At 36.8% G+C, this 62,609-nt stretch overlaps 7 protein-coding genes across 9 annotated transcripts; 5 read left to right on the forward strand and 2 right to left on the reverse strand.

The window, feature by feature from the left end:
- Positions 1 to 36,617: 36,617 nt before the first annotated feature.
- LOC128546459 (uncharacterized) lies at positions 36,618 to 37,769 on the forward strand. Its single transcript, XM_053516995.1, has one exon. The coding sequence runs from the start codon at positions 36,618 to 36,620 to the stop codon at positions 37,767 to 37,769; it is 1,152 nt and encodes a 383-aa protein (XP_053372970.1).
- Positions 37,770 to 38,960: 1,191 nt separating this feature from the next.
- On the forward strand, positions 38,961 to 40,793 carry LOC128545878 (uncharacterized protein F54H12.2-like). Its single transcript, XM_053516996.1, has 2 exons — positions 38,961 to 39,444; positions 39,961 to 40,793. The coding sequence occupies exons 1-2, from the start codon at positions 38,961 to 38,963 to the stop codon at positions 40,791 to 40,793; spliced, it is 1,317 nt and encodes a 438-aa protein (XP_053372971.1).
- Positions 40,794 to 42,079: 1,286 nt separating this feature from the next.
- Positions 42,080 to 45,182, forward strand: LOC123527406 (uncharacterized). Of its 2 annotated transcripts, none has more exons than XM_053516535.1 (3): positions 42,080 to 42,816; positions 43,421 to 43,550; positions 43,878 to 45,182. In XM_053516535.1, exons 1-3 carry the CDS (start codon positions 42,550 to 42,552, stop codon positions 44,069 to 44,071), a joined length of 591 nt encoding a protein of 196 aa, XP_053372510.1. In that variant the 5' UTR covers positions 42,080 to 42,549; the 3' UTR covers positions 44,072 to 45,182. The 2 variants fall into 2 exon arrangements, with proteins under 2 accessions (XP_053372510.1, XP_053372511.1); XM_053516536.1 differs by having other exon boundaries at positions 44,111 to 45,182.
- A 551-nt stretch (positions 45,183 to 45,733) lies between these two features.
- LOC128546460 (kinesin-related protein 4-like) lies at positions 45,734 to 47,222 on the reverse strand. Its single transcript, XM_053516997.1, has 2 exons — positions 47,185 to 47,222; positions 45,734 to 46,295 (listed from the first exon to the last, which is right to left on the reverse strand). Exons 1-2 carry the CDS (start codon positions 47,220 to 47,222, stop codon positions 45,734 to 45,736), a joined length of 600 nt encoding a protein of 199 aa, XP_053372972.1.
- On the forward strand, positions 47,186 to 51,299 carry LOC128546461 (uncharacterized). The gene is made up of 3 exons (XM_053516998.1): positions 47,186 to 49,243; positions 49,494 to 49,565; positions 50,261 to 51,299. The coding sequence occupies exons 1-3, from the start codon at positions 48,420 to 48,422 to the stop codon at positions 51,297 to 51,299; spliced, it is 1,935 nt and encodes a 644-aa protein (XP_053372973.1). The 5' UTR covers positions 47,186 to 48,419.
- Positions 51,259 to 54,503, forward strand: LOC123527404 (uncharacterized). Its single transcript, XM_045306823.2, has 4 exons — positions 51,259 to 51,899; positions 52,381 to 52,671; positions 52,869 to 53,207; positions 53,527 to 54,503. The coding sequence occupies exons 1-4, from the start codon at positions 51,695 to 51,697 to the stop codon at positions 54,300 to 54,302; spliced, it is 1,611 nt and encodes a 536-aa protein (XP_045162758.2). The 5' UTR covers positions 51,259 to 51,694; the 3' UTR covers positions 54,303 to 54,503.
- Positions 54,504 to 56,242: 1,739 nt separating this feature from the next.
- LOC123527408 (uncharacterized) lies at positions 56,243 to 57,690 on the reverse strand. Of its 2 annotated transcripts, none has more exons than XM_053516537.1 (2): positions 57,000 to 57,138; positions 56,243 to 56,857 (listed from the first exon to the last, which is right to left on the reverse strand). In XM_053516537.1, exons 1-2 carry the CDS (start codon positions 57,102 to 57,104, stop codon positions 56,243 to 56,245), a joined length of 720 nt encoding a protein of 239 aa, XP_053372512.1. In that variant the 5' UTR covers positions 57,105 to 57,138. The 2 variants fall into 2 exon arrangements, with proteins under 2 accessions (XP_053372512.1, XP_045162764.2); XM_045306829.2 differs by lacking the exon at positions 57,000 to 57,138 and adding an exon at positions 57,249 to 57,690 and having other exon boundaries at positions 56,735 to 56,857.
- Positions 57,691 to 62,609: the final 4,919 nt, after the last annotated feature.

The following is a 62,609-nucleotide window of genomic DNA, read 5'->3' on the forward strand; positions in this document are numbered from 1 at the left end:
ATAATCACACTGTCTATTATATGATGAAATGAAATGTATAGGTCGTCTTTTTGAGAAAATTGCCAACGATTAAAGGGATCCGAAAGTTCAAGCTAATTTCAAGACATTGATTTGAATTATTTAGCATGTCAAACTTTTTGATATCATATTTTATCTTCAGCAAGATAGAGACATCGCCGTGGGTTGAAATTAATTCAAAAAATGATTTTCTTTTCCATATGCCGAGTCCGGACTTTATACTACGGTATCCAGATAAATAACGTCATGCTATTACTTCCACTTTATCAAACGTACAGAACTACCTTTACATTTTTTTATTCTATGATTTGACAGTGTCCAAGGTTTTTAACCAATTTTCGAATTCGTCCTAGATTTCATTGAAACAAGTTATCTGTTCAAACCACTAAGAGAAACACGCTGACCTTATTACTACACACCATCATTCATGACTAACGACCTGCTTAATGTATTAAAACAATCTTTGAAAATTACCAGTACCATCAGCAATAGCTTGTAGGAATCATGGGCCTATATATGGTGAGTATAGAGGTTGCAGCTTTCAAAAACTGGTGAATAAAAACTTGTTATGATCAACTTTACACCATTGCCCAATTATCTAAAGATGTAATTTCCTTTTATTGTAATATGTCAAGCCAAGGAAGCAAAGGATTTAAAGTAAAGAAAAGGTTCCAGTTCGGCTTCTGAGCTTTGAATAATACGCATAACTCGACTTTACGTACGCATTATATGCACCTCAGGAAATAGGAATTAAATCGGCACGTCCGTTGTAGTGTTTGATACGGGAGACAACTACAGCACGATATTTTATATACCCGTTGTGAAAATCTTAAGCTTTATGCACATTCTTTGGAATAATTCTTATGTTATATATAACGTCATTATAAACAACTAGAACATATATAAATATTATGGCATAATGAAATAGTACATGCACAATTAATTTCAATGCAACAAAGTTCTTAGGGTGAGCTATTTTGATCGTTCACCATCCAGCATCCGTCCATCCGTCCGTCCACACTTTCCTTTAAAGAACATCTCTTCTGAAATCATTTCGTGGAAGTTAATGAAACTTCGCCTTCGCCTGGATGTTTCTTGGGTTGTCCTCTTCCAAAATTGTTCAAATGGTTTCACTGCGTTGCACATAGAGGCCGCCAGGGCTCAAAACAGAAACATCTGTAAACGATATCTCCTCTTAAACCGTTGGTCAGATTTTGAAAGAATTTCACAAAAACGTTTGTTTTTTTTGATCCTCTACCAAGTTTGTTGAAATTATTTTGATTCGACGAAAACATTGCCACTTTATTCCTTACTGGTATTTATATAATGGAATTTTTAAAATATTTTTGTTTGATATTTTCATATCGCATCATTCCCACAAGGTCTTACACCACTTCAACCCTCTCTTCCCCCCCCCCCCCCCCCCCAACACACACACACACACCTCAACACGCACATACACAGTACCTGCCTGTATATAATTAGTAAACATTTTGACTGTTCAAGCAAGCAACTAAACTTAGATGAGCGATATAGGGCCATCATGGCCTTCCTCTTGATTTATTTTTTTATCTGTGATAGGCAAATTTACCATATTTTTCCCGGGAGATAGGATTCATTTTTTTTAAACCACATGCCATTCATTTCAAACTGTTGATGTTCTTTTTAATGACATGCAATTTCAAAATAAGTAGATATTTTATTAAGTCTATACTATATTTAGCTTTTTACAGCAAACGGGTAATAAGAGTACGCCTTTTTCAACACAAGGAGATTAAATATAAGAATTTGATCTATTAGCTACAAAAGTTTGCATGTCTATCAAGGAAAGAAAACTGACAACTATTTATAAAATTTTGGTATTTTATATGCATACGATATTTAAACGATCAGTTTTGCACACTTTTTTTGACGCGGCGTGGCTAAATAGTTGTATAAAACGTGCTTATATTCTACATCTGAGCAATAATACTATGAACTATTTGAAACTGACATAACCATTCTGATTGAGTTACATGGAAAATTGCAACAATGTATGCAATAATCACTTATATATTACAAAAACAGCATTCTCATATAATACAAACATAGAAAATTTAAGAAATGTTTTTTTTTCCAGACGTAGATTATATCATGTATTGTGAGGTATTAGCGTTCTTGCCATATGAATTTGATAATTGCTCTTGCAAGTCATTCGTTTGATTTTGCTGGTGTTAGAGTCACAACGTCAAAATATGGCTAATGTGGCATTTTTCCAGCTTTACTAGGTCAAAGATGAGCCCAGGTACCCCTGCAGGCAGGCACCAAACTAGAGCCCTCGACTTTCCACAAGCCAGCTAAAGTGTTTCTTCCAAAAAGTCAGTTGCTGTAAGCACTAAATCACATCCTGCTCATTATTACTATGCTATTATACTCTGTTATTCATTTCGCGTGAAATAAAACAAAGTTATTCATTTCCTAATATTTATATCATATTCTCCTATAAATAGTTTCGTTACCGAAATAATAGGTGGTTTCTTTCCACGAGTATCACAAAATCCCTATAAATGTCAGACTATGGATCTTTACAACCTCACCATCAAACATAGTAAAACTGTAATTCGCATTTCGATAAAAGTATAGTTTATTTTATAGTTTAAGATATTCTGTCTTATATGAAATGAAGCTAAATTACCTTGTCTATGACATTCTACTATTATTCTGTTTTTAGGGAATTTTTCATAACTAAATGTTCTTTGCCGTCTTGGACAGACTTTATGTCGATTTTTGCTATGTGAATGACGTCAGACTGCAAATGCATTCTCGCAAGAAAGGTTGTCTACTTTTTGTATTTCACCAATGTTGTTTGAGAAGCGACATTCGACAACCCGAACTGACGCTCGGCAATGTGAAGTGACATTCCCGTAATTTCATATCACATTGTCAAGTGTTGTGTCTGCGTCTAAAGCTTGACGCCCAGCAATGTGATACGACAAACGACAATGCGAAGCGACATTCAACAAAGCGAACAGACGCTAGATACTGCGAAGTGACATTTTCGTAATTTCGTATTGCATTGTCATAACTGTCTACCGATGAAAAGGAAATATTTAAGAACGTCATCTTCTACCGGCGACGTTGACACTCCGTAAAAGCATGGCGTCGTCTGCAGGTAAGAACTTTCATATACAGAGCAAATGCATTTTCTTAGACTGTATATAGTTGTTTTGCCATATAACGATCCTCCGCTGTCAAAAATTGAAAAAAGTACAGTGTAATTTCCGAAAACCGAACGACCTCCGTACTAGCCTAAAAGTTCGGTTTTTTGAAGTTTCCGGAATTCAGAAGTTTGAAAGTTTGTAGGGAAAGTGGATGTGATGCACAAGAGTTATGTTTTCTTTCACATAGGATGAAGGAGATTATTATCCTTTTTAATTTTACAATTTTATTAATTAATTTTAAACATTAAGGATAATAAATACATGAATAACAAATATAAAAAGAAACAGCATATCTTTAATAATAATATACGACAACGTTTTCAATTTACATTTTATCATCTTTGGAGTCCCGAGTTTGTCATCATTAAATTAATATTGACAATGCATAGTTTAATCAATTAAAACACCTATCTTTCGTTCGAACATTAAGAAAGTTTTTCACACGTAAGATATTTATTTTTTCAGGTTTTTATAGATTGAATACAAATGAAAGTAATCGCTGATTACTTCCTTACTTTTGCATCAAATGATCATTGTGATTATACAGCGTGTCAAAATAAACGCCGCTTATAGATAAAGAAAAGAACATGTTGAAAGCGTTTTTGGATTAACAGCTGACACTTTTAATCCGGCAAAACATTTGCTGTTCGGTTTTCGGAAGTCAGTTTTAGTGTTGAAATATGAACGGTCCTTCAAAAATCGTCCGGTTTTCAGAATTCGGAAGTTCCGGTTTTCAGAAGTTAATAATATATAGAAATATACAAGAATAGAAGAAAACGGGACCTTGAGTTTCGTTCGGTTTTCAAAGGTTTCAGGTTTTCATAAGGTCCGGTTTTCGAAAATTACACTGTACGTTGTTTTACGACTTCAGAACGTTTCACTTTAGCAGTCCTTAGTGGAAGCTTTTGTCAATGCTTTATTAACAATTTAGACACAATTGGAAATAAAAGCAATTAGTTTAAAGTCTGGATATAGGATACACTGGGCTCTTCGTTAAAGTGCATATAAAGCTTTAAAAAGTTTAGTATATTTTATATCCGGGAGAAAGCTTTATAACAGCGATTTCTACCTTTAAAAATGTATACATATTTTCCGCTATATGATTATTTCTTAAACTTTGGAATGCATTAATATTCTTTTTCATAGTTTTAATGAACTTTAATGACCATCTATCTCAAGGTGCGTAGCCTACATGGTAAAGAGACATATAAGAAAATTTCAGCCGAAAGTTTTGCAAGCGAGTCTATATATTCAGAAAAGTAGGTATTCAAAATGTTGTATAAAGCCGCGTACTATATAAGAAGCTGCTTCCTAACGAGTCTATAGAGAAGGAAAAATCATCAAAAACATATATCTGTGAAGTTATTTGAAGTATGGTCAGTGACAAGAAGATTGTTAAAACACCTTTTCTGATATATCTTTCTTTAATCGGACTAGCGTTGTAGACAAGCATTTCCATTGAAGATTTGTTTATCCTTATCATATATGTTTATGCTTTGTAACGGATGGGTATACTTTTTCGAACGACCTTGGTTGAGAGCACTCAATGAAGACTTGTGTACGGTTGTTTCAAAATTGGGCATGCGTTTTCAGGGGAGAAAGTATCTTCTACACATGTCTATATTTTCTTATCATATAGTTTGCATTTTTATCATTCCGCCTCTGTAGCCAGCTTTTAGTACAGGAGTCTTCAGATCGCTCTCTGGTCGCGTTGTACCAAATACGTTAAAGATGGTACTAGTGGCTTCCTCGCTTGGCGCTATTAATAAGAAGATAGTTCTAGAACTGGTCAGTCGAATTTTAGGGCGGGCTATCATGCTACGTATACACGGCGTGATATTCCAGTGTGGCTGCACTAAATTGTTGGATTAATGTTAACTGCTACGAGTTGACACCGTTGTATATATGAGTGAAAATGTTAAAACAGACGCTGAACCCGAACACGCAAGCATACACATGTACATACACGAACATTTATCAATTCCATTGTAAATGTTAAGTGTTGTAACTGGAATTTAGTTTGAGAACACTGCAAAATACAAGTTACAAGAAACTAGAATGCGATACAACAATAGTCTATTCATAAAATGTGGTCTCATTTTCACTGTAAAGATAACTTGCATACCAATGAGACTGTCAGATACATGTATTGATAGGTATCTGCAACCTCAACTGTTATCGTTTTGCCCATCGCTCTATACATGGATAGATTGTCTTATCACTTGTTAGGTAACAGTTGACAAAAGGATAATATTATCTAAGTGTTGTTTTTGATGATTAACTATTTGCGCTATTGAACAACTTGTGAGTATAATTTTTGAAATGCATCTCTTTGCGCGCAGACTTAATTGTCCTCCTGAGCCGAAGGGTGATTTTAACTTTTGATGTTAGTCCTTTTTTACATAAATAAGTGCTTTAATGGACGTACACCACTCTCCTCTCGTCTGAACTGCCAGACAAATTTTTCTCAATCGTCACAGTCATGGTACATAATATCACCTATTATGGACAGTGAAAATGAAACACTTGCCGAGGTAGGGATTAACCAGAGGAGACCTGGGGAAACATGACAAAATCATTTTAACTTCTTTCTCCTGCTATGAGTACAAATATATTGAAAGTTAGTTTACTATTTGACATTATATCAGTGAATTTGCGACCTAATTCGCTGCATCCTAAATAAATACCTAGTTGAGTTGGTTAGAAGATAAAGAATAAACAAATTGTCAAGTATTTAAAAAACTGTCATAAAATGAAAGAGAAATGATATAATTGCATTGATTAATTTTGTTGAAGTATGTTATTTACAAAAGTTTTTTCTACATGTGTGAGAAAATTTAATATGTATTGTTAGTAACAGGAAAATATTGCCAACTTGTCTAAGTATGTGTTATAAGTGTTGTTTGTATGCTTCTTTAAGGAAATCTAAATGCAACCTTTAGGCACCCATCTGAATTGGAGTTTCAAAACTCAAAGTCAAGCTTTTCACATGGAAACTCAATTGATATTTATTATAATTCATGCTCATTAAACATGTTGTCGATCGTGTTTGGACAACACTTCTGAATGAGAAAAAAAAACGATAAAAATTGAGAGACATTTTAGAATGGGTAACCAACTTGTTATCTTAAGAGATACATTCATGTTGAATTACCCTAGTAATTCATAAAGTAATGCCATAACTATCATCAAACACATTATAAAACGACCAAATATTTTAACATGAAAGTCCTTTTTAACTCTTCTTTTCGTATCTACAGGAGTTGTCACTTTAAACTGACTGACGCTACAGAACCTGTATTTTGCCATCTTCCTATTTTCCCAGAAAGAGATGAATGCGGTGCTTTAATAAAAGCAAAAATATCATCTGAGTAATAAGTGTTATACAGTAAGCAATTCACAAGCTTCAGAACAGGCAAAGTCCAATTCATATATCCCAAAAATTTGTTTAAAATGATGTATGAAAACATAACAAATGGTGAGACGTTTTGTGAAAAGAAATATTTCAATATAATCCGAATTATTAACATCAGTTTGGTGATTCCCTAAAAAGCATACACTATAATGACAACATGCACTTATCAAATGAATATAATTAATATGACTAACCAATCCTGTATGTTTTAAGTTAAAAGTAGTGGTGTCTTCGTTTAAAAAAATAAGGGGAAATGTCTTAAGCGGTGAGCTTTAACTTTATTTCAGTTAAATGTTCACCAGTATAACAACAGTTTGCTAAATTACGTTCAAAATGCCTAACCTGGCTATACTTATTCACCGCCCACTCAAGAATGCCTACCCAGGTAAAAACTATTACAACGAAGTTTACAGTATATACTCCTCTGCAGATACATATCATACTCTATTGTTAGCTCACACAACGTCTTACTGTGTTCATTGGCGACAATTACTGCCTTTAGTATAATTATCCTCTGTTGAACAGATCATATTTACGTTATCAATTAGTTTTGCCATTACGATCATTTTTGAAGAATGTTCAGCCTTTTTTGTTTTATGTATAATGTTCTTTGGTCTCGGCTATAAAGCAAAGCTTCTATAAGTTGAATCGTACATTTTGCATATATGTACAGGTTTTTTTCAGTTTTAAAATACAAATATCATTGAATTCATTACAGTCATATGCCTAAGTTACATGCTACGTTTGGAGTAATTAGCTCTGATTCAGTGACTTGGGTTTTACCAGTCTTCTTTCTTAATCAGTTTAAGGAAATTAAGGGATTTGGTCATGGCCTGTTCTTCTATTTTAGTAACTTTACACCAGCGGCCACAAATGCAATCCTGACCTTAATCCTCTTGTGGGCTTCCTACATACCTAGCATTTTTAGCAATATATCACTCCCATGTAGAATTATTGAGAGGAAATCATATTTCTCTTTTGAGACACAGAGACTTTGACATGATCTCAATGACCAAATGATATCTAAATGACGTCTTATTTTAAAGTCCAATCGTCTGCAGTGCCAAAACCAGACGTGGAAAAAAAACAAGAAAAACATCGGGGCAAAAGTTTTCGGGTGTGTGTTGCTTACAAACTGAGAATTTACAAGTCAACATTAATCTTGAACATTCTTTCTTCGTTCTATATGAAGCATAAAGAATGGTGGAATAAAAAAAAGGCGGATAAAATTATACAAGACAAAATGGTGCATTTAAAGCCAGTTCTGACAAAAACTGGGGGAATCAGAGCATCTGTGTGTTTTAGATGCCATGCCTTTTGTTTTCTTTGCGTGTGTTAGAGATTCACTTGGCCGGGATTACTTTTATTTACACTCTCCCACAACTTGTAGGAGGGGGTAAGAGTGAGTTTGGGTGCACACCATAAACCAGTTTAAGCTCCCCCCGTGATGTTTCTGCCACTGACTGTTCCAAAGCGGTGCCCCGCTGTGTTGCTGTATTTGTTTGTTTGGTCTTTGTGTGTTTGCTTTGTATGTGTGTGTGTGCGCGCGCGCGCGTGTGTGTGTGCGTGTGTGTGTGTTGTTAGTGGGCATGTCTGCGTGCTGTGAGTTTCGTTTTTGGGAGGCTGCGTGTTTGGAACGTGGCATTCCCTGTTTGATGATTATCCTTGTTTTGAGCCGTCGTGCTATGATTTGCCCCGTGACAGGAATAATTGTTTGATCAAATTCATTCCTGCTCAGAAGATGGTATTCTAAAATTATTAAGAAAATATTGGTATGACACATATGATGCGTTTTTACGGTGGTATGTTTAGGACATATGTTGTTTTTTTTTACATTAAATTATCTCGTGCGCAAGACATCTTATCTCGAGCGATCAACATATTATCTTGAGCGATCAACATCTTATTTCGTGCGCACGACATCTTATCTCGATCGATCAACATATCATCTTGAGCGATCAACATATTATCTTGAACGATCAACATCTTACCTCGAGCGATCAACATATTATCTTGAGCTATCAACATATTATCTCGAGCGATCAACATCTTATTTCGTGCGCACGACATCTTATCTTGAACGATCAACATATTATCTTGAGCGATCAACATCTTATCTCGAGCGCACGACATCTTATTTATATATATTAAGGCTCTTTGTGTGTGCATTTAGGTCATCAGTAAAACATACGGACAAGTTGTTAATTAGGGCTCCGTCTATTCCTCTGTTATTTAAACTTTCCACAAGTACATGTACAAGTTTATCACATCATTTGGGAGAGCAATGCATATAATTAGTCATCCTTCCTTCAAAATCAAATGAACATAACCAATGATACAAACTGCATGTTAGAAAAGCAACAAATTTCAGTTCGACTGATAAATTCGCGCAGAAAAGTTGCATGCATGAATTAAGGGAAAACAAGAAAATTCTTTAATATATGGACAAAGCCTACATACTAATTTTTTCTGTCAAGGACTTAAATTTATTTCCTTGCATCATCACTGACTTTTTGCTGCCTTTTTTTTTATCAGTTTGCGTATTTAAATTTCTAACCCTGCAAACATGTGAAACGGTTATAAGTATAATCGAAACAAAAACAAAAACGGTGGCAGCCGTATGTTTTTACTAATGATCTGAATTCACACAAAGGTCCTTAATATATATTGATAAGATGACCGAGAAAAGATGTTGATCGCTCGAGATAATATGTTGATCGCTCAAGATAATATGTTGATAACTCAAGATAAGATGTCGTGCGCACGAAATAATATGTCGTGCGCACGTAATAAGATGTTGATCGCTCGAGATAAGATGTTGACCGCTCAAGATAATATGTCGTGATCGCTCGAGATAAGATGTTGATCGCTCAAGATAATATGTTGATCGCTCAAGATAATATGTTGATCGCTCAAGATGATATGTTGATCGCTCGAGATAAGATGTCGTGCGCACGAGATTATATGTTGATCGCTCAAGATAAGATGTCGTGCACACGAAATAAGATGTTGATCGCTCGAGATAAGATGTTGATCGCTCGAGATAATATGTTGATCGCTCGAAATAAGATGTTGATCGCTCAAGATAATATGTTGATCGCTCGAGATAATATGTTGATCGCTCGAGATAAGATGTTGATCGCTCAAGATAAGATGTCGTGCGCACGAAATAAAATGTTGATCGCTCGAGATAAGATGTTGATCGCTCAAGATAAAATGTTGATCGCTCGAGATAAGATGTTGATCGCTCAAGATAATATGTTGATCACTCAAGATAATAAGTTGATCGCTCAAGATAAGATGTCGTGCGCACGAGATAAGATGTTGATCGCTCAAGATAATTTAATCCTAAAAAAATAATTGCATGTCCTAAACATACCACCGTACGTTTTTGTATTACCAAACAGGAAAATTAAATATTTTACAGGACACACAAATGAAATAAATATCATCTTTTATATATGTCCTTGAACGACAAAAATAGGGCAGTAAAGTCTAAATGGGGACTTAAATTGTTAATTTGTTTAACGTAATACAGATCCATTGAAATCATGTTAATGTGTTTGCTTGCCTTGTTGGTGTTTAAGTCCTGATAACACAGATAAGATCGTAAGGCAAATGACATTAATACCTTGGCCACGGATGCAACTAATTTGTAAATAATGCGCGAACTACTTCAATAATACCACGTTACAAATACAGCTACGCGCCTTTTGGGATACCTTTTTATTTCTTTTTGTAGTTAACATTATTTTAAACTTCCCCGTTTGCTCAAAAATAGACTATTTCATCCGGTTATCAGTTACAGAAATTAAAAACAGAGATTAATTTCTTCCACATATGTAACTTATGTAATGAATTTAGTACTTTAGTACCTCCAGAATTTGCTTCGAAGCAAATGAAGTGATCTCTAGCTTCTTTCCTTACATTAGATATTGAGAGTAAGGTTAGATGCACCATAAACCGGTTTAAGCTCCCCAGTATTGGTTTTGCAATTGACCGTTTTAAGGCGGTGCCCCGCTTGTTCGTTTAGTCTTAGTGTGTTTGTTTTGTGTTGGTCGTGTGCACGTCCGCGTGTGTGGTTGGCGTTTAGGAAGGCTGCGTTGTTGGTCATTTATCCTTGTTTTTTTTGCCATGTTTGTGATTACATTTTGATAAGAGGTTATTATTATGTTATGTCCAATTTATATCAATGACAAACTCCTAGGTTCCTATACTTTTTCTACCATGTTGCCCTATGAACATGTCAGACGGACATATGTATTCTGAAAGTTTTACTAATGTTTTTCGCGTTATCAGATAGGGTGAGTTCGATTTAGTTTTTGCAAAGTCGGGGAGAAACTCTTGATAAAATCTATCAAGGGTTAAATAAATCAATTATTTTTATCGGTAGTAATTTAATAGCAAGAACATAGTCATCAAAATATGCTTCCACCAATTAAACTACAGCAAGATTTTTTAGACCTCAAAGAATATGTCATAAATATTCACATTCGGGTAGCTAAAATGATCATTCTGTGTAAATTGTACAAGTATTTTTTTCACTTACAACAATGGCGTATTAATAGACCCATTGTCGGTTTCAAAATGACTAAGAGGCTGAGCGCATTATTTTTTTAATTTATTATTATTTTTTTTATTTTTTTTTTTTTGTTGGATGCATTGTTACATCGATAGAGTTATAGTTCATGTGACGACTTTTCAGCTTTTCTCTGGGCAATATTGCAGATACGGGCGAGCTTCATGATGAAAGCACCGACCTTCCGGAAGCCAGTCCGTGTCTTTCTCTCATGAAAAGTTTCACAACCCAAGTAAGGTTTCCAGCCCACAACGGAGAATGGCAAGTGATTTGATTGAGCATACAAGCATTACGATTATAGTCCAAATGGTTGTCATATCATAAAGAAATCGTCACTTAATTCCTGTAATATAATTAACTTATTACTTGTTGGAATGCTTTCTTAGAATTGGACTATACGTAATTTTTGTTAGGTTTGCTTTTCTAGTCACACCCACAGAATAAAAATCGTATGGCGAATTTTCTAGTTTTTCACGCTGAACGAATACAACGTGTGCTCCTTCGTTTATTGTTTCTGGAACAGGTAAAACCAGCGAATGTCAGTAAGCCAGCTAAATGGTATTGTCACATGAAGAATTCTTCACCTCCAGCGAGGTTTCAAAGTCATATCGGTTAAGGGCGTGACTCAACGTAATGAATAATGATAATCGAGCATTTGTAAACTGACAGGTCGTAGCTTTCTTACATCAGCAAAATTATATTATGGCATGTAAATAACACATTGGCAACATTTTGGTCAACATACATACATTTTTTTAATATAACTAGTACCTTATTTTCTAAATTGTTTATAAAAATTCCAATCCCTCCATCGTCGAAAACAAAAGGGGCTAAAAACTTGCTGAAGCGGCTTATTGATGTGCAACATGACGTTTCAAATGATAGAAATCTTATATGACATTTTCGCAATGTTATACAATAACGATGCGCAATGATCTCAATGATCTCGCATACCTTAACCTTTGGTAAAATAAAAAAAAAAAACTTTGTCAAGCAGGAAAGGTTATTCATTTGTCTGTAGCAAACAAACATGCATCTGTATAGTTAGGAAAATGTGTATCTCCTTTCAGATGCATTAAACAATTCACGAACAAATTACGGACAAGGGAAAAAAAAACACACACACAAACAGAAATTCAGGTGATACTAAAAAAGATATAAGAGAAAACACCTTGCGTTGAATAGTCTTCCATTTAAAATTGTCCTTAAATGATCTCCAGTATTTCATTATTTGAATTTTGTCATTGAATAATATTATGTATTTCATATTACGCTTCGTGTTTTTCGATTTCAATAGATCACCTTTGTCTTACAAAATCTGTTTTAATTGCTCTTACAATTGACACAATTCTTACTCGTTTAATGTGTAGCTTTTGAAACAAATACATCTATATAAAGAGCTGTGATCACTCAAATGAATTTTAAATGTATATGAAACTGAAAACACTAAACAAATGTACATTCACCAGCATCTCAAAATATTTGAAGATTATGTTCTATTCATAAATGATATAGGTTACCATCGCATCCTCTTCTATGGCAGTACAGTGCAACCTCTGTAGAGCAACACCCTTTGGGAGATGAAAATATTGACTGTTATGTAGAGGTTGTTCTTCTGGAGAGGTAAATTTGATACTATTTCAGCTTAGGTAAACTTTGATGATGTTGTTATATAGAGGTTTTTCATTAAGAGAGGGCCGCTCTTGAGAGGTTGTACTGTATCTAATAAAAACATCCATAAAATAAGAAGTCAACTAAATGGCGCTGCTTAAAAGTTTCTTGTGCATGAAAATAAAATGCATCAAAGTATAGATGATGCCTTGCTTTGGATTTAATTATGACTTACATTGCAGATTGAAGGAATTAGCATACATAAGAAAAAATCTTACCGAACAATTCAGCTTTCAAATATCCATATCTCTTCTCAATTCCATCAAACACTAAAATGTTAAGAGTACGTTACACAAGCGGTACAATAGAACTGAATTATTGTGTACGCCGGGTACACGCGATTTCGTCTATTACGATTGTGAAAAACAAATGTTTTTGCGCGGTGAACTTACGTATAGAGTTACTGCATTGTCGGGCATAAATATATTTTTGTATCATATATCTAAACAATGCATTTCGATGTCCATGTCAGATTTCATAGTTAAATACTCTCGATTAAAAACACACACCTTAAACCGTCAATGTTAATTCTAAACGACTTTGCTCGGGTTTAACTTATTAAAAAAATAATTCTTCATTCAGACAAGCGGCGGTGTCTATTGAAACAGTCAACACAATGTCCAACTTTATAGTGTAGAGATAGTACTTATTTTTTTTCAAAACATAAGTATGAAGTTAAAGAGCTTTGAAATGCAGGCAAATGTCCATATATCTTGCTAAAATAGATACGTTTACAACATTTTAACCAGAAGTGTAGTATTATGCGCAATTAATTTTTTCATATTAAACAAAATTTTGTCATGAAGGAAATGTAACTCTGCTTGGACAGGTAGAGCAAAAACATCAAAGGGACATAATGTAATAGATATTTTTTATTTGGGTGTATTTCATTTTACATTCAACAGTAATTGTTTACCAATGATCCACTATACTGATCGCTTAAAATATAGAACATCTGGAACAGTCTGATAAACTTAAGAAAATGCTGGAACAGAATGCAAATATTTAAACCCTGACACAGACACCTCACACCTAACGCAGACACTCTACCACTTCGCATCAGAAACAATAGGTAAGCAGTTTAAGTGCACCCTAATTCTCCACCCGACTACATTACGTGAACTGGAACAATTTTGTGACAATAATATGTTCGGAGTACTCGTAATTACTTTGTTTTCTAGCGGCAATATTCATGTAAAGTGAAAATTTAACCTAAATATTGATAACATTTTTAAAAGGTCAAAACTGCTTAGATTTCACTGACGTGTTTTCAGAGTATGAACTTACAAACAGTTACTGGCAGTACCGGTGCAATAAAACTTACACCGATTTATTTTATATTTGCCCTTTTAAGCAGAAGGCGAACGGCAAAATCAGCGAGTATTGTCCAAATCTAAGCAATCATTTTACAAGTTTCAAGAGGATTTCAATCTAAAAGCCTTTCTGCATCTTACAAAGTCATTAGCATTCGCTGTCAATCAATATTATGTCTTAGATCGACTGTCGCTCATTCATTCCAGTTAGTCATAGACACATAGTCCATTGTTAAAATTACCATTATTTTTACAAAAATTAAAATACGCGGAGAATTCTTGTACGGTCTCTATATAGTACTACCTCACAGGAATATCACGCCGTAGACATGAGACATGATACCCCACCCAATATCATTATACTGACTTCTAGAAATATCCTCTTAATGCTGGACGCTATGCGATGAAGCTACTTGTACCATTCTCACTCGGCCAGAAAGCAAAATGTAAAAGTATAGAGGAAAAAAGTTAAACATTTACAAAACATCAGTCAGTAGGTAATCGTTGAACTCTGCAGAACAAAATAATGCTTCTAACAACACAACGACAAATTACAGGTCGTGACGTTCCAGCTCTAGGTGGCAAGGAGGACCCCAGGTGACCCTAAGAGGCTGGATCCGACATGGGTAAATGATTCGAAATCAGCAGACTTAACCACTCGGTCAAGGTTGCACCTAAGACTATTATGATAGAAAAGGTGTAAGATTACACCATACAGTTTCCTTTTCTCGAATTCGTTGGTCCCTTCTAAACTACAGCTGTAGCAAAATATGCAAACCGTGTCCATTGAAGTGAACTATTGGTTTGTAATTCTATGATCCAAAAATAAAAGAAGTGACTCTAACCCGGTTTCAACAATGTTTGGAGGAAACTTTAGGAAATCTGTTGCGTACTTTGAATGTGACTTTACCTTTATGATATTTATTTTTTTATTTTTACAGCTTACAATTACGCATCTTATGCAATGTTCTAACTTTACAGAATTTTACACAGATTTAATTTAAATGGATACACAGGTAAAAATATGGATGAAAAATTGAAAAACTTAAAACAGTTCTCACATTTATTTGACGTACTTTGTTAAAAAGATATATTGGTTCTCTTTTGACGTAGTTGGTGTGCAATTGTCCTGCTTTTACTAATCTGATTAGAATAATGCCGTAAACTGCTATAAAATTTCACATTCCGCATTTTTATGTCACCTATCTTTACCATGGACAAGGTAACAAAATTAGAAATTGATGGTCAAATGTCTGATCAGACAATTATATGTTGTCACGATAACTATATAACGACTTCCGCAGCAAAAACGGCCTCATTTTGATAAATTTTTTTTAATTAATGTAGTAAAACTGAAAAAGTAAATTGTAGATATTTTCATAAAAATACCCGAGTATCCCTTTAAATGCAATTTAAAATCGGTTCTGATATATGACACCGATTGATTATAATCAATTGCCACTTTCCTAAATTGTGTACATTCATAATTTAATGTCAAGGTCATTTGAAACGTACTATTTCGTACAAAAAATGTCAAGCATTTGTTGCGAGTACCTCTACGTGGTTTGGACTATATTAAAAAAGAAAATAACAACGATACTCATACATTTGCTTTAACATCTGGTTACCATAATAAAACCCTATAAAGTTTAATCTACATTTCACTCTTGTTTGTAAATTGGCCATAGGTCTCGACGAAATCTTACGATTTCAATTAATCTGTTACTGTCGCTGGTACTAGAGATGTACATGCGTAAACCGATGTGATTAGTGAATTCTCAAAATTATTATTACCAATTGTGGCCATTTGAACTTAAAACATTTGGCTTCGTTTTTCACCCTGTTATTTTCTTTATTTCGTAAATTTTATGTATCAGGTGTCGAAGAATCGGGAAGCATATAGTGTCTTTGACATAAGCACATACGATTCGCAGGGAAACAAAATGGCTATCCGTTTTCCATTCCGTTTCTCTGCTGATGTTGAAATAACCCGTAGCTCGACCCCTTTGATGTGGTCAAATGCATATACTATGTTGTGTGTCTTTGTAGCAGAGAGCAATAAAATATAGAAATTGAATCTGTCTGCATATTTGTTTGTCACAGCTACGCGTGTGCTCAACTCATCATACCGTTTCAATCCTTTTCAAATGAAACTTGGTATATATCACCAACTTGAGGTAGACATGAGCAAATTGTCCTGAAATTTCATGAGTTATCATTTGGTCCTAATCATTTGTTCTGAAGTTATGTATAAGCGATGCACGAAGAAAAAACTGCTTACAGTCGATACACTTCATAGGGTAGTTGCCTGTGGTAACACTGGATGCACATGCCATTAAAAGGGTCATGAAATTAGCCTTAATTTTTTCAAACGTTTTTAACAGAGTTTTAACAGGTCACCATTAAAATTCACCCATTACTTCTTACTATTTAATGGGATTTTCATGACCATAGTTTTAATACCATATATTAAAAATTCATGAAATAAGTATATTAAAACCCTGGTAAAATATACATTGTTAAAATAAACCATTAAAATAAATTAATTGGCTCCTTAAAACTCCATGAAAAATTTTAATTGGCATGAAATTATGTGCCATTAAAAAAGTACCCCTTAATTCCACATTAGTTAGTAAATATTAATGGGGCCATTATTTTTAATACTCTGTTAATGGCCGTTAATTATTAAAAATTGATTAATGGTCTCATTAAATATGTCAGATTCAATTTTAATGAGTTCGTAATATTTTAATGGTTTATCAAATTAAGGGTCAAGAAAATTTGCCATCAGAATTAGACATGTAACAGCCTCGTACAAACATTTGTCATATTGTATCCTCATTCTGTCATATGTTCATATGAAATGAGAACATAAAAGCGTCAGGTGTATTCAAAAAGCAACTATTGACGACAATGTCAGCGCACAATGGGCGATCACAATTTAGCTCTCCTTCATTACTTTGTGCTCAGGTGCATGCACTTAGACAGTTAAGAGCAAATGTTTGAGGGATAGTTTCTACTAAAGGATTGGAAAATTTGAAAATCTAAACTGGTCTGAACACATTTCATATTGTAAATCCCTTACTCCACCCACTTTCTTATACAAATGCTGATTATTTGGACTGGAAAAACAAATAACAGAAAAAAGTGGCATGCATCAATACGTATTTACCCTTACCAAAATAATGTAATTTAATGTTATCAAATACATTAATAGTTTTCATTCGGCTTTCATTGAAATAAATCCGATTTTTTGTAGGAACACAATTGGCTAACATTTGAAAAAAATGGCGTAACTGCATCAAGGGGAATAACTTAAATGCAACTAAATATAACATCATGATATATTATAGACGATGTGTGCGTAGTATGTATTTATTGTGATTAAAGTCTTATGCTACAAGTGGTTGTTGGAGCCATAGATTGCACCAGCCATGAATTTTATAGACCTTATGATAACAAACAAGAATTTTATTCAGGCCATAGAAATTACCACTGTCTCCATACACAGGTTGTGGTTGCTACCATTGGTAAAATATATTCCATTGAATCAGGTTTTCTTGGTCACCAGAACGACGCACAAACGTATAGGCTAATGTGCCATATTGGTACAGCAGATTTGCACTTTTCTGACAATTGAATTCTGTTAACTGACAAAATATATCCAAATGGACATCCCGTTGTAACACCTTACTGTGCAATTCAATTATGCAGAAAACGCAGCCAAAAAGGAAAATGTACGTACGATATGATAGAAATCACATAAGATAAACAGTGTCTGTTAAACACGCATTAGGCCGAATTAAGACATATAAATGTGTAAGCTTCGTATTGCGCAATATCAGTAGGTTGTTGTCTATTACTATGAAGATATGTGCAGCTTTGGTGTGCAGGAGGAGATCCATAGGGCTTATCTTTTAAATTAGGAATAAATGTTTACATGATTTAAGCTATCGCTTCTTACTTATTTATTATCGTGAATATTTTGAGAAATTCTCCGGTTTTAGTCGCTAACCCGGTGTCCTTCTTCACATCGGTCTACGCGTGTACATCTCTAATTGTGTGACGAAGATGTCTTCGAGTAAGATGTCTTCTAGTTAGACCGATGTCAAGTCTTACATAGAATACTGTAGGCCGAACACAGAGTTGCTGCCTTAACTGACGTCTTAATTCGTTATTTTCAATGGTTTCTAGCACCAGTATGAGGATCCGCTAATGTTACGGTAGCAAGATTTTCACACACGTATTGATTGAAGACTGATGTTTCAATATATCGTGCCTTTTTTATCACCATATGACCGTATTTAAAAGGTTCAGCAGTATATCAATGTTTATAGTACAGCCCTTAGGAAGAAAGATTTCACATAAAATAAGATAATTAAGCTAAGGCTACACACGAAAAATTTATTGTATTAAATGTACAGCAGTGTAATAATATTTCAATATTATCAGACGTTGTTGCGATATTGCGTGTATCGGCACGTTAAAGAACCAGACTATCTATTCGCAATAAGCTAAGTTAGCCGGACAGGCCTGTATTTAAATGATTTCTCTCTATCTGTTCTGGGGGCTTTATCTCACTCTGTCCCTCTGGTGAGATCGCTATGTGTCTGTACTAGTAGAGGATGAATTTCGCGCCCTGTGTGGCTGCGTTTGCTATATGTAAAGCGCCTTTGAGCGTGTTAATCATGAAAAGGGCGCTATGAAATGGAATACATGTAATAATAATAATAATAATAATAATAATAATGCTTAGACCATTACAATTTAATACATATCGTCATTCACCTAGCCGGAAAATAAAAGTCTAAGTAAATCTATTTCGTAATAAAACTTTATAAAAATTCATTTTTCCTCAACTTTAGGTTTTCTTAACAACAAAATCTGTTAAAACAGATTCGTTTCCACAAAAGACATATAAAATATATGGCATGACATATAACATGGTAACTTAAAGTTATAATCCTGTTCAAAATCATCGTTAAAAGAAAGCAAATAACTTTGTAGATTTGTAGAAAAAAGTCTAATGAACAAATTCGCCCGTTAGTTAGACTGAGTCTAATGATTCTAAGAAAAAATGAGTTCATGTGATAATGGGTGCGAGAGGATGGAATATGAAAGTTAAGGTCCCTAAATTCTACTAGGTACTGGTGATCTACAATAGTTGAGCAATATTCGATTTATGGGTGACCATATGTTTTATACGGAGTTTCTTTAATTTATATATCTAAAATTTGTTTCATCATTTCTTTTCATGTAATTTAAGGTCTTGTTTGCCTTGTTCGATACATTTTGAAAGTGATTTCCAGCTGAAGTCCTCACACTGATGGTTCGCCTAAATATTTAGCATTTTTATAGTTTTAAATTCATGGACATGTAGCTTATAGAAAAAAGCAATGTTTTATTGTTTCTTTTTTATATCCTTATCACTTCGCATTATAAGAATTTGATTCCATTGACCAGGTCTTTTTCCAAAGTTCTAATTTATGGAGGTCCTACTGGAGAGTCTCACAATCATGCATGATCTTTATAGTGAAATAACCTACCGTTTCATCAGCAAAGGGTCTTACGCTGCTTTTAAGTGAGCCTTGCAGGTCACTGATATGCTAGGAAAAGGCCAGGCATAAAGACATACCCTTGGGGTACCCCTGACGCCACAGGTAGTATATCTGATTGGTGTTTTTTTGTGTTCGTTTTTAAGGAAATATTTAATCCACATGGGTATTTTTCTGTCTATATCTAATTAAGATAGCGTGTAGACCGAACGACTGTGATCGACTTTGTCAAACACTTTGCTAAAATCTATTTCTGTTAGGTTTGTCTATTTACTAGCTTCAAGGTTAGCGAAAAAAAATCTTGACTAAAATTAATTAACTGAGATTCACAACTGTACTTTGAGCGAAGCCATGTTGGAAGGAATTAAGCAAATTTTATTATCTAGAATGATTCATAATACTTGTTAGTAAAACATGTTCCATCAGTTGGAAGCAATACAAGTAAGAGAATAGGATGATTGCTGGTTTTGCTTCGTTAGTCCGTTTTATATACAGGGGCAACTATCTTGTGGAGCACTGCCAGTACCAGGTGAAGACATATAATTTTAGTAGCATTTTATAAAGGATCAGTATTTAGGCTGTGGGCGGACATTGGTGTTTTAAGCTGTTTTTATTACTTTCCTGTTTTTATTGTTAATTAAGTAAATTAATTGCTTTTGATGTGATGTTATCAATCTGTATTGACCAACAGAGATCGTTTCTTAGTGTGAAGACCAGGTATTTAGTTTCTTAAGTTTTAGTTTTTAGGTTTTTAGTGCTATATAATGGAGTGTATAATTGTATATTTCGGGTAATCCTCAATACATCACACTTATCTGGATTGAACTCCATACATAAGATACAGATATACTGTAATGATATATGGATAGTGAATACAGCTGTACCGCATGAATAATGAAATAAGACAATACATAAGATACAGATATAGACAGATAGACAGACATACAGACAGACATACAGACAGACATTCTCTGAATATTGTCAACAATTAGTTCCAGTCTTATCAAACGAAATATGTAGGAAACAGAAGGCATTTTACATGATATTCAAACCATGATGCAAGCTTCTACAGCTGACATTTTTATTATTCTCCCTTACAGTCATTGATTTATTGCCTATAGATCATACGATGACAACAATATTGCACACAGACATAAAATTAGCCTTTTTCTATATTCGAAATTACTTCCTGTTTATGTGCGACTGAAAATTAAAGAAAAATAAAGAAATCGGTTGAAAATATATCAGTTGAATGACAGCAGTACAATGTAACACAAAACTGTCGTACGAATAGCCACCTTCGAGTTACTTCACTTTTCATACGGGACCGTACGATTAGCCACTCCCTGTAGAGTAGTTACGGACGTATCCGAATGATGGCGGTTGTGTCACTGAAATCGAATGTAACATTTTTATATCCGTCTCCATCGGCGGAATCTACCAATTTACAAGTAAATTTAACCAGCCAATGTCTTCGTGAACGGAAGTTTTATGCGTTGCTGTAGAAAAATTACCTTCCTACTACATTCGCTACGGAATCTTATCTGGCCAGGATTATAACTTTAAAGACCTGCTCCAGTCCTACCTTTTAAACTTAAAGTGTTACTAAAAACATGAAATTCCCGGCAATAAACAGTGACGCCTGTCAAAATAGAGTCTGTTTTATATTAAATTCTATATAAAATACATGTGGTTTTGCGTGCTGAAGTGTGGCGCGTGGCCGTTAACTATTACCTATTGTAATCATGGCTTGCATATACACAGTAGAATTTGTATAGTCGCGGAGCAGGGCTTTAAATGAATGAATGAATAATCTAAGTGGTTATAATAAAACAAGCACAAGAGCTACTATGTCTTCAGAATAGTTTTCAAAATACTTTTAAAGGAATTCGATTGGTTTAGCTTGGATGTTCAATATTGTTGATCCCTTAATCGTTTTTGCATTAATATGAATTTGTGTAACGGAATTTGGTTGGATTAGCGGAGCGGATACTACCACATTTCGTTGATCCCCTTATTATCTTTTTTGTGTGTGTTTATTGCACGTGTGATGGTATACACGTGTCTGTCCGGCGTCGTCGTTCAATCAATAATTGTACTATTGTCATATCTAGAGGACAAAAGTCATTCCTAATATTGAAACTTGTGCCGCTTTTCATGGATTTGCACTCTGTGCGTCATTGAAGGTTCCGTGTGTACCGCCGTATTAATACATCTGCGGATGTCTCTCAATGATATCTCCTAGTACTTATAACATGTGTAAATGTTGAGTTCTGCTCAACGGGGCTAGAGGGCGTGGACGATAGCTTGCATCCCTGCTATACCGTCCATGGACAGGCTCAATTAAACCGAGTCTGCAAAACATACATTGGTATGTTAATACACCGGTCTGGCACTTTTTATACGTTTTACAGTCTGGTATTCTGTCTCTAATGTTTATAGCTGAAAATAGGGGTAACGTCTTGGAACGGTCAGTAACCCACAATTTGGAGATTGAACTTGTTTAGGGCTTGACAAATTCGCACTCACTCTATTTGCAATTAGTTAGACAAGGAAGGGTAAATAAAACAAAGTCTCGATAAGATAATGTACTTTACTCTTTTAAAGAAGGTAAATCATCATGGAAAACACACTAAATGGTCCGACGATACAGAAAAGACGGCAAATATAAAAGAACTTCAGTTCTAGTGTTATTTAAGAACTGCCTCTCATTGAGGACAACATCCATTCCATTAGTCATACTTTAGTCTGTCCCACCTAATTTTGGACCTCCGATAAATTATTTATTCTGTAGGTAAGAGTTTCAAAAATGACATCGTTAATACCAGAAAGTTGATATCTCTAGGCATCTTTTTCATTTTTTTTTTTTTGAAAAAAATTAAAATGAAGTTAAAAATCAAGATTTTATGCTTTTTCCCATAGACTTGCATTGTAAAATGACGTGACGTCCATTTCAAGATGGCGGCGTCCATACAAACGTCATTTTGGGGTTTGCTCACAGTTAGCGACGTCTGATCAATTTATTGTTGAATAACGGACATGGAAAATTAAAACAAACTTTGTCCAAACTTGTAGGATTTACTTGCACGGAAGGCCCAGAATTAAGATTTTATTTCAAATTAAGCAGTTATTTCCGTTTCAGGTTTCAGCTTTTTTTTTCTGAAAATGTGTTTATACTGTACTACATATTCGTTAGCATTGACGTAAAATAAATACAAGTCAAGTCAAGTGCGTAAGTATCATTGTTTCAGCCATAGATAATAGAGGTGGGGATAGCAGAGAAGCACGCAACCCATTTAACTCAATTTCATTAAGGGTTAATGTAGTTAACAATCGTATTAAAGGTTCGGATGATAACACTCTATTTTTAGCATGAATACATGTTTGTGTACTGACTGGTGCTTTCTGTTACCTATGTACTCACTATTTTTAGTGACCGTCCGATCTTGGTAAAAAAATCTACATCAACGCAAAAAGTGCGTATACGAAACATTTACTTCTGGTTCTATTACAAAGAATGGAATGATAAGATGGGGTGGGGTTGGGGTGGGGGGGATAGATAGCTCTACATTGAAAATTCCGCTAAAAACGCGTTGGCAGCGACAAAACAGTGTTTCCGTTAAAAGTGATTTGTTGCAATTCAAACTTCATAGATACTCAGTCGAAAGTTTCGTAATTGCAGGAAACTTTACCATACCGTGTAGATCTAGCCTATTAGATACATCAACCCATTTCATTAAAAAATAAACTCTGGCAAAAATGACGGTACTATCACTTGCCATAACTATTAACTAATGCAAAATGTACATAGAATATCAGTGCGGTCATGTATGCCCCGAGATATAGTAACATGCCAAATAGATGTTCATTGTATATATCATACGGAAGCTCATGAAGCTTCAAAACTTATGTTAACCAAATGCTTTTAACAGCGATACATTTGTTGGTTTCGTGTTGTTGTTTTTTACGCTTGGTTTTACGGCACACCGACACAATTTAGGTCATGGTGGCGACTTTCCAGCTTTTGATGGCGGAATAAGACCCTAGGTGCCCTACCGGGCATTATGTCATCACGGACGAGAACCAAAGTGGATCTACATACCTTCCGAAAGCCAGCTGGATGACTTCCTAACATGGAAGAATTCTACACCTTAAGGGACGTTTCGAACCTACGCCGTTTAGGAGCAAGTGATTCGAAGTAAGCGGTCTCAACCACATGGCCGACAAGCCCCCTTAACGGCGGTCAATTGAAATACAATCTACACATCAAATGCCCCAAAACTGTTAATATTCTAATTTAAAGGCAAATAAATCTCACCTTTGAATACGCTTAATACAAATAAAGTAAGAAATAGATTAGAACTTAAACTTCCCATTAGATTGGACACTGATCTTGTGCTGATAAATTATATGAATCTGACCATTTCACCAATAAATTAGTTATATATTGATGTTCAGTGCAAATATTACAACTATTAATTTATTTTGTCGTTTTATTTATATGACATCCTTTTTTATTTAAAAAGTAAATTTGTATGCGACGACACGCGTCGTTTGAAATATTTCATGAAATTTTTAAAGTATAATTTTTGTGAGATACAACTGTTAATGCAGAACATTTTGTATTATTCTTGAACTTTCTATGAACATTTAGATTCTATTTGTCCAATTATATTACGTGAGTCGGTGTAAACATGAAATAAATGTGAGCCAACGTATATCCGTATATCCTTTGTTGATCGTTGACAGTCCTTAATAATTTCATCATTCATCTACACTTTACAGGTAAGAAGTCAAAATTTCGAATTAATAAATATAACGCACCTTTTGTAACAAGGTTGTTTGTTTTTGTCGGTGACAGAAAAGAATCCCTTTTTTCAAGGTTTCTTTTAAATTAGCAGTATCGATATATACATGTAATAATGGAAACAGTGTTTTTAGGTCTGGGCTCAAACGTAAAGCAACCCGAACCATCCATGCGCGGATCCAGAGGGGTCTGGAAGGGTCCGAACCCCCAACCCCCCTGGAAAATCCTAAAAAAGGAAAGAAGAGAAGAAGGGATGAAAATGTTTTTTTTCGAAAAGGCAACATTAGGACCGCATTCAAAGTGTATGTTGCTGCTGCTACATACGACCCTGACGTAATTCATATTTATGTTAATTATCTCAAAGAAACAAAGACTTTTACCTTTAAGTAAATTTCAGTTTATTATTTTTTCCCAAATTCAAAAAATATGAAAATAAGGGGTATATCGTATATAAAATTGCAGTGGAAAAGGTGTTCTTAAATGCTCCTAAAATGCATGAAATGAAGCGCTGAATTTCACAATTTTCTCGGTGGGGGGTGGGGGCATGCCCCAGGACTCCCCATCCCTACCTGGTCGGCTACTTTTCTATTTCAACCTGTTCAACAAAAACTTATTGACAACCCTGTACTTGTAAACAACTAACATCCATACAAATCGCATCAAATTATTTAGTGTATAAAGGCACACGTTTGTCATAGTAAGGGTTCGGTCGGACCTCTCATGAGAAAATTGGCTGGATCCGCGCATGCCATCCCAATCTTTGACTTAAATTTTATCCACGTAGTCAGATTGGCACAGTCTACAGCTAATTTACTTTACCCTCTTTAAATTCGGGACTCTGTTAGCTTCAATAATTACTTTAATTAATTGTGATAGGGATAGCTATGCGTGAGAGAGCCCACATATCGTGCCGCCTTGGCACTTGATCGCTCGAGATATTTAGTGACGTCATATTTTGTATGACATGATTAATATTCAGCGTTTGAAAAGTTATTGTGTCATGCCGGTAGTGTTTGTTTTGTATGTAAAGAAGGCTATATTCTAGGAAGCCTGAAGCAATTGACGGTTTTGCATCGTACGGGTTTTTCTTGGATTATGCATTTGAAAAATACTGTGATTAAAGCTATTGTTTCATATGCATAATTCAATTATTTACCTGAAATTATTCAAAACACTGCCGCTGACGGACAGGATCAATTTTCGGATGATGGATTTTCTGTACATTGAACTAGATCTAGACATCAATTGGAAGGATTTACGGATGAAAGGAATTATTATTAAAGGAATTTATAACAGTGAATATGAACATATACTTAATGGCAGGATTCTTTCGAGCAAAGTAAGTTCTTTTTTTCTAATTTTCATTATTGCATTTTTCCAAATATTGTTTGTAGACTAGATCTAGATCTACTAAATTGTAGATTCTATTTCAAACTCAAGCTGTTTTTACGGAAGGAAAAATAGCTAAGTGTAAAACAAATAAGTGTGAAACGTCCACGAGGAATAACACGTGAAATTTCCTGAAAATCTCCAAAATAGAGAATATTTGGCAATGGCGACCAGAAATAAACAACAGCGAATTGCCGTAGAGAAACTGAAATTTAGTCGCACGGAAAACCAGACGATTGTTGCAAAAATCCTTGAAATTCTCGAGGGTGACTTTTTTTTAATTCACAAAAACACGTTTTATGCTCTTCGATCCCGTTCCATTTCTTCATATCAGTCCAAAGTAGAGGTCCAAAATTAGGTGGGACAGACTATAGTAAATGAATGAGGATAGCGTACCGTCCAACTATAAAGGGACTGAACACCAAAGATGTAATGTGTAACAAAATAGTAGTATCATAACCTCGCACAGTGATATTTCATAGTTCTACCAATATTGATAAAATCCGCATGTCCTGGGCCCCAAATGGGTAACCCCGTTTATTTTCCCCGTCATAGGTATAACTAGGGTCGGAGAACCATCCCTAATTAACCTTACAACATATGATAACATTATACTTATTTTAAACATCAATATTTTCATATTACAATACTATTACATATGTATATCAAGTATGATATAAAAAGTCATAAAGTCATAAACAGGTACCCAAGGAACATTCTTTTTAACAAAACCATATCAAAAAGGTGAAAAAGAAAAAGTGGTTATACATGTATGATATATAATGATGCTGAGCGAGCTTGCACAGACTGAGGATCAGTATTACGAAGTGTAATTGTAATAATATCTAATTACAAACATTTATCTGATGAATAATCTTACAATTGACCAGTTTTGTTTTTCTAAATCTGTAATGTTCAAATTCTTACAAATTTCCCATGCTAATGAAAGGCTCTACTTAACTCCAGTAACAGTTGGTATAATTCCTTTTCTTTTGCACAAATATATATATATATCTTTTTATCTCCAGAAACAAAATATCATATTCAACATTTCTGGGTTTACAACTGTAGGATCCAAGTAAAAAACATTCTTTTTTCATACTTTCCATATTTATTTTAACGTTTGTACATATATCTTTTATTCCGCTAAGTAATTCTTGAACTATATGACAATTCCAAAATAAATGTAATAAAGTTTCTTCTTCCATTCTGCAAAATGTACATAAATTATCGTTTCTCATATTCATTTTATACAACAAAGAGTTTGTACCTAAAGTTCTGTTTACTATTCTAGTTTGATACCACTGAATATATGAATCTCTTGTATATTTGAAAGGTAAGCTATATATATATTCCCAATCTAAAAGACTAATATTAAACAAAGAGTTCCATTTTAGTTGACTTGTTGGTTGTTCATTATTTTTTATAAATATACTATAAATAGTTTTGTTGATTTTTAGAATTACAGGCATTAAATAGCTACTGATACAAGGATGTACCGCATTGTAATCAATACCAAAGTTGTTTTTTTTGCTTAATATAAAACTTTTTACACTTCTTTTTAATATTCCATAATGCAAAAAGTTTATTTTACTTCCATCACTAACAAATCGAATTCCTCTATCATAGAGTGGTTTTATAAAGATACCATTTCCACCAGACAGAATTTCATGATTACAGAATAGTGGCATATTTAACAATTGTTCAGCTGTATCAATTGGTGTACATTCTATTAAGTTAATAAAACATTTTAAAACATCAATCCAAAATTTATTTGTGAGTTTTCTTGTAGTATATTCTGCATACAGTTTACCAGTATCAAATACTTTATCTATATCAAACAAGGCTCTAACTAATCTAAAGCAATTACTCTTACTTTCATTAACACATTTCTTGAACCATGATACTTTCAAGCTGTATGTATATGAAAATATGTCTATCATTTTCAGACCTCCTTCTTTATATTCTTTAAAGATAACTGTTTTCTTGATTTTTACTCTACCTTCCCATACAAAATCATAAAAAATATTATTAATTTCATGTAAGACTTGATCATTTGGGTTTGGTAACGATATCCGACAATGTGTAAACAAGGGAAGTAACAATGATTTAACAACTATAATTTTACCAGTTGGAGTTAGTTTTCTTCTTTTCCAATATGATATACTTTCTACAGTTTTACTGATTTTATCTTGAAAATTAAGATCTACTATTTTGTTTAAATCAACATCAAATATAATACCCAGTAGTTTAAACCTAGTTGTACCCCACAAAAGTTTCCATTTTGTTTTTATTGACCTTGTGCTATATTTAAGAGAGCCTATCCAAATAACATTAGTCTTATCAAAATTAACTTTTAATCCTGAGTGAAGGGAAAAAATCATGCAATAAGTCAAGTGCTGAGTTCAAAGATTTATCCGAACCATCTAATAATAATGACTATACCTTTAATATTTGAACAATTTCTAATTTTTATTGCCAGTATCTCAGCACAGAGAATAAAAATATACGACGAGATCGGGTCACCCTGTCGGCAACCACGGCCGCAGCTAAAAACAATTGATAAAAATCCATTTAACTGTACAGATAATTGTGTATTATTTAAGAACATTGTGATCCATTTTCTAATTATTGGAACAAAATTAAAAAAGGAAAAAGTTTTCTGTATGAAATTGAATGACAAAGTATCGAAGGCTTTTTCGAAGTCGATTAACATAACTAGACCTGGGATATTATTATCTTCAGTGTACTTATTACATCATACAAAAGTCTGGTATTTTCTCTAATATAACGTCCTTTAACAAAGCCAGTTTGATCTCTAGATAGCAACTAGATTATCTAACGTAGATTTTATTCTGTTAGCAATACTACCTGAAGCCAGTTTATAAACAATGTTTAACAATGTAATTGGTCTCCAATTTTTCAGGAACTGTTTTGGTTTATTTTCCTTTGGAATACATGTTATTATACCTTGTTTTTTTGTAACTGAAAAACTGCTGGTGTGAAAAGTATAATTTAAAGCTCTCACTCCAAATAAACCCAACTTCTTCCAAAACTTTTTAAAGAAATTTGTTGTAAAACCATCGGAGCCTGGACTTTTATCATTTTTCATGTTTTTCAAAGTGTTAGAGACTTCTTCATATGACAATAAACCTTCTAATGCTGAAGTCTGTTCTGGTGATAACTTAGAAACATTACATTTATCTAGATCTTCATCCATATTATAGTTGTCTAACATATTAACTTGAGAATACAATGTTTTGTAAAAGTTACTAGTTTCTTTCAAAATTTTCTCCTGGTTATATATATATGAACCATCTTCTGTTTCAATAAAGGGAATTACTTTACTTGAATAGTTATACTTTTCTAGATTACAAAACAAGTTGGAAGCTTTTTCACCATCTTCAGTCCAAACAGAACGTGATCTAATCATGTAACCTCTTATTTTTCATTTCTTAGTGTATTTAATCTGTCTTGTAAATTTAAATATGTTTCTTTGTTTTCAGTTGTTAAATTATTTTTCAATTTTTTTATTTCCTCAAGCAGTATTTGTTCTTGTTTATTTTTATTTTTAGTTCTAAAACTGGCATACGATATTGTTTTACCACGTATTTCCAATAAAAGTGTCTCTAGAAAAAATTAGTCATTAATGGTAAAATGTAAGTTCTTATCATCTATATCTGACAATTTTTCAAAGTTATATATTGGTACACAGTATTGTTTCTTTATTTCTTCTATTTTAGTATTTATACACTAAGTATTCTATATCATGTAACAAAGAATTGTTAAACTTCCACAGACCTTTACCATGTTTGACATTCTCAAAGCATAAAGAACTATTTACAATAGAATGATCTGATCTGTAACTAATATCAATATCTGAACTTCTGACAAAATTCAACATATTTTCAGTAATTAGAAAAAAATCTAGTCTGGCTTGTTGTAAAGGATTATTACGCCTCCATGTAAATCTTCTACTTTCTCCATGTAATATTCTAAAAGGATCTACCAAATTTCTGTTTTCAGTATGTGTATTACTTGTAGTAATTCTTGAATACACAATGACTTGGGTAAATGCTCATAGCAAAGCCATATTGCATGGTAACAATTTCAGACTTGGAACATTCTTTGCAAAGATATTATGTTTAAAATTATGCAGATTTAAAACGTACTTATTGGCAGGCTTTGAAGTGATTGCATGTCTATATATTGTAAGCACCCAGGCTTTTTATTTGGATTTTCGACAAATATATATACAGGGAATATTTAATCTGCACTTTTAGTCACTCTTGTCATGTTCGCTGAGTAAATTGCATCATCAGTCTTGTCGAGTGGAGGATCTACGTTGTTTCAGTTGATCTGTTCTGGTGGAGAAAGCTGAGTGAGAAAGTTGAGCAAGTGGTACGAAAATTGTTTGTGACTAAGAGCACGGATAAAGAAGAAACCATTTCTGTAAATGGTTTGTTGTAGATATGGATCGGGCTATGGTGGAGAAACTGACCCTATAAATAGACTTTAAACGATAACAGGAATGAAGTTCAGAGTTTTATATGTTATTTAATTTAATGATAACGTATTCTCAATATATAATAACGATAAAATATGCTTCTTACAGTAAAAAAGATAAACACGTAGGAGATTAAAGACAGACACAGCAATGAGCCGGTTGCAAAGAACTACTTTCAGCCATTTAGTTTTTATCAAAGTTCTACTAAAACCATATTTTATAGAGATCTACAATATATTTCACGATTCTAGAATATAGCAATAGTATAGTAAAGGAAAACTGGTAAACCGCTTGTACCTAAAGCTTCAGAGCTTGACTGCATTTTTGAAAGTTGTTGAAGATCGAACTTTAAAAGTAGATCAATGTTACTGTTATTGTTGCAACTGACCTAGATTGCTGGAACGTGCGTCCTTTTATGAGTGACGCAATGCTGGAAGGAATGCTGGGGACCAATCAAAATCCTTGACACAAAAGGCGCGCTGTCAATGTAATCAGGTCAAGTCACAGTAAACATTAAATAATATGGAATTAACGTAAACTGTGCTGCTATAAAGAGGTTAATAGGTAAGGGCAGATACAAAGAATTTATTCAAAAAGGGGAACGGATATAATTGTCTCCGATAAACCAAAATAGAGACGAAAATATAGCGTTCCAGCATTTTTCAGCATTGCGCGTTCAAAGCAAACAAATAGTTACACGGAGCGTTCGAGAATATTCCTGAAGTTTGCTAATTACATACTCGCTTTCCAATAAGATTTACTTTTGAAACAATCAAAGTTAACAAAACAGTAATCAATAGCAATATAAATCAGTCATTTAAGCATTCCCTGCAAAATTACTGAAATTCATGCGCAAACATTCATAACAAAAATGGCGGACATATTCAACTTGTAAATACCGCATGCAGGAATCATTATGCTGGAAATCAAAATATTAACAAAAGTGATTTATGACAAGCAAAGATTCTCTGATAAAATCAAAGTGTTATGTCAGTAGTAAACATTCATTCAAGGAAACCGGATTAAAATCTGTATTTTACACATGGTGCGTACTGGTTCGTAAAGTGAATGATATCCGGATAGTTACCAAAAAGTTCGGTTATCAGATTTCCAGCTATTACACTTTCCCCATCTTAATATGTGAACTTCTCCTGAAGTTGACACAGTACGATAAACATCAATGAGCAATCATATGATTATGAACATGCACAATTAATAAATAATTCAAATATAATCTTTGGTACAATTATAATATGAAACATCTCCATTAGATTCTCTATCAAAATTTTTAACTGAACACATTTCAAAGTTGATAACTATATTCATTTTCTACTACACTTCACAGTTCATAATGGTAACTCGAGCCTGAGTCTTCCACATCTTTAAGTCTTTTCACAGTTCATACACACAGTTCATACAGAAATACCTTCTAACACTTCACAGTTCATAACATTATACTTAAAACTTCACTGTTCATAATGCTTTTACTTAACACTTTGAAGATACGTCATCTTTAAATAGTTAATCAGCTCTTCATAGTTCATAACGCGCAGTTCACATTTCACATGTAATACTTTGAAAGTTTGTGATAACTTCGCTGTTTGCAATACGTAAAAGTTAATGATCACTTCAATGTTCATTATGATTAAAAAATGTCCAAGAATGCTTCACGTATAATATTTTGAAAGTTCATGATCATTTCACAGTCCATAGTACTTAAATAGTTCATGATCACTTCACACTTTTTTAATACTTACAAAGTCCATGAATATCTCACATATAATATTTCAAAAGTTCATGATCACTTCACAGTCCATGCATTGAAAAATAATTCACAGTTCAACTTCATAGTTCTTAAATATTTCATGATCACTTCACGTAATACCTTAAACAGTCCAGAGTCCTAAATGTGGGAATTAGTTCATCAGTTGTAATACTCTAAAATCATCCTAAGTCCTTGCGCGGAAAATAACGTTCATTACGTTGATAAAATGTTACCAATGTATTATAATTATATTAATTGATATTATGTATTCCAGGGTGTAGGTTCCTCAGATGTGTTAAGATGTGGTCAGTACTGGCTTTCAGGATTTTCATGATGATGACTGTGGCCGCCCCTCGATGGTTAATCTTAGTGGAATGTGTTTAATACTTTGAAGAAGAGTGGAAGGTGGAGTTGTTGAGAATGACCGGATTATTGCTATCTGATTTTCTGTTGAGCTGGTATCTTTTCCTACAGCGATGTTCTCGATGACCTCTTAATTGTATTCTAACATTTTTGTTGTTGGTCCAGTGTGGAGCATTTTGGTTCCGGGAAAGACTAAATAACTATATTTGAAAAGTAGTGTTGTTCGGTCCAGATGTTTGAAGTTGATGACGTTTTGATGTTCCAGTGACATTGCTGCAAATTCAACCACCAGAGCTTTCTGGTCATGTGTAAAGGAGGTCCAGCCATTTGATGGCCAGCAGAGATTAGATGTAATTGGACTACTTTCTTCAAGTACAGAGCTCCACTCTCTTCTTCCGGATGGAAGAATTGGCATACTCCCGATCATCAGAAGGTTTTTTTGCTAAGACAGATGGAGTGATGTGTATTGGTGTCGGTCTATATATCGGTGCTGCTGCTGGATTCTGGGTGGTGGTTGTTGGTTCATACAATGGTGCTAGTGCTGCTGGATTTCTGGTGGTCGTTGGTTGGTATGATGGTGTTGGTGCTGTTGGATTCTGGGTGGTGGTTTTGGTCTGAATGATGGTGTTGGTGCTGATGCTGCTGGATTCACGATGGTTGTCGTTGGCGCGTATGATGTTGTTGGTGCTGATGCTGCTGGGTTCATGATGGTTGTCGTTGGCGCATATGATGTTGTTGGTGCTGGTGCTGCTGGGTTCATGATGGTTGTCGTTGGCTCATATGATGGTGTTGGTGCTGCTGGATTCATGATGGTTGTCGTTGGCTCATATGTTGGTGTTGGTGCTGAGTTGAAAAGTGGTGGAGGTGAGTCAATGTGGTACCTTGGTGATGATACATTTGAGTGGTGATCTGGTGAGCTTTGTGGGCTATCCGTACCAAAAGAAATAGGTGTCGGTGTGTGACATGAGTCTAGATCATTTTCATAGTCGGCTTGTTTTGTCGAGAAGATGGTCGTTGTAAAAACTGGTGCTGTCGTTACTCTTGTCGTGACGGTGTTTGTTGTGAGAAGTGTTGTTGCTTGAGTAGTTGTTGGTATTGCGTTGGTGCTGGTCATTGCTGAAGAAGTTGTTGTTGTTCAGTTGGTACAGGTTACTGTTAGAGTGGTTGTTGTCACATTGGTGCAGGTCACTGGTTGAGATGTTGTTGTCTTTGCTACTTTGGCTGGGACATCAGTGTTAAACCACGCAGAAGTTAGAAATTTAACGTCAATCCCAAGGATAGTTGCTAGTTCAGACTTGACTGAAGTTGAATCTGGATGAAACCTTCAGGGACCTGTCGGTGGAGTGAAGTTGGGATCCAGCGACATCATTTTCTGGATGAGGGGTGTTGTGACGGCTGGATCCCTTAAACCGGCATCTTGTATCTGTGCTTTGACAACTTCGTTATCGGTGTTTAGAAAAATGACAACTGCATCTTGATTGATTAATTTGCTTTAGAGTAAACAATAGACCATGCTGTCTTTTGTTTGCCTTCTGAGAGTTGGCAGCCTTTGACCTTGCTGTTCGCCAACCCTCTCGCCAGCCTGTAATTCTTCGGACACACCCAGTTGCCCATCTGATGATGGCTTCACGGGCAAACTTGGCCTCTTCGGAGTCGTAATTTGGCTGCTTATGGTACGTCTGTATGAATGACCCAGGATCCCTGGCAAAGAAGAAACAGTTCTCCAGGGACAGTGCTCTTGGAAAAAATCCTGATATATAATCTTGTGGTGATCCCGTACATGCCGTTTAAGATCTTGCGGATGGCGAAATTCATGTGCCTTCTGTTCCACACACCACGCACAGACAACTCTGGCAGAAGTATGGTTTGCCTCTTGATGTTATGGTTTGAAATATCCCTCTGGTTATTAAACACTGACGGACACTTGTCACAAGGGAACGTTGCACTGCCCGATGATTTACCAACTAGAATGTACAATATACTATAGTTTAGTTATCAAGCAAACATCATCTGGATTAATTTCACCATTCAGCAATACATCACATTGACTTATCCTAACATATCTGGAACTTAATTGGCTGATTTCGTGCAACTAATGCTGTGTCTACCGGTCGATCACAATTTGCAAAAAAAAACAAATATTCTTGTTGACTTCACATCTATATCAAGTTGGATACTATATCCGGATGTAACATTAAACACAAATACTGAGTAAATCGCAGGTGGATGGTCAGTCCTCCTTCATTACTCAAATTGAGCGCTCAAAAAAAAGTATATATACGTGTACGCTTTGACGGAGACCATTGTCACTTCTACACAAGAAATATTTTTGAATTGAATCAAACAGCATTTTTTTTCTTTCTTTTCATGCACATCTAAGCCGGTTGAGTTTATATGAATTATAATTGGGATGACAAAATAATTATCTAGGTGTGTGGCGGGTGGGGGGAGCAGATTTTCTTGTTGAATGCTGACTATGTTAACTCAAATAAGCATAGGTACTGATGACTGGAACTGTTACGGGTAGTGAACCTGGGGAAGTATTACTGAAGTGCACTGGACAAGGCCTTTCTAATAGAAATCAGCCATTCAGGTATATGTGAGCATTTGTACAAAGCAAGTCTGTCTATATGTATTGCTTTTGCTGGAACACTTGGTGAACGTTTGACTAGGTATACCAGGTCATCTATTTTCTTCGTATCTATGTAAGGACCTTTCCATTGTGCGGACAACTTACTGCAAACACCATGGCGTCTAGTGGTATCATGCAACCATACGAGTAGATGTGTTTCGGCATTGAAGCGTTTTTTTGTGCATGTGCAGAAAAGGAAAAGGATAGCTCAGTGGTTTGCACACTGGCCTTCCAATCCTGAGGTCGGGGGTTCGATCCCCGGCAGCTACTCGGGAATTTTCAGAAACGCTTTTCAGTGTTTCCCACCTAACTAGAGGTGTACTGGTCAGGAACCCAGGCAATCCTTGCGTGTATCAGTGCTATACACTGGGCACGTTAAAGAACCAGGCTGTCTATTCGCAACGAGCTAGGCTAAGTTAGCCGGACAAGCCTGTATCTGATTTCTGATCTCTCTGTCGTGGGGGCTTTGTCTCACTCTGTCCCTCTGGTCAGATCGCTCTGTGTCTGTACTAGTAGAGGATGAATTATGCGCCCTGTGTGGCTGCATTTGAACTATGTAAAGCGCCTTTGAACGTGAAATTGATCATGAAAAGGGCGCTATATAAATCTGGTATAATAATAATAATAATAATAATAATTATGACGTAATCGATTGCGCAACCTAATCCTATTAATAAGCGGATTATCACTTAAGTCGGTTTGATTGCGCAACTTAATCCCCATTGAGACTTAAGTAGCCATTGAAGCGCAAATTAAAGCTGATTACTAAGTAAACAATTGACAAACAAATTCTAAATATTTGATCAAAACATTATTGAACAATCATTGGATTAAATCGTAAAGTTTAATAATTAGAATTGTGTATCCCAGGTAACAAAGATTAAGTAAACAATTGACAAACAAATTCTAAATATTTGATCAAAACATTATTGAACAATCGTTGGATTAAGTCCCAATACACATCAACTTTCCCTTGTAATACACACTTTAAATACAGGCTTCAACTGTCATTGCCTAGGCGCGAATATTATTACAAATGATAATGGACCTGTCTGAGAACGGAACGTGCTTGGCTGCAGGAAACTCCTCTGAGTGCGAAAAACTCAGCATCGATGGAGAATGTGAGCTGTCCGGCGGCTATCCGACGGACACGCGCAGCCTCTCCGCCGGTGGTTGCGCAGTGTGGAGCGAAAGGTTGCCACAGAACCGGGTGACGTTTATCGCTCAGATAATTGCCATTTATGGAATAATAATTGTGTCGGCAATCAACCTTTCTATCAATCGCGGCGGGACTAACCAGGAACTGTGGATAGCACTACTGAGCTCTGCCGTAGGGTACGTACTGCCTAACCCCGGACTAAAGTACAGAAAACAGAAGCCGGTCGATCTGTCCGTGATAAGAGATGGGGGCCAGTGATGAGGGCGGCGGCGACACGGGGACGAAACTGGAGTACCTGCATCGAATCTACACGGACCCTTCGCATCCGGCAAGTTTCAGCGGACCCGACAGACTGAAGAGAGAAGCAGACAGAGAGGGAAAATTTGAGTTTAGCAAGCGCGAAGTGAAGACATTCCTGGAGTCTCAAGACACTTACAGTATTAACAGGCCAGTTCGCAGACGCTTCAAAAGGAACAGAATAGTGGTGAGCGGCCTTTATCAGCAGTACGACATGGATCTATGCGACATGGCAAAACTGAGGCGTTACCGTGGCAACCGAGGTACCCGCTTCCTGCTTGTACTCATAGACGTCTTCAGCAGATTCGCGTTTGTCCGCCCGCTAAAAAACAAAACCGTTCAGGCCGTGGCCGAGGCACTGGAAGATATCCTTACCCAGGGACGTAAGCCTGTGCGCTGTAGATCGGACAGGGGTTCTGAGTTCAAGTCCAAAGCCGTGCAAGATCTCCTTCGCCGCCTGGGAGTCAAACACTACTTCACAACCTCAGACCTGAAATGCCAGCCAGTTGAAAGACTTAATCAGACTCTGAAAAGCGCGATATACAAATGGTGCTACCAGAATAGATCATTTGCCTACGTCACAGTTCTAGAGCAACTTGTGCACGGCTACAACCACAGAGTGCACTCGGCCCTCTTTGGCCTTAGTCCCAGCGAGGTAAATGAATCGAATCAGGCTAAGCTTTGGAATCTTATGTACGTCGGATCTAAAAGTGTAAGGAGACGGAGTGCAAGACTGTATTTTAAGTACGAGGTGGGGACTCTTGTCAGAGTTAGCCTCGCCAAGAGAACCTTCGAGCGTTCGTTCAGTCAGAAATTCACGGATACCCTTTACAAGATTCGTGGGCGGGTCTACCGAGAAAACGTGCCTGTTTACTTTCTAATGGATTTGGAGGAGGAGCCAATCAAAGTCGCTTTCTATGAGCCAGAACTTCAGCGCGTGCGGAAAAACTTAGATGGCATGCGCCCTTGGGAGATTGAAACGGTTCTTAAGACGCGAAAAGTGGGGAGAAATCAGGAAGTGCTTGTCCGATACCGGGGTCTCGGACCCAAGTTCGACCGTTGGATACCAAAATCTTCAGTGAACTCTAAAGTTGCATAGAAGTAAAATGAAAAACGTACTAGATCTCTATCGCACATACACTTAATGTTAAAGGTCGAAATCAGTCAGGACTCGAACCTGTACCGTACGGCGACATCGCCCAGCACGTGCAGCGTAAGCTAAGCGTTTCCATACAAGCTATAATAGACAGACAAATCAGCAGACGACTCATGGATCAAGTACATGTAGACGTTTGCAGTGCAGACTGCATCGAATTTTATCCTCTTAACAGCGGGTCTGACTTTCGAGTCGTGTTAGACGAAACTCTAGTGTTAAAGAGCCCGAGACAATGGTACGTAGCGCTAGTAGGTCTTACAGTGGAAAGTGTGCAGCAAGACGGCCTTGAACTCCGCGGAAAAGAACTATACCTCTGCTCAAATGTAGTTGATTATTCGGTGTTGGGGGGCAAAAAGGTTCAACTGCTGAGGAAATTGTGTTTGGGTAACGGTGTGAAGACGGCAGGAGGTGGCCGTATGTTTTCTGTTGATACAATGGAGAACCACTGCTTCTACAAACGAGTTCAAAATCAAGAGATTAAACATATTCAAATTTACGTCACTGCTAGACAAGGGGAGAGATTCGAGTCATTGAGCAGGTGCACAGTGGGCGTTACACTCCATTTCAAAGTGAATGATTAAGAACTGGGCGGGCGGAGAATGATATTAATGACTGCCAATCTGAGGAGAGGTGTCTAACTGTGCATTGAAATGTATATACTTTAAATAAATAAATAAAACAAGACATTACGCCGCTGTACTTGCGAACATTCGAACACAATGGGCAGCACTTCACATACAACTGACCAGCTCTATATACCGGATTTTAAAGCTTGGGAGAGGTATTACGAAAGAAAAGTGCCCTCTCGCCTGAATGACAGGGAACCATTCAACAGGAAACGACCAGCTGCAGAAGTAAAGCTACAGTTCGTGTCGCCTGTCGAAGAGACAGTGGAACAAGCCGAAAGCGAAATCAAATCAAACGCAGAAACAAACTCGAACGCTAAAAAGGTGAAGCTTAGTGAAACTTTACCGCGACAACCGAAAGTTCAGGATATAGTTAAAGCATCTACAGTTCGCCCGCAAACAAAGGCAAAAAAACGGCAGTCACAAAAAGGCAAAAATACGACCAAGGAGTCTAATAAATACAGTTATAGGACCTTAAACGACATATTTAGTTTCTCAAGATAGAATCATGTCTGTTCTGTCTCCACTGAGTGACAACGAAAGTGCGCCGGAAGCGCTAGACATTTTTAAACTCTATCCCAACCAAGTGGCAATCCAGAACTTCTACCTGGAAGACATCAGACCCGTGAGTCAGTTCAGTGGTATAGACGCGCCCCTCGAGTTTGAAACGTCTCTACAGGGAGACTCTTACTGCGAACTTCCGTCTTGCAGGCTGTTTCTAAGAGTGAGGATCCTGAACGCAGATGGCACACGCTGTGAAGACGACGTGAAAATATCACCATGCGATTCGTTTTTCCACTCCATGTTCAAGAAAGTGGACGTGTACATGAATAGAAGCCTTGTTAGTTCGTCCGGTGACCTTTATCCTTACAAAAGCTACTTCGACAAGCTATTTCGCCGCGACCTGAACAGGGGTCGAGGTAAAATGTCAGAGTGCCAGCTCTTTACGGGGGATGATGGGGGATTTCCTGCCGAAACAGACCCCAACGCCGGTGAGTAATGATAATAATTGCCTGTCTTTATATAACTATAGTTCACAGGTGATATTTTGACGTCTGTTTATCAACAACAGAAAAGCAATACTATATTATTATTAGTAAGTAAAGGACAAGACGGGTAAGTAAACTCTTTCATGATTTCTTCTGCACGTAGGAGTTTATCCACCTGTCTCACCCTTTAGCTGTTTGTTCATTTATTTATATTGATAAACAACAAACAACGGTCAAAATATCGTCTGTGAACTATAGCCGTGTAAAGCTACCTTTATTGTTGATTTATCCATCAATAACTTAATTACTTCATATCCGCGCGTTTCATTCAGATATTGTTCTTATTTCAAAAATATATACCAGTTGTCAGACTGTGCAATTATAATATACGCACATGTATGATGTACATGTCTGTTATTTGATAAATAAATGAATGAATGAATGAATGAATGAATGAATGAATTAATTAATGAAATTAATATTCGGACAATAAAAAATATACATGTATCTCTACTGTAGGGAACTATGGACTGTACCAGAGGTACAGCGTCAGCCGAGGATCTAAACCGTTCGACATGGTAGGGTTGCCATTAAACGACTTACTGGAACTCGACCGCTACCTGATCAATGGCGTTCACTTGAGAATAGTACTACACAGGAATAGTACAGACTTCTGTCTTATCAGTGGACAGGAAAATGGCCAGGGTGGATATCAGGTTAAAATTGAAGACGCATTTTTGCGGCTTCTGAAGGTGAAAGTGAATCCTGCTATTCTACTGGCACACTCGAAGCTCCTGAAGACCGTTACGGCCAAGTACCCCTTTATTCGCTCCGAGACTAAGTGTGCCAACATCGCCAGTGGGCAGAGTGTTTTTTCCTGGGATCACATTAACCCGGCTTATCTTCCGAAATTCGTTATTGTGACTTTTGTGGACAGTGCAGCTGTACTAGGTTCCCTGAAGCTGAATCCCTTTAACATGGAGCACTTCGATTTGCGGCAAATAAGCCTTTACATTAACGGTGTAGCATGTTCCGGAAACCCTGTAAACGTGAATTATAGCGAAGGTCTGACAACAGAAGTGCTGGATCGTATATACGGTTTCAGCAAGGCCCGCCCCGTGTACACATCCATGGGTGGCATAAGCTGTAAAGACCGAGAAATGGCTGGAATAAGCAGGTCGGACCCTCACAATGGACGTGCTCTATACGTGTTTGACCTTTCACCAGTGGTTGACGAGGGTTTTCACTTTGAACTGCGAAACACTGTCCCTCAATGTGAAATTTGGACGCTCCCTTGCACAGAATGTAGCGTGCATTTTTTATGCAGAGTACGATGCTTTAATGGAAATTGACGAATCTCGCGTTGTAAAGATAGTGTAAATAAATAAATACGTACACTAAGACGATTATCAAACACTCCTGCACATGTATATATATATATATATATATATATATATATATATATATATATATATATATATATATATATATATATATATATATATATATATATGAATATAAACTATATATAGTCTTTCTTCATGTGATTTGCTTTTTAGCTTAGAACTTTAAGCAGCAAGTTAACAAACAAACAAACAAACGACAACATAAAACGTTCTTATTTGTTTGTGGTAGACAAACCAAGTGTAGTTAAGAATTACATTCATTTATCAATAGATTATTATGTATACAATTACGAATGAAATACGTATTCTACGGAAGTTAGTGTTGTAATCCGATGCCATACTTTTATCTTAAATGAAAACAATGTACCTCTCTACCTGAACAAAATCTCATAAAACCGAACTGTATGTGTCTATATTGAAATGTTTTTTTTAACTACCAATTACTTTGTCTGGTCTGTAATTAATGACTCCTAGTACTCTGTTGTATTCTTTTGCATACAGTGTGTTTAACACTTATGCACTGATTAGTAAATAAAAGAAAGAATTCGAAATACAATTTGTTTTCAGAAGATCATCACACTTAGATTACGAAATAACTCCCAAAATAAATTATATTCCTTATCGAAGTACAAGTCTCGACATTTCAGGTACTTTATAGGCGGGAAATTTATGTAAACATCTCTCTCACTCTCTCTCTCTCTCTCTCTCTCTCTCTCTCTCTTAAAACATTTATCTTTCTTAAACTGCAAACTTTTTTTTTTTTTTTAAAAAAAGCCATCAATGAGATTCGAACTCATGACCCCCATGTTCAGTGAACAAAAGTCAGGGGTACGTACAAGCGAGTAATATAAAACAAAACTACAAAGAATATATTGATATAAACTGTCATCAAGTTGAGCCTCACAGAAATATACTACATTCTATGAACGATTCACATTTATTCATGCAAGTTGTATGATTGTATGACCAAATAAAATATTTTTGACTTGACTTGACTATACTTAACGGGCGAATAATATAGTCTTCAGAAGACACATCACCCGTCACTTGTCAACGGGTAGTCTCTATAAATAGCACATGTTTATTGCTTAAAATAAAGTGGCAAATGTTTACCTGTGCTAGCCCAAGGCTAAACTTGATAATTATTGAATGACTTGTCATATTAACAACATTCACACCAGAAAAAGATTAAATTCTGGGTACTTGGAGACATAAAATACACACACACACACACACACACCAAAACAACCCCCACAAAAAATAATTAACTTTTATATATATAATCTGCATTTGTGTTGTTAATTAATTATTTCAAAATTTAAAACCGAACCACTTATTTCACAAGTCAGTGATAACGGCGCGAAATACCATTCATCATATCATCTCCTATTAATATTATAAACCATACTTTTGTTTAAACTTAAAAACAAAACGTATCTCAATTGATGCCACCAGTCATTTCTTTAACTTACATACAAAATACCGCCACTGGACACCTGTCAGTGACGCCGACTTACATCAAAAGAAGCCGAACGAGCGTTTGTCGTCTGGTCATGTTTTTTTCGTCTGCTAATTGTCTGCGACGGTGCTTTGAAAGTAGTCACGTGACGTCTGGCCTGTAGGCTTATAAGCAACTGTCACAGACTATATTTGTCACACGCATTTGAATCACTTCCTAAAGTGTTAAGACAAGTTGGTTAAGATGATATCTGTAATGATTTTGTTGGCATTTTTGCCATTTGTGGAATCTTCCTGTCAAGGAAATGGAGATACATTAAGATGTGCACACAGGTGGAATGAGCTTGGGGTAAACATCAGGGAGCTGACAGTGTACAAATGGGACGGCACTTGTATGTTTCCTGCCGGTGCCAGTGTGAGACTGTTCGGCAGCCCCAGGGTAGACTGCACTTCCTGCAAGTATTTCGACAACACGGTGACGGTCAACGGCCAGACATGTTCTTCAGACAAGGTAAGTTTAAATTAATTTGTATTGCTGTTTAAATGAAATCAAGATACTTCCTTTAAATGAAAACTAAAATTACATGATAGTAGGTAGTGAATGGCTAAATCGAATACATTTACATTGCACAGTGCGCTTCAAATAATCAATTAATAAATACATTAATAAAATCATACATAGCATCGGACGGACAGGGTAGAATTTTTCCTACTTACGCAAAGTATTTTTGCAAATGAAACAAGTTAGAAAGTAGAAAACATAATTATATATACATTCCGAAGCATTATATAGGCAGAAAAAATATATCCGTGAATACGATCGATACGTTAGAGAATTGTAATTATCTCCCTTTAAAAAATTCCCAGATAAGAGCTCAGTACATTCGCCAAATTTTAACCCTTCCCTTGCTAAAAAAAGTTTCTAATATCTTTCAATTTATAGTTCATATGGGTTTTCATGAAAAATTTACTGACTGAATAGCGAACAGTGCAGGCCATCAACAGACTGCACGAACGTGCAGGCTGATCTTGATCTGCACTGGGCACAAAGGCAGATAAAATTGCGACTAGCAAGCTAAAAATAGTTAGAATTATTACATTATTCTCCTTTGCAGACGACACCCGGCCAGTCATCAGCTACCGCTGCAACTTGGAAAACCAGCCAGACTGTCACCGTAAGACAAAGTACGTCAGTAACAGTCGAGCGAACTGATCAGGATCGTGCCACATCAGCACCTATGCTAGGTAACTATACATCTAAATTATCGTACATAGCTATTATTTGTCAGCGACAGAAAAAAGGCAGAAAAAAGTCACTTTCATGCACGGAAATAACATTTTTATTATGCCTTTACTTTTATTATTACTTTTATTACAATGTATTATTACAATGTATTATCATCATCATCATCATCATCATCATCATCATTACGAGAAGGACATATTCTATATATGTTTTTTTTCGCTTGTTTTTGCGTTTGACGGCCCTTTCAACAATCCTGATTTGAGTTTGTTTCCTAGTTTACACATAATAATATATACATATAATGACTCGCACTGCATTATTTACAGATGCCAGTTCAATGAACCAGCGGACGTACGGTCTTATAGGGGTTCTCGGTGTATGCACGCTGCTACTAACATTGACAATTACTTGGCTTTGTATCCGAGACAGACGCCGACGTGCATATTGTTGTATTAAACATAGGACCAGTCCAGCTATATCTTTGGAGTCGATTACGATTTTCCCTACCCTGCAACTTTAGGACACTCTATTAGGACTTTGTATATAATTATGTTTGCAGAGGCTTGTTTGTGGACTGTCGTGATTCTGGCCTCCGTGTATCTCTACAATATGTAACATCAGCGTCCAGCCAATCGTCGCAGAAACCGAAGAAACAATCGACGTCAGGGACGGCAGTTATTTTTACGGCGTGGAGAACGTGAAAGACGTCCAGTGAGACCATTTCAGATCGTGTGGTAGTAGCCAAAACGGACTGTACAAAGAACTCTAGTTGTTGTTGTTATCTATATTGATGTTGTGTTATACTATAGATCTATGATAACGTGCCAGTCAGTGATTCGACTCTGTTCGTTTTGTAAATACATGCAGGTAAAATAATTATTTTGAAAGTTTGACGAAACGGACAATCTTACAAAGTACTATCTTTGAAACACACCTTGGGCTATTGGACTAAAATGTCAACTTATCAAAGTATATTTAGTAAAATGATTACTTTTAGATATAGCCTAAAGATTTGAACACCCATTGTAGTAGACTGACACGTTTTCGGAGTTTCATATAGCAGTTAACGGACGCTAATTTGACTATCGTACATGTATTATTCAGGTAGTGTTCGGGTGAACTTTAATTTGATGAATATAATATATAATGAAAATTACACTGACGCGCATTCAAATAAGATAAAGTAAGGTCGTTGCTGTAATATTATTATTGTTCACCCCTTTTTACAGTGATTTTTTCCCCGTTCTGCGTAGATTAGAAATATTTTTTTCTTTATTTCGCTTAAGTGCTTGTCTTTTGAGTGACTATGACATTAAAATGGCCAAGGCTAACTCTATGCAATTGTTGTTGTTATACTTTCTTTTTATAAGGGTATGCACATTTGCACGATAGGAAAACCATAGAAACTCAAGTGCCAGAGTTCTGTCATAATAAAAACGATGACAGTTACAAAACGTTGTTTCCTTTTCCATACACAAATGTTTTCACTTTTATTATGTCAAAACTTAGGCACTTGATTTTGTATGCAATCCTAGTGTTACAGCAGTACTGATTGATCTGTGAGCAAACAACGAAGTGAATTGTTGTTGTTATACTTTCTTTTTATAAGGGTATGCACAGTTGCACGATAGGAAAAACATAGAAACTCAAGTGCCAGAGTTCTGTCATAATAAAAACGATGACAGTTACAAAACGTTGTTTCCTTTTCCATACACAAATGTTTTCACTTTTATTATGTCAAAACTTAGGCACTTGATTTTGTATGCAATCCTAGTGGTATAGCAGTACTGATTGATCTGTGAGCAAACAACGAAGTGAACGTTCATTTCAAGTTGATTTTAATAGCATGAGAATAAAATCAAAACAAGTGGCAAAAATAAATGGAATGAATATAAAATATAAGTCAGTCTCTGTCATCATGGTATGCAAGAAATAAGTGTCAACGTGTTCACAATGAAAATGTTCCGTCAACAACACGGCATTCGCTTAGAAGTCTGTAAACACTTTTGCTTTGTTCTAGGCAGTCTATTGTAATTTCCGTGCAAAAATCCTCTCTGATTTTTGCTGACCAAAACACTCCCAGTTCTGTAACAAAGTTCACCCTTTGACAAGTCCTCTTTAAACTAGCCAGATCTCTAAGACTTAGGTTTCTGGCTATTTTCAAGAGGATTGTGTCTGGTAGTCATTGGAGAAAGTAATCATTCTCATCAAAACTCTCACTAAAATCGACGGTGTTAGCAACAGTGAAATCCGCCGTCGGTTCATCATCATCATCCTCATTTCCATCATCGTTATTGTAGGAGCCGCCTGTTAAATCTATGACGTCATCAACGTGCATCACATCACTGTTTATGTCATCATCACTGTCTTCACCGTCCGTAAACCAGTGCTGGCCGTCCTCCTCTCGAGCGTATTGGATGGAGTGTTCCGATGCTGTGTCGGTATCGTCTGGGAATCTTTGTGTGACGAAAATCCCTTCGTCATCATCAGCGCTATGTTCGTCGTCGGCACCATCATCACGTTCTGGGGAAGATTCGTATTCTAACACCCTTCTCACACGCCTGAATCTTGGCATCACTGGCGTCGTTTCCTCGTCGCCGGACATGGGTAGCTGGTGATCTGCAGCGGCAGCAGCTGCACCAGCTGCCTCTTCACACCTTGATAGCAGAATTCCAAATGATTGAACAATGTTTATCAGTGCTCCTTTGTCAAGTGCCGCATAGTCCCCACGACGTTTCCATGGACTAAGTCATATCTGTAATAATAATAAAAACACGTATTAGTATTGAGACTTATTATTCGTAAACTAATGAAAATGATAAAATAAAGTTTTTTGATTGTTCCAATCAAGGCGTGTGATGAATTGAAATGATCCTTGGAAGAAGGGAATTAAGTATACTATGAAACTTTGATAATGTGTCAGTTTAGTTCAACAGCACAATAGATGGGTGTTAAAAGATAATCTGTCTTAAAGCTGCTCGCCTTCAGTTAGGGTGAAAATATTCAATTTCTCAAAAGCGACATTTTTGCAACAAGAATGTATAATGAAGAGCGGCTGTAATCAACAAAATATTGAAAATAATGGTCTGCATCCATGCTGAGCCGCGCCATGAGAAAACCAACATAGTGCTTTTGCGACCAGCATGGATCCAGACCAGATTGTGCGGATGCGTAGGCTGGTCTGGATCCTTGCTGGCCGCAAATGCACTAGTGTTGGTTTTCTCATGGCGCGGCTCATATTGAGTTTTTCAAAAGCGACATTTCTACAACGGTAATGAATCAAATGAATAATATTTCCGCTTATTTACTCGATTATAACTTTACATTTCACATTCCCGTTATAAAAATGTCGCTCTTGAAAAACTCAATATGAGCCCCGCCATGGGAAAACCAACATAGTGCATTTGCGACCAGCTTGGATCCAGACCAGCCTGCGCATCCGCACAATCTGGTCTGGATCCATGCTGGTCGCAAAAGCACTGAGTGCCACCTTAGATATTTTTTATCATTTCAGTATTTCTTATTTATTTTATTTTTCAACATGACATCTCGAAGTGCCACTATTGGGCTTCCGTACTTTGTAGTGAAAGACGCAGTAGTTGTAATATTGGAAACAAACATGTAAGAACTTACCTTAGTGAAGTATGCTGGTCCAATTGTACAATGTCCATTTCAGTTTAGTTTTAGATGTAAGGAATCACAGAATCACAGAAAAATAATGCTATATATGCGTAACGTAAGAAGAGTGTCGAAAGACTGTTCGATTTTCGAAAAACTGGCACAATATTACAAGGTTTGCGCGTACAGACACACACCCACTAAAATGTAAACTGACCTATCTGTCTTGTTCATTCATAGGAGGGGCGTGTTTCTTTGCTAAATTCGCAAAAAAACAAAAACACGAAACTGTAAGTAGCTTTCTTGAAATATGTGCTGATCTCTTAGGGAATGCAAATAGTTGAAGCATTCCTTTTTTCGAGGCTATTAGAGCGACTGTCTATTTGAATGCTAAATAATAAGTTTTTCTTCCCCCATCGTCTTAGCAATCAAGCTGGAGGAGCTGGATTATCAGCATACAAAGGTAAGCGTTTTGCTACAGCTTTATTTTGGCAACGAGTAAAACTATGTGTATGCCCCTCCCCCAGCCAGCTCCAGTACACCTAAATCTCAGTCATACGGAATATATCTATCCATATAAGTTAACTAGTAAAATTTCACAAACATCTTTTGTTCTTAAATTGAACGGCAATGTATATCAATCAGCATATAATTGATAATCATATCTATGTGAAGGACAATAAGTCCACATTTCTGAATTGCAAAGTGGCGGAAAATACTATTTCTTATACTATGCTTCACGGAAAACGTACTGTGAATGGTGACAGACTGGTCTTCCAGTGTACTTTTAAGTGGCAGATTGGATACGAAAAGAAACGTCCTCTGTACTCTTGCAGAGTTGTTGTTGGAAAGAATAAAAGGATCATAACCGCCTTTCCAGTAAAGACAAAGGGACAAAGGTGGGTTTCTGCAATCCAGTTATATATAATTATATATGATATGTATGTGACATTATTCATTACTGTATTAGTATACTGTTATGTGCAGTCAAACTTGTGTTAAAGACCACCTTTGAACAGAGACCACCTGGCTCCAAAGACCACATGTTTTGTAGCCCATTTTAACATTTACAGTGTATTTTAACCTGTGAATAAAGACCACCTTTAAACAAGGACCACATTTTGGCTCTCCAAAGGGTGGTATTTACAGACAGGTTTGACTGTACATGACAGTATTAGTTGCTTTTAAGAAGGAATATATGGTTGTTGTATTGTTGTTTTTTTCAGTGTTACATACCACTACACTAGTTCATGATGGCAGACGACCATTATTTAACATCCTTTTTGTTTCCGAATGAAACCGTTGCGTACACACTCAGCACGGATGAAATAAACAGAGAAAGACAGAGGCTGGAAAACGGACTTAGGGATGTTAACAAATGTCCACACTGCAGTGTAAACTTTTCAAGTAAGGGCAACATGAAAAGACATTTGAGACAAAATATCTGCAGAGTAGCTTCCGAGAGTCGCGACAAATGTGATAAATGCAAAAAGGTGTTTTCTCGAGCCTTCTGTTTAAAGAGACACGAAAAAACGTGCGGAGAAAAGGCGTCTGCACATACGTGTGAAATTTGTGGGAAATCATTCGTGAATGACCGTTGCCTGAAAAGACACATACGATTACGGCACGCATTATGCTGCCCGATATGTAAAGAGACAATGAGTGACAAGTGTGAACTGAAAAGTCACGCGCGAGGCCACCTCTTGGATAACTTTTTGACGCTTGGTCAGGCGCGAACACTGAGGAGAATAGTGGGAAAATCTGTTATTGTCCGGCCACACGCATCTTCTGGATCAGCAGCCTCCTCCGCTCAAACTGGACCTTCCACCTCCCCTCAGCCTGGGCCCTCCGGGTCGGGGCGTGCAAATCGGGACCATCAATCCTCACCTCGGCTACCCGGAGCAGAGCATGTTGTGACGTCACCGGTATTCGAGCAAACGTCGAGACAAATACATGGAAATGCCGGAATAGTGTACAGCATTGTACCGTCGGGTTTAGCAAAACACTCCATGTTAAACCTGTTCTCAGAGAAGAGGGAAAATCTAGTCTGGAATCTGAAAACACATTTAGAAAGGTGTGTGCTGTTTTGAACTTTTATTGTTGTTCTTCTTGTCTTTGGTCTAAGGGAAGTAACCTGCTACATATTTCTGTTGTCTTTAACCGAGTTTAAGGGAGACAATTCCTCCTGGCTTGTCTTACTTATCAGATTATAGAGTTATACTTCATATTTCTCTACTATTAAACGACGGGTTTATGTAGAACGTAGAAACGTACAGCAGCAGAAACGTATGTGTGTATACATGCATTATGTTGATTGATTTCAGATGGAATAACGTGAAGTGGTACCTGTCAATAAGGACACATATGATTCGGCTTGACAGTGAAGGGAATATAAGGTAAGATGACAACGATGTAGGCCGTCCGTGTTCGTTTATAGTTTCATCATTATGAATACAGGCTGACTCGGACCATGGTTGATTCGGCCCAAATTTACTTGGCTTATTCGGCCCAGATTGTTCTTGACACTAATATCATGAGTAAAAATAACATTTATGAGTATTAGGTTTAATTTCTGATGCAAAGAATAATTAAAATGCTTATTTAAGTACTTGGTCCGAATCAGCCTGAGCCGAATCAGCCATGGTCCGAATCAACCTGTTTCCTCTCATTATTATCTCCCTTGATCAAAATGACTCTCTCTTTACCGGAAATGAAATATTCCGAAAGAGAAACTCTAAACAAATTAGAAAGTAAAAGCTGCCGAAGAAATGCAGGTACTCACAGCTGATTTAGATCCATGCAAACAGTTACTTAGATATGTATTCTTGTTAAATCGAGACTTGTCAACGCTATATAGAAACAGAAACGGGCTCCGAAGTGAACACTTGTACTGAGTGTGGAGTAGCGCTACTAACTGATGTAGATAAAACTGATGTAGATAGTTACCATTATTGTTAATATGTATTATAGTATTTTGTTAGACACTTTCATCTCAAGAGAATGCTGTTAAGTGTGTTGTCCACACTTATTTAATAAACCAAGGTAGTTTTGATTTGACATATTATAGACACATCTGTCTTTCTCTTCACAGAGACGAGGAACGCCCCACATTTCGCAGTACATCCCAGGTCCTGATAGTCAGCGACAGAATCGAGTTTCAGATCGACCAGGCATTCTTCAAAGTGAACTGTTCGCTGGAAACCTTCTGTTCAACGGCGAGCGGTTGGATGCTGGATGAAATACTGTTAGCGGAGCAGCACATTTTCAGGTATGTGCCTCTCGGTAGCAACTGTGGCGACTTGAACCTTCCACCCTACCTAGCCAACACCAGAGCTCTGATAAATGTGACGGGGCGACCAGCTGAGAGCAAACAATGCTTCATTTGGGCGGTCACAGCTGCCTTGCATCACGCACCGGACGTACACAGTGGGGCAGTTCACTGGACGTGTTTCCAAGAAGAACGAAATCTGTACAGAATGCCGGAATGTATGCAGGCCGACGAGACCGTGACGCTCGTGAAAATCCCTGAATTCGAGAAGCTCAACAAGGTCTCCGTGAACGTGTATGCCCACGAAGACCACTTCTTTCCGCTGTACGTTTCAACATTTAAGGGCAACAGGGGTCACGCGGATCTGCTGCTTATTCACCTACTGGCACCGGAGATGAACAGAACGTTTCAGCATTACTGTGCAATAACCGACCTGGCTAGACTAGTGAATAGACAGCATGTACCAGGGCACAGGATTTTCATGTGTCCAAGATGCTTGACGTCCAAGTACTCAGCTGCCGATCTTCATAAGCACCTCGAGCTGTGCTCAATGCTCGATCCACTTCGCATTAAAATGCCTGACCCGGAAAAAAAGTTTGTGACTTTCAAGAACCACAGCAAACAGCTAGAGATGCCTTTCGTGATTGTTGCCAGATTTGAGTGCTACCGACGCCCTATACTGGATATCGACGAGCCCACAGAAGGCGTCACCGTCCGAGAGAGGCTGCACGAGCCATGTGCCTTCTCGTATTACAGACTCAGCGTAGATGACAGTCATCCCTCAACTCCCGTGTTCTTTTCCGATGACAGTCCGGCACATTTGTGGAGATGCCTTTCTGCCAGGTCAGACGGTAGCGATTGACCACGATCACATCAGCGGAAAGATCAGGGGACGGGCATGTATGGGCTGCAATTTGAACTTCTGTCTGCCGAAACATATCGTTGTGGTGCTAAACGACCTCGCAGCTTACGACGGAAGGATAATCATGAGCAGACCTCCAGACGTAAGAAGGCCATGACTGCTTCTTGCACACGAAACGAAACTGGCCAACGGCACCCACCCCTGCGAATCCCCGGCGCATACCTCTTTGTAGGGACTTTATTCAAGGGCCTGAACAACTTGCAGAAGAAAATCTTCCTCCCATTGAAAAATTCTCAGACGTCACCGAGGGCACAGTCTTGTCTGCTGATCAGTATGAGGTCGTTGTCGGAGTCTGGGAAAACCTGGAGGAAAAGAGTGTGCGAGAGCTCCTGAAGATGTGCACGATAACGGACTGTCTTTTCACGAGTGACGTCATCCAGAAATTCAGGGAAACCGTCAGGAAAGATCTGAAACTCGATCCGCTTAGATACTTCACACTGGCTAGTTTCTCCTGGGACTGTGCACTGCGTTACGCGGAGGTAAAACTAGAGCTGCAGACTTCAATAGAGGCTCATCTCATGATTGAAAATGCTATAAGGGGTAAGTAAGTTATTTTGAGTACTGATAATGCAACAAAAAATGCTTATACTACTACTAATGATGATAATGATAATTGAAAATTTACTGAACGAATAGCGAACAGTGTAGATCATGATCAATCTAGACTGCACGCATACTGTGCAGTCTGATCTTGATCTGCTGCACAGGCAGCAAAGGCAGACACTACTGCCGCTTGAGTGCTAAGAATTAATCATTGCTTATTTCAAATATTATGAGATTTTTCTTTTCATTAATGATGATAATGATAATTGAAAATTTACTGAACGAATAGCGAACAGTGTAGATCATGATCAATCTAGACTGCACGCATACTGTGCAGTCTGATCTTGATCTGCTGCACAGGCAGCAAAGGCAGACACTACTGCCACTTGAGTGCTAAGAATTAATCATTGCTTATTTCAAATATTATGAGATTTTTCTTTTCATTATGACAATAACGCCCTTCATGTTTCTTTAACAGGTGGAATTGCGGTTATTGGTAACCCGAGACACGCAAGGGCAAACAACCCAGAAATGCCAGATGGAACGTTTAACGAAGAAGAGGAAACTAGCTTCATAGATTTCCTTGACTTCAACGGTCTGTACACGTCAGTCATGGCGACAGCACGTCTCCCAACACATGGGTTCAGATTTCTTTCTGACTTTGAGCAGGAGAGGTTCAACTTCGAAGAAGTACCGGAGGACAGTGACCATGGCTACATTCTAGAAGTGGATCTGTCCTACCCAGTGGAATTACATGAATATCATGACGGTATGTATTAAATGTCAGATTCTTTCTGTTGTAAATTTTGTCCAGTCTTACAAAAAGCGCTGTTATAGCCTATGTGTAATAGATCTATATCAAACTAGGTAGCTTCTTAATTAGATAATAAATACAGTGACCAGAGGAATAGAAATACATACATACATACAAACAAGTATAACAATGTATTCGCTTTCTCTTTTCAGACTTTCCCCTGGCACCCGAAAAAATTAAAATCTGTACTGAAGATCTGTCGCCATATACTGTTCAGTCAGCGGCCGCTGCAGGAATTAATATGGATCGCCTTTCCACAGAAGAACGCCTGTGTTTGACCCTCAAAGACAAAAAGTCATACACAGTGCATTACTTGAACCTGCAGTTCTACACGAAGCATGGACTTAAAGTTACAAAAGTACACAGGGTACTTTCATTTGTCCAGGCTCCGTTTCTTGAGCGGTTCATGAACTTCTGTGGAAACAAAAGAAAAGAAGCCAGGTCTCCGTTGTACAAGACCATCTGGAAAAACATAGCCAATTTAGTGTGCGGTAAGTTTAAATTTGATTTCTCCTTGTTTTAAATGTTCTTTATCGTTCCACTAATGTATTAATTCCTATATTCATCTGCTTTTCGTTCATTCATTCATTCAGTCAAGTCAAGTCAACTAATGTATCAATTCCTATGTTCATCTGCTATTAATTCATTTAGTCAAGTCAAGTCAAGTCAAGTCAGGTCAGTCAGTCAGACAGCGTGCTATTTTAGTCAATCACCTCTGTTAAAATATAAACTCAGTTGTCTGTTAGTCCTTTGTCCATGTTATCAGTTGTAGTGAAATGTGAAATGAAACATTTTTGTTCTATTCTGTAGGAAAAAGCTATGAAAATCCACGAAATTATAAAGACATCCGCATTTGCAACAGCGAGCATCAACTTCTGAAACTAGTTGCCAAGCCCACCTTCGACTGTCTCCGAGTGTTGGATGACAATTTAACAGCAGTGCAGATGCATAAACCGACTGTTGAATTGAACAGACCAATTGCTGTTGGATTTACCATCCTAGAACTGTCAAAGCGAACGGTTTATGAATTCTTTTATGATTTTGTGAAGACCACACTTGCGAAAAAAGGTTCAGTCTCTTTTCTGGCAGGTGACACAGATAGTTTGGTCCTAAAATTATCTGGTGTCCCAGATCTTAAGAACAGATACAACGTGAATAATTCGCGATTTGACTTGTCCAACTTTCCAGATGGCCATCCCCTCAAGGACGATACTAACCGAATGGTACCGGGAAAGGTGAAATTCGAGAGACCCGGGGAAGTGGGAATTGAATTTGTGGCCCTTTCCCCTAAGTGTTATTCACTAAAGACGGACAAAGGATTTAAACAGGCTAGGAAGGGTTGTTCCAAGGAAATGAGACACGATCTGTATAAGCAGTGCCTTATGGAGAACAAATGCCACAGTGAAAATGTGACAGAAGTTAGAAACTTTAACCAGCGGTTGTACCAGGTGTCTTGTACTAAACGCGTTCTTAACATTCTTGATTTTAAAAGACATCATTTTGACCCATTGACTTCGGTCAGCTTCGGACACTATTCACTAGAACTGAGGCAACACGAACAGGACGAGTTTGAAACGGATGTATAAACAAACAATCAGACGGAATACATAGAATAACTCTCAAAAGCGAAAATTCAAGGATGAATATACGCTGTTTATTATTTATTGTACAACACATGTATATATTATTTAGGTGTATTGATTTGAATTGATTGGTCTATTATATATCATAATCTGTTCAGTAATTCTAAATGTTTAGCAGTTAAAATATAAAGGTGATAAAACGTATTCTGATCTACTCTGCTCTATTCAACAGGGTTATAGATGTTTGCTTAATAGATAAACAGCTATAAAAGGTGTACCGACTTGAATTGATTGGCCGCTCATATTACATAAAATCTGTTCAGCAGTTAAAATATAAAGGTGATAAAATGTATTGCAATCTACTATTCTATTCAACAGTCCTCTAAATGTTTCCTTAATAGATAGACAAGGATTGCGAGAGAAAAATCTTGTGTACAAACATTGGTATACTATTCTATTGTATCACTACATGCAAGTCAAGTCAAGTCAAGCTAAAAACGTGTTTTTATTGTTTGTATTATTAACATGCAGCTAGGACAAAAAAATCTTAATACAATCGTTCTACATTGAATCAATTCTAATTAAGTAAGAAATTAGCAAAAGTAAGTATCTAAAATGTCTTACCATGCAGGAACATAATAATATTTCATGCACTTGACTATTTCGTAACATATCATTCGTACATATATTTCTTACTGAAAAGATTTTGGCAATAGTTGCTCGTGTTTGAAAGATGTACCTTTTCTCAGCACAAAAAATGCAATTAATGAAAGCATTATTTTATGTACACCTTTTATCCTATTAGTTTTGCTTTATTCAGTAGGAAAGCCATTTTGTCCGTTTGGTTTTAGATCCCGTATCAAGTGAAACATTTCTTCGCTTTTTTCTGTTTTTTAACAAGTGAGTAGGCACATTAATTTGGCCCATTGCTATTTCGAAATAGTCGAAGTCGTCTGGCTGGCGTTCTGTCCCCTCGCTCACCAAAGAGCTGTATATGTAATCCACGATACTGGACTCCATTTTTCTGCCATTTATACGCAATGCGCCCGACTTGTCAACTTGAACGACACCTTTTCCAAACTGTAACAGATAGAGTAACAGAGACTCAGCCCTTTCCCTGTAAGTCCTGGGAAACGTTTGACTTATAATTCCAATTATATGATCACTGACTGACTGCTGATTTTGAACTGAAACAGATTCGCCCATTTCTAAGGCGGCACCAGCAGTGTTCACTTCATTATTCAAAGAATGCTTTTTCCGCACTCCCGGTGAAGCAGTCGAGAAAACTTCTGTCTCCCGGAGATCTTTTTCTTCTTGTGTCTGACTCTGTTGCCGATCCTTTTGCTGCTGCTGCTGCTGCTGCTGCTTCTGAATCAGCTGCTGATAGCGACACGCCGGTATCAGTATCAGCTTGCGAAAGCCCTTCTCTGTCCCAGCTGTTCCCACCTGCATTTGTTCCGGCACTGTTTGACTTAACTGATACGGGCTTCTGTGGTGAACTATACTCGTCACCACTGAGGGAAGAGTCACTTTCGGAATCCTTATCGAACTGCGTCAGAAATGCAGACACTAAAGTTCTTATTCCGTTGGCGTCTTTATACATTAATTCCCGCTTCGTATTGTTATCTATAGACTTTACTGCCAACTTTCTCAAAGTGTTTTTGTGTTTGCTGAGAGCCAAAAAGTCCTCGTCCGCAATCTCGAAGTTGCCGTGTAGCAGATTTAGACAAATTTCCGAAAGAACCTGTATCTGCTCTCTCGAAAGGCTACGAAGCAGCTGTTTTCTCTGGCTTGGTACCGCAACAACCAAGTAACGCAAAAAGTCAATATTTCGAGCAATTTTGTCCATCCCACACGCGCGCTAATACCTCTTACAGCAATATAACTTATGATGCTGTCGTCTGCTTGATTGTGTATCAATTGTCGTCTGCTTTAATCCCTAACTACTCCAGTTCGTATATCACAGGTAGTTGTCCAGGTAAAATGTTTGACTGTAGTTTATAATCCGAATGTTTGGTTTGTGGACTGAGATCAATGATCAAAGGGCTGTATTGATCCGTTGCCATGACGTCGTCATAGACGCCAAGGAAGTGTTTTGACTTCTTACTGTGAACGAACAATTGTGTGCCTAGCGTAGATAGCTGCAAGCGATTTTGCAGTCTAAATAGCAAAATGTAATGCAAGTTTGTGGTCATCGTTTTCGCGTACTTTGAATTCATAAATATATTATGACAACTTATGATTACCGTTACCGTCAGATGATGACAGAATAAAACGAACAAATCCAGTATGTCCCTAGAGTTGATCAACAGGTGATAAAGGTCGTCCAGTATAAGCACAAGGTGTCGTTCTGTTTCAGCCCACTGCTGTATGTCCGCCCTTGTGGGCAGACCCTGTTCAAATTGAACGTTTGGCACGGAATTCCCGATCTCGTCATACAAGTCTTGGTACATGTTGTAAAGCCATATGTATTTCGAAGGCGGGATTGTAAACATCCTATCTCCCATCTCGACCAATTTCCGCATGTAGGACGTCTTACCAGAGTTACTCTGGCCGACCTGAAAATAGATTTATATCAAATATTATTAATTAGCAGTCCCCATTTCTGCCGGTTTGTACGTCAAACGAACATATTAAACGGTGCAAGTTACGGTACCAGTAGGTAGAAAGCTATATTCGTGTATATATTTATATACACACCAGCAGTAATGTCGCCGGAGCAATAAACTTCAGCAATGAATCATTTTCATCCGTAAAGTGTTCGCATTCCCTACTCTTGAAACTGCTAATGTCAACGCTCTCCATTTTAGTTTTAATTAGCAACAACAACTATCACGAGAAGTTTACAGCTAATAAAATAATAATCATGACACCTCTTTTGTGACTTTTTCTGTCTGAACGCGCATGCGCAAAGCGAATATACGCGTGTGTAGTCTTACAACACCTTACCAATTTGGTACAGTTTTCCAAATCTGAGCATCATCTGAGCAATCCGGGATACGCTTCTCTGCCAGCTAACGCTTTTCATAGTTGTCTCCCTGTAATCTCTGCATCTTATTTTTTGCATGAATATGTCCAGCACGGCTCGTTCGAACCCTGTGCATGTCTGTGAGTTATACCAGCTCTCGATTACACGCTCTTCATCTAGTATTCCCAGAACATCCCAGAAGTAGTGATCGAGTTTGCCCACGTGACTTGGCACGATGCAAGAATGATCGCGCTGCGATAGGTGATTGTGCTTGCAGCCTGGACACAGCAAGCGACTAACCTTCTCCGACTTGTTGGTGATCGCTTTGGCGTAATGTATTTGCAATGAAAACTCTAGCATGCAGACGACCCTTTGCTGAGCTACTTCTAAACCTTTATTAAACTCCGCTGTTGCCGAATCCATGTTTTCTGTTCTCCGCAAAATGTATTTTATATATAATATTCGCGCCTAGGCAATGACAGTTGAAGCCTGTATTTAAAGTGTGTATTACCAGGGAAAGTTGATGTGTATTGGGACTTAATCCAATGATTGTTCAATAATGTTTTGATCAAATATTTAGAATTTGTTTGTCAATTGTTTACTTAATCTTTGTTACCTGGGATACACAATTCTAATTATTAAACTTTACGATTTAATCCAATGATTGTTCAATAATGTTTTGATCAAATATTTAGAATTTGTTTGTCAATTGTTTACTTAGTAATCAGCTTTAATTTGCGCTTCAATGGCTACTTAAGTCTCAATGGGGATTAAGTTGCGCAATCAAACCGACTTAAGTGATAATCCGCTTATTAATAGGATTAGGTTGCGCAATCGATTACGTCATAATCCTTTTCCTTTTCTGCACATGCACAAAAAAACGCTTCAACACCGAAACACATCTACTCATACGGGATCGCCTGGGTTGAAAGCTCGCTTCTTGGCATTCAGGTCGTAATGCCGCTTGCGATACTGGCTTTTGGTGTGAAGGGTTTTTCATGCAATTTCATGAACACTTTCTGGCTGCTGTTGGGGGTTTTCTATATAGGTTTCTTGTGTGTCAGTTGTACTACTTTGTGGGGGTAAACCTATATAGACTTGCAGAGGAATGACATTCTCCCTCCCAAACACAATTTTATTTGGAGTTTGACCTGTGCTGGCGTGAACTGAAGACCGATAGGCCATCATAACCTGTGGTAAGTACTGATCCCATACGCGCTGGTTTGTGTTGCAATACATGTTCAGCATAGTTTTAAGTGATCTATTGAAGCGCTCTACATTTCCGTCCGCTTGCGGTTGAAGGGTGTAGATCTTGTGTGATGTATTTGCAGCAGCTTACAGATGGCTTCAGTTAAATTAGAGACAAAGTTTGTACCTTGATCTGTGTGGATTTGCATAGGTACACCAACTCTGCAGACATATTCATTAACAAATGCTTTCGCGATCGTTTCGGAGAGCTGATTTGGCAAGGGTATGGCCTCGGTCCAACGAGTGAAACAGTCGCATATAACTTAAATACAGACATTCTGTCGGTCGGTCTTTGGATGGGGACCGTATATATAAGCTGAGTGAGGAAGTTGAGCCAGTGGTGAGAAAGTTGTTTGTGACTAAGAGCACGGATTACGAAGAAACCATTTCTATAAATGGTTTGTTGTAAATATGGATCGAACTGTGGTGGAGGAACTGACCCTATAAATAGCCTTTAAAAGATAACAGGAATAAAGTGCTTGGTGTGAATCTCATGAGTTCTCATGAGTTCACAACGTTGACGTGCCATGAAAAGACGCTCGGTATACCTGGCGTCCTCATCAATCAGACGTCTTAAAGCAGCAATGTTCATTGGCGTCATGGTTGTTTTGAGCTTGCCAGTACGAGCTCTGTCTTTAATGACTGCCTGATTATTTTTAGATTTACGCACTCACCTGTAAACCGTTTTCTCTAATACTGCAGACTTCTCATATGAAGTATGCAGTTCACTGAATGTCTGCCCTGCAGGGATTTCTACATAACAACGTACTTTAATATTCGCTCTAATATCAGATATATGTACGCTTTTCATAGTTACATGTAGTTGACTACATCTGATACAAAACTAAGTATCTTCGAACGGTAAGACTGATAAAAGAGTCATTCATCTATCATCCATGTAAAATACGAGTTTCATGCGTGTCAAACTTCTATGAAAGCGCGAGAATGTTACCATTCTTAGAATGTCCGTCATAATCTGTTAAGCTAGATTCTGTTTCACACGAACATTACTGTTTAGAAATCGTGCCTTTTGCAACAGTCTTCAAGTGCTACGTGTCGGCTGTACAATGTCCTCCAGTACTTAGACTGAGTTTTATTGTATGTTATAATCCTTTCAAGATCTAGGGTCTCATTTATTTTTTCCACTTTCATTTTACCTAATAAACAGACTGCATTAAACTGAAACTGCCAACCGTTTGCTTGGTTGAGATTTTATGCGATACAACAGTTTGTTACCATTACGTGTGTGGATTCGCAAGTTTAGGTAAACATTTCCTTTTAATGTTCTGTAATTATGGATCATAGTGGTGATAAAGAATGACGGTTTTTGCGTAATTAGCCGGTATAAACTTCCAAGAATAATTTTGTCAACTGACTGTTCCAACTCGGTGCATATATGTATATTGTCAGAATTATTCATTGTTGCTTGTAGCAAAACGGCGTTAAACTATAAGTTTAAAATTTTTACTGTATGCTAGCTTAAACAGCAGCTTGAAACAAGTTTATCTATACGCTATATTGTACGGCTTGTTAAGGACGCTCACTACAGTTTCGTAATTTTTTTCTCAATAATAAATTTTGATGAAATGTTTTGTATTAAAAGGTCATGTTATGATGTATTGAAAAATGAAATAAAAATACTAGGTCACCAGCTTTGTTTCAATTTAATTTGCTCCTAGATATGGTGCTATTTTAAACATTTTTCAAAATTTCTGTAATCCTAAAATATATTTCAGTAAAGTACAATAATCAGCATAAATTTGATTATCTAAGCATTTTTATAACGGAAAACAATATATCTATTTGAAACATGCTCAGAGAAATCAAAAGAACATGATTTTGTAAAGAAAGGAATACTTGTTCAGCAGACCCAAGGGCTATTTTTGCATATTTTTGTCAGTTTTAAGTTGGTACTTCTGCTATTTTATCGAGTTTCACATAATAGAATTTAATCAAACTCTGCACATACCTTTGGTTATGTCTACCTAATCTAAAACAAAAAGAAAATTGATAGGTCACCATATTAGATTTCGCTTAAATAAAATAACAACGAGGTGGGGTATGGCGGGCATTTATACAACGCAGGTTGGTACGAAATACTCTTTCAGTGCTTGAGCAAATGACTTAGAAATATATATATAAAATTATCAAACGGCAGATTTCTTAATAAGCGGATTTTAAGGTGTTTCTGAAGCATTTTGATGGCATAGAACGATGAAAGTTCCCGCCCATTTTTTTTAACAAAACCTACGTTTACGAATGTACGGTACGGGTACGGTACGGGATTAGAAACAGCTGTGACTCACTGCAGAGTTTGAGCGCTGGTATAAATAACAGACTCCAGTATATGTCGGATTGAAGCAATTTGAACTAAAAGTTCTTTAAATGTATATATTTTGTAACCATGGTGATACTTACCCTAACCTTTAGTCAGTATACTATACATTTTTTACATTAAATGCATGCGAACATACAATAATTTGCGAATTTTTGCCGTACTCGACATTAGATAATCACTTCCGGGCATGCGCAGAAGACCGCACCAACTCTGTAGTGAGCTACATCGATTAGAAACACAACCAAATTGGCACGGTGTTGGGGTATCGACCCGTCCGGAAAAACTGCCTTTAAACCTAGTTGATAAAATAATCACTGCAGTATAGAGAGAGACAGTGGGCAACATAATTAGGTGTTGACAGGTACATGGAATTTTACTTAATTTTATGAGAGTTTTGGTCGCGCTTTAGCGAGAGAAAGACGCATGTTATAGATGCAGTATTTTTAATGTTGTTTCAGAGTAAATTGGTGGCTCGATTTTTGAAGGAAAGATTTGTTTGATTTGCTCGGCGAATATTTTGGTTGTTTGGTTGTTTAACTGTGGTTTTGTTTTGAAGTTGATACTTGGTTGTTGACGGTTGGAATTGTTGGTTCTTTTGTGAATTTAAAGTTTATGATTTGGTTGGTAGTTTGAATTTGTGTGTTGATGGGTTCTTTTGAGTTTTAGAGGTGTTATATTGATTTTCTGCAGTTTGGTGCTGTATCAATATTTTGTTCCGAGTTTTGCAGATTAAAGGCGTACGCTAAAATTCCCTGTATATGAGATGGGCGAAAATTTTCCCAATAACAGAATTTCTTTAAACTTTGGACATTGAAGGACAATCATCTAAGAAACAAAAAAATGCAATAAAAATCATAGGTCACCGGATTCGAAAAAGAGTTATCTGCCCTTGAAAACGTCATTTTTGGGGGAAATGCCGTTTTCAAGGGCATATAACTCTTTTTCGATACCGGTGACCTATGATTTTTATTGCATTTTTTTTGTTTCTTAGATGATTGTCCTTCAATATCCAAAGTTTGAAGAAAGTCTGTTATTGGGAAAATTTTCGCACCAAATTCTAGCACACGTCCTTAATTGTTTGGTTTTGAATGGTTGTTGGTTGAAGCTTGTGCTGGCCGAGCATAAGTATTGAAATACCTGCAATATTTTGTATATCATATGTACCTGCGTACATGTGATAAAGCTTGACAAAAAGCGGTGCAAATTTAGTTATATTTGTAGACAGAATGTTTGTGGTGTGTGTTTGATCTAGGTGTAAATAGTACGTTCCCATGCTGAAGTATATAATGTATATACAGTGAAAAATATACAGAAAAACTACAAAAAATATAGATGAAAATATATAGGGAAACAATTAAGTGCTAGTTTCCAAGGTAAAGATTAGCCATAGTCAGGCGGTGTACACTACCTTCCTAACCGTTGGTAACGCCTCGCACCGGCCACCATCAAATCCTGACATATATGTTGCACCCGTTCAGTGCTTCTGTGTATCATAATGATGAAACTTTGTCATTCATCTAGAATGTTTCCCCCTTGTTGTACTAATCCTACGGCACTATAAAACCAAAGGGAGTCATGAATATAACTATAATCCAATGCACAGTCGAATTCAGATACTTAATTTAACTGAACCTGCATGCAATAGTGGGAAAAAAGATATCTAAACCTGGCTTTTGAAATTAATACAAAACAGACGAAATGGATAGAAAAAATAACAGAAACACTTATACGATGGTTATGGTTGTTTAATACGTCT

The sequence above is a fragment of the Mercenaria mercenaria genome, chromosome 10 (genome assembly GCF_021730395.1).
Source record: "Mercenaria mercenaria strain notata chromosome 10, MADL_Memer_1, whole genome shotgun sequence".
NCBI classification, from domain to species: Eukaryota; Metazoa; Mollusca; class Bivalvia; order Venerida; family Veneridae; genus Mercenaria; species Mercenaria mercenaria.

Bases quoted from the DNA above. Each gene is read 5' to 3' on its own strand.
- LOC123527406 (XM_053516535.1), top strand. From the start codon at position 42,550: ATGATATCTGTAATGATTTTGTTGGCATTTTTGCCATTTGTGGAATCT. The intron at 42,817-43,420 runs GTAAGTTTAAAT...TCTCCTTTGCAG, and splicing joins AGACATGTTCTTCAGACAAG to ACGACACCCGGCCAGTCATC. The intron at 43,551-43,877 runs GTAACTATACAT...CATTATTTACAG, and splicing joins CACATCAGCACCTATGCTAG to ATGCCAGTTCAATGAACCAG.
- LOC128546460 (XM_053516997.1), bottom strand. From the start codon at position 47,222: ATGGACATTGTACAATTGGACCAGCATACTTCACTAAG. The intron at 46,296-47,184 runs GTAAGTTCTTAC...GATATGACTTAG, and splicing joins GACCAGCATACTTCACTAAG to TCCATGGAAACGTCGTGGGG.
- LOC123527408 (XM_053516537.1), bottom strand. From the start codon at position 57,104: ATGGAGAGCGTTGACATTAGCAGTTTCAAGAGTAGGGAATGCGAACAC. The intron at 56,858-56,999 runs GTGTGTATATAA...ATCTATTTTCAG, and splicing joins CTCCGGCGACATTACTGCTG to GTCGGCCAGAGTAACTCTGG.
- LOC128546461 (XM_053516998.1), top strand. From the start codon at position 48,420: ATGATGGCAGACGACCATTATTTAACATCCTTTTTGTTTCCGAATGAA. The intron at 49,244-49,493 runs GTGTGTGCTGTT...GATTGATTTCAG, and splicing joins CTGAAAACACATTTAGAAAG to ATGGAATAACGTGAAGTGGT. The intron at 49,566-50,260 runs GTAAGATGACAA...TTCTCTTCACAG, and splicing joins GACAGTGAAGGGAATATAAG to AGACGAGGAACGCCCCACAT.
- LOC128545878 (XM_053516996.1), top strand. From the start codon at position 38,961: ATGTCTGTTCTGTCTCCACTGAGTGACAACGAAAGTGCGCCGGAAGCG. The intron at 39,445-39,960 runs GTGAGTAATGAT...TCTCTACTGTAG, and splicing joins CGAAACAGACCCCAACGCCG to GGAACTATGGACTGTACCAG.
- LOC128546459 (XM_053516995.1), top strand. From the start codon at position 36,618: ATGGGGGCCAGTGATGAGGGCGGCGGCGACACGGGGACGAAACTGGAG.
- LOC123527404 (XM_045306823.2), top strand. From the start codon at position 51,695: ATGTGCACGATAACGGACTGTCTTTTCACGAGTGACGTCATCCAGAAA. The intron at 51,900-52,380 runs GTAAGTAAGTTA...TTTCTTTAACAG, and splicing joins GATTGAAAATGCTATAAGGG to GTGGAATTGCGGTTATTGGT. The intron at 53,208-53,526 runs GTAAGTTTAAAT...TCTATTCTGTAG, and splicing joins CATAGCCAATTTAGTGTGCG to GAAAAAGCTATGAAAATCCA.